Source organism: Humulus lupulus, chromosome X (assembly GCF_963169125.1).
Source record: "Humulus lupulus chromosome X, drHumLupu1.1, whole genome shotgun sequence".
Lineage (NCBI taxonomy): Eukaryota > Viridiplantae > Streptophyta > Magnoliopsida > Rosales > Cannabaceae > Humulus > Humulus lupulus.
This window is the reverse complement of record NC_084802.1, coordinates 230,669,684-230,741,772: the sequence shown is the minus strand read 5'-3', so window position 1 is coordinate 230,741,772 and position 72,089 is coordinate 230,669,684. Positions and strand designations below refer to the sequence as shown.

General features: G+C 38.0%; 1 protein-coding gene across 1 annotated transcript; it reads right to left on the bottom strand.

Annotated features, from left to right (window-relative positions):
- Positions 1-17,641: 17,641 nt before the first annotated feature.
- LOC133806841 (myosin-12-like) lies at positions 17,642-70,488 on the bottom strand. The gene is given in 13 exon segments (XM_062244928.1): positions 17,642-17,665; positions 17,807-17,956; positions 18,296-18,343; positions 18,418-18,529; positions 18,697-18,798; positions 18,883-19,022; positions 19,198-19,413; positions 19,652-19,750; positions 19,896-20,015; positions 20,187-20,392; positions 20,765-20,942; positions 21,078-21,138; positions 70,442-70,488. Coding segments are annotated over 13 exon segments (1,503 nt in total).
- Between the last annotated feature and the right edge of the window lie 1,601 nt (positions 70,489-72,089).

Sequence of the window (72,089 nt, the reverse complement as noted above, 5' to 3'; positions counted from 1 at the left end):
CGCAAGTATACGTAGTTGTGTCAAGTAATAAATTCCGTAAGAACGGATATCGTCCCACAGAGACTGTCTCCCAAGTACCACTAATTGATTTTTGAATTCTATTTGGTTAATAAAAATTTAAATGAACAATTAACTATGAACCAAAATTAAAGAATTAGAACCAAAACAATAAATTACCACTTAAAAATCAATAATAAAAACAACCTCGGAATTAATTTCATCAATTGTTCATTCTATTAATTTTAAAAATCAAATCTAAATCTCTTGTTTCTATTCTAATAGCAAGTTAATTTATTCGATTCCTATTCTTTTGCAAGACATAAGATCTCAATCTATATGCAAGTTTTCTACACTTCTGTGATAAACTTAAACATATAAAAAGCATTAAACATGAAAACCTAATTGCTACACAAGTCATAAAGGTACTTTCGTCCAATATGCACCTTATGTCTATATGATGATAGCATATTCAATTCTCATCTATCAAATATTGAATCAAAACCATTAAATCAAGCAAATAGTGATCAAGTATTTACTAGCATTAAACACACATCATATAGATTAGATAGAAAAGAAAGATCAATAGAAAATCATAATAAAATTAAATAGAAATCCCAGTGACTACATTAATTCCTAGATAAAAGAAATTAGTTCATAAATGCCATGATGAAAATAAACTACAAATAATTATTCATAAAATTAACCTAAAGAATTTAGATGAAAAAGAAAACTAATTACAACAACTTTTTTTAATCTAGGGTTTAATAAACTTCCAAATCCTCCCAAAACCGCAGAATGATGTCTCTTAAATAGCCCTCAAGTGTTCCCAAGTGAAAAGATCAAAACACCCTTCAAAAAGTCGTATAAAATCTGAAAATCGCATCATCAGCGCTATAGCGCTGTATTCTTGGCGCTGTAGCGCTAAAGTCAGAGGCAACACGTTCAGAAATCTGGGCACCAGCGCTATAGCGCTCTTATTGTAGCGCTGTCTCCAATAGGGATGTCTCCCTATAGGTTGGTATTTGAGAAGGTATGTCATCTGCCCATGGAATTAGAGCATCGGGCATACTGGCTTATGAAGAAGTAAATGTTGATTTGTTTATGGCTGAACATAATAGACTCATGGAATTAAATGAGTTAGATGAATTTCGCAATGGTGCATATGAGAATGTGAAAATATATAAGGAGAAGGCAAAGGCCTTTCATGAAAAAAAAATTCTTCGCAAGGGCTTTCAACTAGGAGACAAGGTGTTGTTATTTAATTCACGGCTGAAGTTCTTTCCGGGCAAGCTGAAGTCAAGGTGGTCGGGACCATTCACAGTGGTCACAGTGTTCCCATATGGTGTAGTACAAGTATACAGTGGAAAGACTAGAAATTTTAAGGTGAACGATTGAAGCATTTCATAGATGGTCAGATGGATAAAGTCAAGTCTGTGGTGATACTTAGCCCCCATTTAAGTGGGAAGGCAACGCCCGATTAATTATGATTACGACAGCGCTGTAGGAGGCTTCCTATAATTTATTTTTGCTTTTGTTTTAATTTTTCTGTTGAACATTTTGTTTTGGATTTGTAAAGATTCATTTTTATTAAGTTTTAGTGTAGGTTTTATTTAGGAACCGTGCAAATCGTTAAAAGATGAGAAATGGCAGAAAAAATCACTTTTGGGGCCAAATCGCGACTTTCTTAAGCTAAGTCATGACTCCTGGGAGTTACAAAAATCGAAGGAAAATTTTGGAGTTTCTTTATGAAATAGAGCCGCGACTTGCCCTTATAAGTCGTGAAAATTCAGAAAGCAAGGGAGTCTGAAGGTGTAGAGGATGGCTGCGACTTGCCCTTACAAGTTGGGGCGCTTGGAAACTAGAGAGAAATCGACTTTTGGGATGAAAGAGGTGGAACTCAACTTGCTAAAGCTGAGTTGCGGTGCTTGCACCTTGTAAAATAAAAAAATAAAGGAGGCAGGTCACGACTTGCTACAGCTAAGTCACGGCGCACCTACATCACGAAGCGAAAAATGAGTATAAACACCATTTTCCTAAAATACAACCCAAAAATTATCCCAAACTCCAAAAAATTTCTCCTTCAAAACTAATTTTTTCAAATTTTCTCCCACTCTACAATTGTCATCCAACCTAAAACAACTGTAATGTCAATCCAAACCCAACCCTTCAAAGATTCATCTTCCATTCCCTTAATTCTTCCAATTAAAACCTTAGACAACCTCATATGTGGAACTGTAGAAAAGGGGAGTATTTAAAGATTGTGGCACAATATCAACAACATCAAAGGAAAATAAGTCTCTAATTTTGTATGTTCTTCAATTTTTGGGATTGAATTCATTTTGTGATTTGTAGAATAGAGAATTCATTAGAATTTTTGAACAAATTGCTGGGATATATTGTGCTCATTAAGTTTGTATTGTGACTTGTCTATTTTTGGGGTGATTTTTATTTGGGGCAAGTAAGAAATTTAAGGGGAGGTGCAGCTATATTTTGCTTAAAAAAAAAACAAGAGTGAAAAATTAATTTTCATGGGGCCACAGATGAACCAAACTAGAGATGCCTCATCGAAAAAAGCCTCAGGACCCTCTTCATCTAGCGCCCCACCACCATAAGCACCACCACCTCTGCCACCACAGGAATATGACCTGGCCAAATTTATTAGCAAGGATGATTTTGAGCATTATAAGAGGTTGTGCATAAGGTAGGTAGTTTAAGAGAGACGAATGGAGTACCAGGATACCCATACCCTTAATATCCCTATGACCTCATTTCACTTGAAATTCAATGAAGAAATTGGAAAATTTTTGTGGATAGGAATATGACGAAGGCAAATTGCTCATTGGTATATGAATTTTATGCCAACTTCCCGAGCCAAGTGGATAGGAAACTGTTTGTTTGAGGGGTGTAGGTAGAATGCGACATTGATAACGTCGGCCGACTTTACAGGTTACCAATGTTGAAAACCGAAGATGATGAATATTATCAGTTTGCCTACTAGAGTGAGTTGGATTGGGATGATGTAGCTAAGACTTTAGGCATTCCCGGAGCACAGTTTGTTTTTAATGAGGGTGAACCAAAGCATTTAAGGCGGTATCAGATGAACCAAATGGCTAAGGCTTGGAATCTATTTGTGAGTGCTCGATTAATGCCTAATACACATCTTTTTGGGGTCAATCCCGATTGATGTCTTCTAGTTTATGCAATTATGAAAGGTCTTACAATAGATATTGGTCAGGCGATCCACACTAGTATTAAGGATTTGTGTAAACTCACCACCACTGCAGGCCTGGAGCATGGTTCGATGATCACTAATTTATGTAATGTGTGGGAAGTACTCATCTACCCTAGTGATATATATAGGAAAGTAATGAATCCATATCTAGAGCCACTTTACGTAACTTTCAGCCACCCTCATTGTTGTCCCCTGTGAGAAGACCTAGTGGGGCTCGAGACGCAGGCAAGGACGACCCAAACCATGAGCAAGCAAATGTTCCACAAGCCAAGGCTCAACTACAAGAGCCAAGGCAAGTAGAGGAGTGGAGGAGAGAAGCTTACCCCCAATTTCTAGCAATTGAGGTGCCACCAGATCCACACATGGCAAGGTTGGATTGCATTATCCGGAAAAACCAACACACCCATAACTACTTGGATGAACTTCATGATTATCATCGAACCCAAGCCGACCATCAAAATGAGTTGGTTTACCAGTGGTTTAACCAAGAAGCAGACAAGCACTATTTTTCGTACCCACCACCATGGCATCCATTCCAAGATCTGCCTCTGTTTTAACATTCATAGCAAGGTATGTTTCTCTTTTTTTCTTTCACTTTTATTGTAACATTGGGGACAATGTTTAGTTTCACTTTGGGGGAAGAGACTTAAATTTTGTACAATTTAGTCGTATTAGTTTAATTTGTTCTGTGTTATGTTTTGTGTTTGTACGTCTTGAATATAACGTGAATCTATTTTGACAATGATTGCCGACAAAGAGAAAATGAATCTTAGGTTGTATAATTCGAAGAAAATGAATTCATAAACACTTCTATGCTTGATTGGACTCATTTTTTATTTTACCTTAGTTAGTCAACATCTTTGAATACCTTTTCATGATCTTGAAATATTGCACTTGAGTTGTTTATGCATATTGAATGGGTTTGTGGACTATTTTGGTGGAAATTTATAAATTCTAGAACTTTCTTACTTGTTGTTTGAAGCGAAATAATATATTGTGCTTGCTTAGAAAAATTATTTTCGCCACCAATTGAATCACTTGAGCCTTTCTAGCCAACCTTGAATTTGTTTATCCTTTCATTACCCCTTTTGAGCCAAAAATTAAGACCTTTTTATTCTTTACTATTATCTAAGTGTAAATGAAAACCTTGTTAATATATCCATCCCTAATATATTATAAGCATATGAAAAAAAATTAGGAAATGGAGAGAGTATATATATATAAAACATATATATTTAATTCAAGAACTACCCTCCCAATTTGAATATAAAAAAGAAATGAATTTGGGGGAGTGTAGTTACTATTATTCAAAAACGAAAGATATATATATATATATATCTCTAAAATAAAGAATAAAACAAGGGATTATTGGGTTGCATATTTCAGGATTGAAGTCGAGAGTAGATTGGTCATGTGCTTATGGTATTTTTTTGGTTTAAAAATTTTCTTCTCATCAACCCTTACCTAAGCCTAATGTTACAAGCTTATAAAGTCCTATTAATTTTTAAGAATGTTTTGATATATATTAGTGGAGAATGACAAGTAAGTGAGCATATGTAATAATTGGTCAGTTTGGTTTCTTTGACGAAAATTTGGTATGCATAAATGAGTTAAGTGTTCTATTTGTTGAGCATGACTAGGTAATCTTAGATGTGATTAGTCTAAAGTGGTTTAGAGGAGCAGTTTGACTGAAATTCTGTGTTGTTCATAATGTCTAGTAATTTTTAAGAATTATGTGACCTATATTCATGATTTAGCGGCATTTTTTGTTCATTGGGAGAGACGGGAATATTTGGGATGACTCTGGTGCTAACTGAAGGTTGAAAAGGAGTGAAATCAAGAAATCTGGAACAGGAGTCGCAACTTGGACCATCAAGTTGCGGCGCGCATGAAGACAGAGGCAAATCAGCAAAGGGAATTAAAAACAGGCGGGTCGCGACTTGGTCTATCAAGTTACAGCGCCTGAACTTCCAGAGAAGTAATGAATTGGTAGAAAAAGACACAGGCTGCGATTCAAGAATGGCCAAGTCGCAACCCACCTCACCAAAAAGAGAAAAAATGTGTGTTTAAGTATGATTTTTAGGTCATTTGTGGGAGAGGTTCTTGGATGACGGGATTAGTAGCTGTTTATCTGTAATGACCCAACTACTCTAGACTTTGGACCATTAATGAAAACTACACATAGACCCTAATCCTTAACAGAGCTTACAAGTGAAAAGATCATAACTTTATTAAAAACTCGTAAAAACAAATGTTAAACTTACATAAACTCAAAGTAGGATATGGGATCCCATTGTTTTAAAAAAACATAACTTAATTGTAATAAAAAAAAATTACATAAATAGGTGCAGAAAAATACACATAAACCATAAATAAAGACTTCATCCTCGAAATCGAAACTCTCGACTCCTTGAATCCATTCCGCCTCAATACACATTCCCCAAGCATCCAAGAACCCTTCCCGCCACTATAGCTATTTTCCTGCACATATAAACATAAAAGGAATGAGCCTAATGCCCAGCAAGGAAAATCTAACATATAGCCTTATACATAAAAATTCATAATGCAACATAAAAACATACCATAACACTTATGTCACATACATACTATAATGGCCATTATTACTTGGGGTCCCATAAACTAAACAAGTCATATGCCCATTAGATTAGTGGGGTCTTACTAGCTAAGCAAGTCATATGCCCATAAACTATTTGGGGCTTGATAGTTGTATAGGTCATATGCCCAAGTCTACAAGCATACTTAACATAGCATTTTACATAACACATATTCATAAGATAACATATAAAATCATATAACACATAAGTCCTATCCTATTTTGCTTACCAAAATAACCGGGATATGAGAACTGATTTGGGACCTTGGAACACTCCCAAAAACCATTTATAATATGGTGAGTATATTGAAGAAAAGGGATGAAAGTGAAAAAGGAACTATGCTATCAAAATATACTTACCAAAAACCTTGTGCTTAAGAACTTGGATTTCCTAACCAAGAATAAGAATAAGGTTAGAATGAGTAGAAGACTATGAGAATTTTAAAGAACATAATACAGAAATGGACTAGAGTTTGGAAATACCTTGAAGACTTATATGACTAATCTAAACCTTGAACCGAAATGTGAATATCCTTACTTCCCCAAGTGTTTGTTAAGCTTATAGTGATCAAGCTTATGATCCCCAACCCAAGTGTTTACACTCTCACAATAACCTAGCAATTTGCAGCCTCTGAACTTAGAGTAATAGATGAATAAATGGCTGGGTACTAGGTCCTATTTATAGAGTTTAGGAATGAAGAGATCTTCATTTAACTTGAATAAAAATAATGGCCTTTTAAGTGAAAAACATTTGAATTATCATTCAGCAGAGGCTGAAGACTCGTTCAAAAAGATGCTGGACTTATTAAGAGGTTGAAGGTTTGAATGGAGAACATTTTTGAAAACTATCAAAATATGCTGAGAGAGGCGATATATCGCCTAGGCCAGTATGCTCGAGGCAATCATGCAACGTTTCGTGTTTTTCGTATCTTCGTGCTGCGATATATCGCCCCCTATAGCTGCGATATATCGGCATACGCTGAATATTTAAACACGAAATTACACATTTTTAGCTTAATTTAAATTGAGTAAACAACCTTGACTAAGCCTTCTAACGTTTTCAAAGCTACTGACTGACCCTAGGGTATTCAAATTTTAACCTTAATAGATTTATTCCCCAAAAATACTTAATCATTATTAAATATACACATGACATGTGCTATTATCTTATTGGGTCTTATCTAAACCTTATAATATAATAAATATTACCCTCAATATCAGTCATATTAATCAAACCTTAGGTTAAAATTAATATTCTTAAACTATAGGTTAAAATTAGAAAATCTACAAGTGTTACTATGAGTGTCCAAATAAATCCCGGTCTGAACCAAAAATCCACAGTCATAAAGATAATACTATTATTACTATAATACTACTATCTAACTTAGCTAAGTAAAGTTCTTTGGACTCTACATTATCTGTAATTATTTATTTTTCTTCAGTTTTCTCTCAGTTTTTAGTAGTTTAATTCTATGTTTCTGAACATTTATTTTATTGTTTTACTCATGCCTATTATGAATTAAACATCTATTATAGGGTTTAATGTAGTCACTTGGATATTTGTTAATTTTCTATGAATTTTATATAATTTCTTCTTCTATCCTTTCTCTATATTTTTTGTGCTCAATGCATGTGGATAATTGATCACTATTTACATGATTTATGATTTTGATTCGAGATCCGAGAAGGGAGAGTTGAATATTCCATAATCATATAGACATAAATTGCATATCGGAAGATAGTACCTATAGAGTTTATGTAGTGTTTAGGGTTTCTATGCTTCATGTCTGCTATATGTTTAGGGAAATGGTGGTGTGAAAGGCCATGCTTGGCCGAGTGGTAAGGGAGAGAGAGAGAGGGAATAAGGGGGTCAATCAATGCTAGGGATTGGGTTTCCTTTTGTGTGCCAAGACTTGATTTTGGGAGAGGGAATCAAGGGAAGGTTAATGCTCCTAATTGAGAACTTTCCCATTCTCACTAGGCTAGGGTTCTCACCTTTTATGAGGAATAAAAAGAAAAATACATGAGCATTGCGACTCATTGTGGTCAACTGCTAGAGAGATAATGAGAGTGCATGAGAGAGAGGAGAAGAGAGAGAGAGAGAGAGAGCTCAGCTAGAGAGAGAAGGAGAAGAAGAAAGGAAGACAGAAGAAGAGGAATAAGGGATTTCGAAAATCCCTAGTGGTAAGCATTCAAATCATAGTGTTATTTTCATTATTTTTCTTCTTCTTAATTATAAGAGAAAGTTGTGTTTTCTTTGATTGTTGATTTCGAAAATCCCTTGGGGTGTATCAAGAAGAGGTTTTTGTTTTTAGTTGTTAATCCCTATAATGGAGGCAATGGAACCCCTAACCATATCCTTTGTTTTATTGTTGTTCTAAGTTCTTTGAATATGACTATAACATATTGACAATATTGTTTTGATTTTTGTTTTTCTACATGTGTTGATGATTGTTCTCCATGTTTTCATCAAATCCATAGAACCATGCTAAGGATTTTTCTTATTGGTTTGGAGGGTTGGTTATTTCTTGATCCTATGAGGGTTTCGATTAGGGTCATGGTCTTTATGCTACTGTTAAATCTTAGTTTTATCTTGTTCTTAGTGTAGAATTATTAGGAGTGGTTCACTGTTTTGTGTTTTCTCTATGTCTAGATAATGCATGTGAGGTTGATTTTATTTTAATTGATTTTCTATCAACTTGTTCATGTTAATGGAAATAGGAACATGGTAGGGTTTCGTGAAAATCTTTAAGAGTTTTTATTTTTATTCTTGAAAGATTAATATGGGCATTTTGTTGTTCTTTAGAGCATGATGTTTTGTGAAGTGTTATACCATATATTTAGCCTTGGTGTGCTTAAAGATTGAGTTTGAAAATTTGTTTCTCTTTGTTATTGAATTTAGAAGCCATTTTGTATGATGTGCCTATTTGTAATATTCTTGGGGATAGTGTGATTGGAGTAACTTGATTTTGGTTATTGATTTGATTTGCATGCTAAATTGTCATATTAAAATGCATAAAGAATAAAACCATGATAAGTTAATTTGTTGAATTATTGTAAATGATTCTAAGTATTTGTTAGCAATCTAGTTTATGCTTGCTGAATTTTGTTATATATCTAAATTGGTAATTTGTGAATTAATTAGTAAGAAAGCAAGCCATGACTTAAAATTCATATTTTAAAACCAAGACAACAAAAATGGTGATTTTCATATGTTAATTAAGTAATTTCTTCAATCAAGTGCAGTCTATTTTTTTTTTATGCTGTGATGCAAACTAGATATTTCTATAGTTATTAATTTAATTATTAAGAGGAAATTAATATAATAAAATGGTTGCTGGAATTTTTTTTAGTTTCTTGAAAGAAAGTTTCTTTAGAATTAAAAATATAAGGTACGAGCTCAAATATTTTATGCCTTAGATTTTATACATGAAAAATATAAATTTTCACACATTACATATGTATTTTCCCATTTATATTTGTGCAATGTATTTAAAAAAAATTATTTAAGTAAGAATTATATTAAAATGGGACTAAGGAGTTTATTTAAGTAACTAGGAGTATAAATTGGATTTTTTTCAACTTATTTTAAAAATTTATGACTTAGATGTAAAATGTGGTGATCTCAAAGTCTTAAATTGTTAAAAGGTTAAATTATTTATTTATTCTAATTATTAAATTAGAATCATTGATAAAGAAAATGAGTATAAATATATATATATATATATTATTAACAATTAATTAATTATGTTAAATTAATTATTTTATGAGAAATAGAAAAGTTGTCGTATTTTATCTTTATTTAAAATAATAATTGAGATTTTATTATTTTAAAACAAATGTGATTTAGGTGCCAATTCAATAAATAATTTTGTGAAATAAAACCTAGAATAAAATCTTATGACTTAAAGAGGTAATATGATAATATTAACAATTGGTAAACTAATTCTTGCTAATTTTTTAAGAAAGTGGCAATAAAATGAACACGTAGAATCTATCATCTTCAATGCTAATTTTAAAAAACATCCCATGTATACATGTTACATGCAAGTTTACTTTTACGCGCAAATACATGTCATTTAATCAAATCCATGATTCCTAATTTGAAATCCTTGAGAATTACTTAGTAGAATTGACATTATTCTTTTATGATTCTATGTGATGTGGTTGTATGAATAGAGTTACGGTGCAACTTATGCCATGTGTGCATGACCCATGAACTCGTGGGGTATGTATGTTGGACATGTGTAATCTTACATGATTTTAAGACGAACGTTTGATTGTGATTTTAGGCTCGTTGTGAAGTACGCCACACTTTATTTTTGCTTAGACTCGAGGTAAGGAAGTTAGCAAGAATTTTCTATGAATTATGTTATGAATGGTATGAACTATTATATTGCAAAAGTTATAGCATTATGGAAAGTATAAGTTATGGTAAGCTAAAGTGTTATGAAAAGTATGAGTTACTGTGTTATGTTATGGATTGTTGTATGTCTGCTTGTATGTTGTATGAAAAAGCAGTAGGTTGTTAACGTGTTGAACGTGACACAACGAATGAGTTACTAAAGATATGGCGTAACTCATAGAGCGGACACGGCGAGGTTATTCGAGGACCAGAGTTCTTGTTTACCTCATAGAAGAGGTCTTACCGATTTATGCTTTTGCTAGTTACCTCACAATTTGACATGGACAATAGGGGTGCCATGTTAGCATGAAGTATGAAGTATGATCATGATTATAAATATGATACGATATGATTATGAAATGAATATGATATGGTTATCCTATGAGTTTTAGGCTATGTATGTAGTTTTCCTTGTGTTTTTTAAAACTATTGTATTTGTTTGCACTTCCTTACGCGATGTGTCCTATGAGCGATTAACAATCAAGATGGGCACCAAGAAAGATTATGAACATATATATTATGGTTTATGTTTCATCTATGTCAATGGGACTTATTATTTTTATTTATATTTTTTTAGATTGTATAAAGACACTACATTTTTATTTTAAAACCTTTAGGTTCAAATTGCATGTTTTATTAAGGCTCCACTGAACATTTTCTCTAAAATGGTTTTTTTCTAATAAATATTAATTGAGTGACATTTCTACAAAGTAAACAGATTAGGGCATTCTTACCGCTTCAATGGTTGAATCTACAATACTGGATTGTTTAATACTTCACTAGACTACAACTCCTCCACCAAGAGTGAACACTAATCCATATGTCGACTCATGAATGTTTTTGTCTGATTGGAAATCAAAATCAATGTATCAGGTAGGGCTTAACTCACCTCCTAAATATTCAAGCTTATAATCTCTCGTTCTCTGAAGATTCTTAAGAATGTACTTTGCTACAATCCAGTGTTCCAAACAAAGAATTGATTGATAATGATTTACAATCCCCACTACATAGCATATGTTGGGCCTAGTACACAACATAGCATACATAAGACTCCCAACAGCTGAAGCATATGGATACTTTCTCATGTCCTCTTCTTCCTAAGGTGCCTTTGGACATCGCTCTTTGGAAAGAGTAATTCCATTTATGGTCCGTAACTGACCTTTGTTTGAATTCTCCATAGAGAACCTTTCAAGCACATTATCTATATAATTAGCATGAGAATGCGCCAAGAGCTTGTTCTTCCTATCCCTATGAATTTGGATTCCCAGAACATAGCTCGCTTTGCCCAAATATTTCATTTGGAACTTTTCATCTAACCAATTCTTCACGTTTGACAGTGTCTCTACATCGTTGCCAATGAGGAGAATGTCATCCACATAAAGATCTAAGAAAATGACCACTTTACCATTGACATATTTATATAAACATACTTCGTCGACATTCTGTTTGAAGCCATTTGTATTAATTGTCTCATCAAATGTGATATTCCAAGATCTAGATGCTTGGTTCAATCCATAAATGGATTTTAACAATTTGCACATCCTATGATCTTTCCCTTTAGGAGTGACAAACGATAGGGTATGGGTAGGGTATGCCTATTCCACGATCCTACCCTATAAAAAAAGTTCTACCCATACCCTACACTATTACCTTATAATTTTTTGCAGGTAGGGTACGGGTATTACCCTAACAGATATAGGGTACCCATGGGTAACCCTACCCTAATAAAATTTTAAATAAAAAGAATTGAACAAAAAAATCAATATAGTATTCTTATAAAATTAAATGAAATACAACATGATTAGGTATTAAAAATAGTAAATACCAATAAGTCATTATTTATACTTATAAAATTAACAAGAATATAATATAATGTGATAGAGATTGTAAAAGTTAATATGAAATATTATCTTTATTTATACTTGTATAGTCAATAAAAATATAACATAATGTGTTAAAGATCATAAATATTAATGTGATACATTCTATTTAGAATAAGTACATAGTATATAATAATTGAGTTTCTAAATTTAAATCATTAAGTATTTATTAATTTATAGAGTATAAATTATATTTAAAAAATTTATATTAATTATTTATAATATATTATATGACATGTATTTATATTTATAAGATATACCAATGTTTCTACATATTTATATTTATATGACATGTATTTATATTTATCTTATAAAAATTTATTTTTTATATTTTTAAAATTATAATAAAATTTTAAATATATTCATATAAATTTACATACATACATGTAAATAACTATAACTAATTATTCACATATAATCAGGCAGGGTCGAGTAGGGTAGTAGGGTTGGGTACACATATACCCGTACCCTACCCTATACCTGCATTGGGTACATGTTTTATACCCTCACCCTACCGTAAGCCCTAATTTATCGGGTAATACCCTACCCATCAGTGTATGGTACCCATGAGTAAACAGTTTCCGGGTAAAATTGCCATCCCTATTCCCCTTTCTTAACAAACCCTTCTGGTTGTACCATATAGATACTTTCATTAAGATAGTCATTGAGGAAAGCTATCTTGATGTCCATCTACCATATCTCATAATCATAGGTGGCAGCTATGGATAAGATGATGCGTATGGATTTTAGCATGGCCACAAGAGGAAATGTTTCTTCATAATCAATACCCTCTCTGTGTGTGTAACCTTTGGCTACTAGGGTCGCTTTGAAAGTCTGTACTTTCACATCTACACCTCTTTTCTTCTTGAAGATCCACTTGCAACCAATGGGCCTGACATCTTCAGGTGGGTCTACAAGTTCCCAGATAGAATTGGAATACATCGATTCCATTTCTTTGTTCATGGCCACTTGCCATTTATCCTTTTCAAGATCAACCATTGCCTCTTTGAAGGTCAATGGGTCATCCTTGTCTGTGTTAGAGACAAGGACATGTACCTCATGTTCATAGTGAATAGGTTATGTAACACCCTGGTTACTCTAGGACCGTTACTGTGGACTTTTAACAGTGCTTAACTTGCTAAACGAGTCATTTGATTATAAACGTGCATCTAGATGTCATTAATAGGCCAGGGTGAAAAATCACGCACTACAAGAAAAAAAGCTTTTAATAACACCGAAAATGTGTTATCAAAACATACGATAACACTTTTTGATGTGTTAAGACCGACTATGTTATCGGAGGTCAGGGTACTTTACATAACACTTTCTCAGTGTTATACAGATGTGTTATTGTACTGTCAACGATAACACAATTTCTGTGTTATTTTAATATATAGATAAGTGTTTAATTATGTTATTTATAGTCGATTATATAACACTTTTTTTGTGTTATACTACACTTTAGTATCACACTCTTTTTGTGTTATACTACACTTTAGTATAACACATTTTTTGTGTTATACTACACTTTAGTATAACACATGTGTTATATTAGCTTAGAGAAACATAATATTTTTTTACTTACACAAAACTAGGAAAACAAATATGAAAGTTAAAGCCAAATAAGGTAACATAAATAGATTTTTATTAATTACTCAAATGTAATTACAATATTTTGTCTACTAGTCTAGGCTTAAGAAATCATATTACAACATAATTTATGCCCAATTCAGATTCCTTTATCACTAAATACAAAACAAGAAATGTATACAAAAATTAGTGAAATACATTCTTCAATTCTAAAGGCCTCAACTACATATGTTTTCAAGAATTGCTCCAAAGAAATCATCCTAATATACCCGCACATTGTAAAAAAAAAGTTTGTTTATTATTAAGAACATACCTCCATATATCCTCACCTAATGGGGAAAAAAGGTCATTAACAGTTAACAATAAAATATTAAAATTAAACAGATAAAATCTAATTGCATTCACTGTAAACAACAACTAATACAATGCAACTTACAAAATAAATTACAAACTAAGAAAACTTAACCCCACAAAACAGGCGGAAAGAAAATGGGATGTCTTAAAGGAACAATAAATAAAAATTCAAAATCTTAAACAAGTTAGAAAATACTTTAAAATCTTGAAATCATGACATACCAAGAATCTTATATCCAGTAGCAAGAGTATTCAAAGCAACTTTTCTAATTTCACCATCTCTTTCTGTTGTCAAGCTTGCAACAATTTGCAAGGATTTTAACTGCCCACTAATCTGTCAAGAGAATAGATGTTAGCGTCCTCTATTTCAATTGCAGCAAGTTGGGAGGGTGGAGACAACACAAACAAATTTTACCTCAGCTCCATGATTATCTACTATACACCCAACAAGGTCGGCACATTCTATTCGTGTACGGTTATTTTTTGAACGCAAACCCTCCAAAATATAAGGGAAGCTTTTGCAGCAGAATATGTCTGCACAATTTGTTTGGTTTGCTCTCGTATTTTTTCCCGTAATTTCTCAATGTTATGGCCCATTTGCATGAAAATACAGAGTCAGCAATTTCAGTGATGGGGATAAAACCTACTTTACTATCCAGTGTGAAAAGACACACACACACACAAAAGAAAAATACATCATAGTGCATGAAAAGTGCAGGTTTAACATCAGAAAGAAACCCTTTAATATCTACAAAAGAAAAGGGGTGGGAGGGAGTTACAAATTAATTATAAAAAAAAATCAATGTTTGGGAGCAGTTCAACTAAATATTTAAAAGGAAATTGAGGTGTGTGGACAATTCAAATAAAATGAGTATCAACCTAGGCCGACAAATTTATGCAAAACACCCAAAAGCTTGACAGAAGAATTTCTAGTAGCAGTTGCACTTGACTGCAGTCCAGTATCTTTACAAAAATCAATTAAATCCTGTAAAACAAAATATATCAATTCCTTTAATAGCTGAATATGGTAATTATTAACTAACAGTTAGACAAAGCAAAAAAAAAAAGGGCCCAAATATAACTCCAAACCTTAAGTTTCAAATGTGAGATGCCAAAATCTTCCACTACTGAAATAATCCACAGTAGCCCCTCGCTAAGAACCTTGGGATTCTTGTGCTCTTTCAGTATCTTGTAAAGCTACAATACAAAGAATTCCTTGACTTTTATTGGATTATAAAAATAAAAAAAGCAATCAAAGAAAAGATATACAAGTTCCAATCAATTTAGAACCTAATATGTTTCATCCCTGCTTCAGAAGTTCACAAGAGAAGTGCAAACAAACTTCTCTACAGAAATGATTTAAATGTAAGACTTACTCTTTCAAAAATAAATCCAGGACCTACAGCTTCACAAAAAGTAGTAAGGCACTTCATGGCATGAGCACGAGTCTTAATGTCAGCGACACACTCACTTATACCTGTCAATTCAGGAATAATGACAAGCAAAAATAAGGAACTATCAAATCAATCACAAAACAACTAAGAAGCCAAATACGCGTGCAAAAGAGATCACGCAATTTTAAGCAAACAAATCCCAGCTCCAAACTTGTGATCAACCAAAACCAAGGAACACTTACCCAGAAGGCAAAGAACTACACACTTCTTAGGAAATTTGGTTGACGAAGAGGCTATGAAAGTAACAACTTCAATAACCTGCTGCTGAACCTGCACTATTCAAACTCCATGCCTTAAATAACTATCTTCACAGCCAAAAATATCCACAAAGGTAAAAAAGACAGATATCTGCAGCAATGAAACCTTTAAACATGCAAACACCATCACAGACTAAAAGATTGATTTATCTCAATATTCACACTACCAATACATTCTAGAGGAGTCCATTAAAGTAGTTGTTGTTTTCCTTATCCAACACTACACTAGTTGGTAGTATTTAGCTATTGGAAGTTCCTTAGAACAAGTTGGACTGAAGCAGTATTTGGCATGTTCAAGGTCAGTTTTTGGCCTTTGATTGTGTTTTTTGTCTTTGAGATTTAGCTTGAAGTGAGATAAGGTAATGTAGAATATTATGTTATTCTGGCTTGTTCTATGTTTGATGGTTTGCCTTTTGTGTTTTTAGCACCTTCTAAGAAGAGCTTCGCTGACAGAATGCTTTATAAAAACTTATGAAACATTATTTATAAACTTTAAATCTGAATGCTTGTTTTCAGCAAATTAACTTGCTAATTTTATTTATGAACTCTTTCAGGAAAGCCTGAAGTAAATTTAGTGTCAGGCAAGTTTCACAGTTGTTCAAATTTAGTGTTCACTGTTGTGTAACAAGTTTTTAATCTGTTTAATATGATTTCTTTTATGATTTTACTGTTGGAAACATGATTAAATCTGGTTTCAATTACAGTTTCTCCTATGTTTTTACTGTTGGCAACATGATTTAAGGTTGTTTCAACTTTCATTTTCAATAGCAATCATTTCAGATTATCAATCATAATGGTTTATTTTTATTTAAATAAGAATTTGGCAAGAGAAATTTCTCAAGAATATGTTACTACAAGTTCAAAATCTATTCTGTCAATGTACTCATTGTTTGTTGATAAATTACTGAAGAAATCGATGCATAAAAATAAAGAGAAAGAAAATGAGTTGTTTGATAAAATGAAAAAATAAAGAGAAAAGAAAAATAAGAGAAAAAATTGAGGGATACCCGCTAAATTTTTTCTCCTCTGCTTTCACTCTTCTCATCAATAAATCTATTTAGATCCTGCACCAAGTCATTAAATACATAGTCAAATCACTGCATATTCAAACCCAGCCAACAGGTTGTGTGCAATTTCAAATGTTAAATAACAATTGTCAAATCCCTGCATATTCAAATCCCTTCATATGCTTTATAAAGACTTCAGTTCATGCTAGCAGAAAACCAACATGGAAGCAGACATTTATATTGGTTTTGGTACTAAATCTATCCCAGAACAGAGTAAAAGTTCTTGCCACAACTTTCATTTGTTATCTTGAAAGAAAAATAGTTTATAGGTTAATGAAAATATTATAATCAATGTGCCAACTCATCTACCAGAATTATTGTGGGGAATAAACTCACTTACATGCCTGCTTAAAGCATGTATGTGTGTGTATATGTGTAATTATCTGTGTACTAGTTTCTCATACCGCAGCACACAAATTACTTTTCTTCTCTTCATTGCAAAACAAGAAATATATGGGGTCCTTTTATCTACTGACCAAACAAGACATAGGGAATAGTAAACAGAGCAGTGTTGTAAATATAGTGTTGCGTTATTCGTAGACATTATACTTATGACAGAGCAGCTACTAGTTATTTTCATGGGTTTTTTTGGCTATAACAGCACTAGAAGACCCTTCATGGAAGAAAGAAGTGTCCTCAACCATGTATTTAAACATCATTTTTAACAAAAACAAGTGTCGTATATCTCACAATTCAATGCCAAATTAAGACGCATACAAAGTCAAATTAAGAAAGGATTCAAGGCCAAGAATCCCATTTACTCATTTACAAGCAATTACTCATATATCTCATTGAAGCATTTTGTCAAACACCTTTAATGCATTATTTAAAGCTTAGTAATATATACTTTAAAACAGCAAGCAAGTCCAGATACGTCCTATATTCACTCTTTCTCTCTCTTTCTCTATATATATATAAAATTAATATTGAATGTTTCTCTACATTTTACTTACATGGTTCTCAGACAAAATACCCAATGTTTGGTCTAATTCATTGACAATGCTTCGCCAGTGTACATTTGATGCTTGCTGTTTTGCTACTATGTTTGAATGGATATTTCTAGATGACCCCCTAATTGATCTTGCTCTTATAGATCTTGGTGCCTGCATAATTAGTGGTTAAAATTATACTTAAATACAGGTGCAAAATCATGAGTAAAATGAATAAAGTATTCAGATATGTACATGTTTGTGTATAGAATGCTTACTTGAATGCACAAGTTTAAGAATGAGCTAATCTTGACTTTCCTCTTTACATAATTGTTAGATTAGCTCCTATAACTGATCAGACAAGCATAAGAAAACTAACCTCTTTGAACATTATGCCTGGCATTTTAGTTTTAGTTACACACCTGTTGTCGGTTAGTGAGAGATCGTTCAGGTCACTGATATCAGATATGTATGATTTAGTAATATTTGCAAAAAAAAAAGAGTCATATAAACCTTTGGTTTTTGGAGTTCCTCCTCTATGTGATGGCCATTATCATAAACCTGCACCATCACAGAAAGTCATTGGCAATCTAAAGTTAAGTTATCTCAACACTTTCAAAATCTTGCAGCTTTACCTTGATTGGTGGTTGTGGAATTTTTGAAATAACTTTTTGTTCCAAAACGACTACAGCCTTGCTGCGAAGATTTTCATTCTCTGATTCCAAGTCTACAACCTTACTCTTAAGGCTGGAAAAAGTAGATTATTCAAAATTGTGCAATAGAGTGAATAATTTGTTGTACATTTCAGTGCAACAAGTTGCTCAAATAAATATATCAACCTTAAGACTTGATCAATATTTTTATAAGGAAATCCCCCACACAAGATAATCTGTGCTACATATGTAGATTCTTACTCTTTTAACTCTTCTGACAGGTCTTCATTGGTTGAAGCAACAAGAGCCTGTTGGCTCAGCACCTGATTTTCGGATTCAATGTTGGACAAGTTTGATTCAAGTCTGATGAGTAACAAAAGTTATTAGTTAGTCAACCATAATATCTAGTAAATCTTGTTTGCTAAATATTTTTTCTAGAGTACATACCTTTCAATAGTCTCCTGAAGCTGCCTTGCATTCAGCTGTGCTTCTTCTGCCTCTTTAAGCCTTTCTTCACTTTCTTTCTCCACTTGAGAAAACATTTCCTCGAAATCCTCAAATTTCTTCTTCACCTCACTCAGTTCACCCTGTATGTATTCAAAAATAAAATTAGTTATGTACCTCCACATCACGTACGTGCATAACAAAGTTGCTGCACAAATACGTGTATATGTGTATGTCTGTTTGTGTTCATATTTGTGAACATGTTGGTAAATAAGTAGGAATTTACAGTGTAAAATGACTTTTGTTGTTAGATACTACCTCTAGTTCTTCATTCTGTTTTCTCAGTATTTCTAGTTTAGTATCATCCACTATTGGCACCTCCTTTATGACTGGTGGAGCTTGTTCGATTGCTAACTTTGCTGCTTCTTTCTCATGAATGACTGCAGCATGGGCTTCTTCTAACTTCTCTTGCATTTCATGTAATGTGCTTTGTAACTTGGCAATTTCTTGCCCCTTAGCTTCTTTAAGATCAATCTATTAAACAAAGGTAGGTGGAACTTTATTATTGTGTCATTATAGATTTGTCATTCTCCAACCATTATTTTCATTAATTTTGAGGTAATTAAAAACTCTATGACAGAAAATGTTTAAGAAAATTCAACTTCAAGGTATGTTTTATAGGCAATCAATTAAATTAGTTTGGAATGTTTAACCTGGCTGAGCCTCAATTAAGGCTTATGTTAGTCAAACCAGTAGGAAGAGAGCATATTACCCTCAAATGCTTTTCAAATTCTACTCTCCATGAAAGCTCTTCAACACGCTTCTCCAACTTGTCCTTAGCTTCCTTGAGTGCACCTGTTTCTCTTGCAGCCTGCGGTAGAATATTTTTTCAATCTCTTTTGCAATGCATCTTTTTTTTTTCCTTCTTTAGTGAGCTATATTACATATAATATTTCAATCATAGTAATGGAATGAGTGTTACTAAATATAGTGACTCCAGAATTAGCCAATCTTACCATTTTGAGCTTTCTATGTTCCTTCCTCGCAACCTTTGATCTCCAAAGACATTGAAGTGCAAGAGTGGCCTTCTTTTGATGTTTATAAGTAGAAAGAGCATGGTGTCTTCTCCACCTTGTCTGTAAAGAAGGAGCAGTTGTAATTCAAAGGTAAAGAATGAAGACCATTATAATTCCTTATGGCATTACTTTTATTAGAAAGATCTCAAATTCTCTTTTATTTTGTAGCATTTGTTGACAAATAATATCATAATCCATAAGCCTTCAAGCTCTCAGCATGAAAATTATTACCTGAACCAAAGTTGCAGCCTTGGTTCTTCTCCTATGCTTGAAATCTTTTCTAGCTGCCATTGCTCGTAATCCAGTCTGGATAACAATTGCAGATGCCTGTAGTTTTGTGTAGAATTTTCTTGCCATATGGGTACGGTGGTGTTTCTGTATGTGAATTGAAGCAGCTTCCCTTCTCATTTGTTCATACTGCTTTCGTGCAAGTTGGGCTGTAAACAGAGGAAAATAATACATCTTAAACAGTAACTCTGAGAATTGGCAATATTTCTTGTTAATGTGGTCCTCCTGGTTATATTGGTATGAATAATTGTATTGTGTCCAAGGAAATCTTTTAGAGTACAAATAGGATAGCCTTTCAGTTAATGTGTGATCTATTCTTTACTGATTCAATTTTTCTTTGATGATATGGTTGCATAGAAGCGCTACTAAACCAGGTAACAAACTTCAAGATGTTTTTAGATTTGCTAATCGCTTGTTAACCGCTTGTTAACTTTACCTACTCTATTGATATTAAAAGATTTTCCCTATGAAAGCTGCATGGTATAGCTGAATATGAGAGAATGAAATGTAAAAATGAGTACCTCTCCAATATTTCTGCATATTTATTGTAGCTCTTTTTAGGGAAATAAATTCCTTTATGGTTAGATATGTTCGGATTTGTCTTTGTATTCGTCTTGCTGCATTAGCCAAGATTTTAGTTCTCCTTGCATCTAGTTCAGCTATCTGCCCAGCTCTTAAAAATACCTTTGTTTTCCCAATCTACCACACACAACATGAAATTGTTTACAACGCCAAACAAAAGAAAACCAATATAATAAAATGAATAAATAAAAGGAACATGAAAATTGACTACTTATTTTCATATCATGAAAATAATTCAATGCCTAAACTTACCTAATATCCCTTTTATCCCATTCTGTCGCAGATTGCTATACATGCTGACTTCTCATCTGATCTGCAGAGAATAAAGCAGTGAGTTAGCATATTTCTATATATATATATGAGTTTAACTTATATGTAAACATTTTTTCTTATCCGAAAACACACCAAAAAACGAATATATATATATATGAGTTTAGCTTATATAAATTGATTAAGAAAGAGAAAATATGATTGATGAATAATTAAATCAATGATGAGAAAACCAAAAACGAAATTACAGTAAAAACTTAGAGTGATGAACAATTAGAATCAGAGACTGTACCATAAAGCTCCTTCGTTGTTCTTCGCGGATTGAAACAAGAAATTTCAACTGTAGTAATTTCGTCTTGAATAAGAGAAACCCTTGACTCGAATGTGGTGAAGCCCTTCTCAGGATTTGTCTTTCGCGAAGGGGAGTGAGAGGCCGAGACAGCTACTAGCCTACGAGAATGACTGAGAGAGACCAGGAAGAGAAAGATTGAAGAAAGATTGAAGAAATGGGTAAGGGGAAATGGGTACACGAGAAAGGTAGAAAAAACTTAGTCATTTTGGCGGTATTTTATTTTACTTTGCCGCCTGAAATTTTTCACATATACAATAACTCTTTTTAAATACTATTATAATGTTGTGTTATGGTAATGGGTGTTTGGTGTAGTGACGGTCAAAAGGAATATATATATTTTATTTAAAACATTAATCCATACATGGGCCCATAAAAGTGTTTACAAAATTATTTACAATCCAAAATGGTCATTACAGTATAAAAAATACAACCCGCCAACCTAAGCAGCAAAAATAGGGTTAACCCCTAGTTCCCTTGAGAAACACATTGGCCGTGGTGGTCAAGCAGCCGTATATGTACACATCACCACCGAAGCTCTCCACTCAAGGCTGGGTGAGCTTTTCTTTTCCTTTACCTGAACCAAAAAGCTCCTGTGAGCCAAGGCTCAGCAAGAAAACTTATTACTGGATGTATAAAATATCAATAAATGATTCTGGTAATCATTCTGGGGCTTGCAGCCCTAATCAGATACGTGACTAATGAGTCACACCCTGGGTATGTGACTAATGTAGTGTCTCAAAATTTTACTTAGTTAGATAGTAGTAGTCGTAGTAGCAGCAGCAGTAGTAGTAGTAGTAGTAGTAGTAGTAGTAGTAGTAGTAGTAGTAGTAGTAGTAGTAGTTGTGGTAGTAGTAGTAGTAGTAGTAGTAGTAGTAGTAGTAGTAGTTGTGGTAGTAGTAGTAGTAGTAGTAGTAGTAGTAGTAGTAGTAGTAGTAGTATAGTAGTAGCTTGTAGTATGTTAGTTTTCGTGGATATTGGTTCAAGCTGGGATTTAGTTGGAAACTCATAGAAACAAGTATAGATTTTATAAGTTTAACCTGTAGTTTAGAAATATTAATTATAACATAAGGTTTGATTAGTATACCAGGTCCTAGAAAAATCATTTATTATAACCTAAGGTTCAGATAGAATTAATAAGAACGTGACACTTGTCACAAGCATCTTTATTAAGGATTTAAGCATTTTTGATAAATAATTTAATAAAGGATAAATCTAGAAGCTCTAGAACCTTCCAGCAGCTGTGAGGATCACGTTTTACTCAGTCCAAGTTGTTTAAACAAATTCAAAATATGCTGAAAGAGTGCAAAAACGTGTTTGATATATCAACGTATGTCGATATAACGCAGCTATAGGGGATGATAAATCGCCTATGGGAGATATGAAAAACACGTGAACTTCGAACGAACAGAAGCACAAAAGCTTGGGACATAGGTAGTGTAGAGTCCAAGAACTTTACTTAGCTAGTTAGATAGTAGTATAATAGTAATAGTAGTAGTATTTTTATGACTGTGGATTTTGGTGCAGACCAGGATTTAATTGGACGCTCATAGTAACACTTGTAGATTTTCTAAGTTTAATCTATAGTTTAAGAATATTAATTTTAACCTAAGGTTTAATTAATATGTCTGATATTGATGGTGATATTTATTATATTATAAGGTTTAGATAGACCCAATAAGAAAGTAACACTTGTCATGTGTATGTTTAATGATAATTAAGTATTTTTGAGGAATAAGTTTATTAAGAGTAATATTTGAATATCCTAGGGTCTGTCAGCAGCTTTGAAAACGTTTGAGGACTTAGTCAAGGCTGTTTACTCAATTCAAATTAAGCTGAAAATGTGCAATTTTGTGTTTAAATATTTAGCGTATGCCGATATATCGTAGCTACAGGGGGCGATATATCGCAGTACGGGGATACGAAAAACACGTAACTTCGCACGATCACCTCGACGAACCTCGGGCATGCTAGCCCAGGCGATATATCGGCTCCCTTAGTATATTTTTTAATGTTTTTGAAAACGTTCTCATTTTAATCTTTAACCTCTTGATAAGTCCAGCATCTTTCTGACCGAGTCTGCAGCCTCTGCTGAACGATAATTCAAATATTTTTCACTTAAAAAGCCATTATTTTATTCAAGTTAAATGAAGATCTTTTCATTCTTGAACTCTATAAATAGGACCTAGTACCCAGCCATATTTTCATTCATCAAGCTAAGTCCAGAGGCTGCAAGCTGCTAGGTTATTTTTTAGAGTGTAAACACTTGGGTTGGGGATTATAAGCTTACCAAACACTTGGGAAGTAAGGTTTATAGCACATTTCGGTTCAAGGTTTAGATCGTTCATAGAAGCATTCAAGGTATTCCAAACTTTAGTTCATTTTGGTATTGTTTTCCTTAAGTTCTTATAGTTTTCTACTCAGCACCCTAACTTTATTCTTTATTCTTGGATAGGAAATCTAAGATCTTGAACATAAGGTTTTTTGTAAGTATGTTCTTCATGCTATAATTCGTCCATTCTTTTCATTCATGCTTCAGTATACTCACCCTTTCATTTATGGTTTTTAGGAGTGTTCCAAAGTCCCAAACCTGTTCTCATATCCCGGTACTTTTGGTAAGGAAAATAGGATAGGATATTATGTGTTATGCCATATGTTATCTTATGATTTATGTGTTATGTTAACTTATGATTTATGTGTTATGTTAACTTATGATTTGTGTGTTATGTATATTTGTAGACTTGGGCATATGACATGTACAACTAACAAGCCCCAATAAATTTATGGGCATATGACTTGCTTAGCTAGCAAGCCCCACAAATCTAATGGGCATATGACTTGTTTAGTTTATAGGACCCCAAGTTATAATGGCCATTATAGTATATGTGACATATGTTATGATATGTTTTAGTATATGTTGATATGAATATTATGTACATGATTTATGTGTTAGATTTTTCTTGCTGGGCATTAGGCTCATTCCTTTATGTTTATATGTGCAGGTAAATAGCTTTGGTGGCAGGAAAGGTTCTTGGAAGCTTTGGGGATGTGTATTGAGGCGGGATGGAATCGATGGACCGAGCGTTCGATTCGAGGATGAAGTCTCTTTAAATTTTATATGTATTTTTCCGCACTTTATTATGTAATCCATTTTATTTAAAATCATGTTATGTTTTCTTTTAAAAACAATGGGATCCCATATCCTACTTTAAATTTTATGTAGTTTAACATTTTTTTTACAAGTTTTTAATGAAGATATGATTATTTCACTTGTAAGTACTTTAAAAAAATTAGTGTCTATGTATAGTAGTCAATAATGGTCCAAAGTGTAGAGTAGTTGGGTCATTACAGGTAGGGGCGATATATTAGCTCTTGGAGAAATTTTTGAATCTTTGTGGATTTAAATTAGAAACAACCCTCAACCACTTGGAGTTGCTCTTGAACATTTTTGACCGAGTTCTGGGCGTCTGTCGAAACGAAAATTCAAATCTTTTCAATTATTTTTCATTTATTTATTCATTTTAAAAGGGGTTAGTTTCACTCCTTGAACTCTATAAATATGACCTAGTACTTAGCCATTTCACTCATCATTGAAGTACTCTTCAGAGGATCCAAGCTGCTAAGATTACTCTAGAGAGAAAACACTTGGGTTTTGGGTTAAAAGCTTTTCCAATCTAAGCTTTTCTAAACACTTGGGAAGTAAGATAGACTGGCGTTTTGGTATCAAGGTGCAGATCAAAGTTCTAGATCATCCAATGTATTTGTAACGACCCAACTATTCTAAACTTTGGACCATTATATAACTACTACACACAAATACTAATCTTAAGAAAACATATATATGAAATAGTCATAACTTTATTAAAACTATAAAACAAAGGTTAACATAAAATTTAGAGTAGGGTATGGGATCCCATTGTTTTGAAAATAAAATAAAACATGACTTAGATCTTAAAATTCGTTAGAACTCAGATGCGGAAAAATACATAAAAATGTGATTGAAAGACTTAAACAACTTCATCCTCGAATCGTTTGCGCAGTACACCAATTCCATTCTCCCTCAATACACATCCCCAAGCTGCCAAGAACCTTCCCGCCGCCATAACTATTTTCTTGCACATATAAAACATAAAGGAATGAGACTAATGCCCAGCAAGGAAAACTTACTACAAGAATGAAACATATACATACACATAAACTATAAACTATAAACTGTAAACTATAATCATATGACTACATAAATACAACATCTATTACAATGGCCATCATACTTCTTGGGACATGCTAGCTAAGCAATCATATGCCCAAAAATTTACGGGACTAGTTATCTAAAGAAGTCCTATAAATTTATGGGGCCCGTTAACTAAACAATCGTATGCCCAAGGAATCTATTATTGGGACTTGTTATCTAAACAAGTTATATATTTGTTATCTAAACGAATTATTTGATTTTTTATCTAAACAATTCATATACTAAAACAAATAAAAACATATCATACTTATAACATAGACATATATCAACAACATAAAAGTATACAAATCTACCCTATTTTTCTTACCAAAAACTGGAATGTGAGAACAAGATCGGGACTTTGGAACACTCCTAAAAACCATAATTGGGAAAGGTGAGTATTGTAAAAGAAAAAGATGAAAAGAATGAGCTACACCATCGAAAAGATACTTACCAACAGAAATCTCAAGTTCGAAGAACTTAAATGCCTAACCAAGAAGAAAGAAGATGAGTTAAGAATTGAGTAGAGAAAAACTATAAGAACTTAATGAAACAGTACTCAAAGGAACTAAGAATAGGAATACCTTGAATGCTTCTGTGACTGAACTTCACCTCGAAACTGAAATATACTATAAATCTTACTTCCCAATTGTTTAGTGAGCTTATAATGATAAAGCTTATAACCCCAACCCAAGTGTTTAACACTCTAAAGTATTCTTAGTAGCTTGTAGGCTCTGAACTCAGCTTGATGAATGAAGAAATGGCTGGGTACAAGGTCCTATTTATAGAGTTCAAGAATGAAAAGATCTTCACTTAGCTTGAATAAAATAATGGCTTTTTAATTGAAAAACATTTGAATAATCATTCAGCAGAGGCTGAAGACTTGGTCAAAAAGATTCTGGGCTTATCAAGAGGTTAAGGATTAAAATGAGCTCGGTTTCAAAATCTTTCAAAAACTATGCACCACAGCCAATATATCCCCCATGCTAGGCAATATATCTCTTGGATTGATGCTCCCGAGGCTCATCAAGGTTGTCGTGCGAAGCTACGTGTTTTTTGTATCCTCGTATGGTGATATATCGCCCCTAAAGCTGCGATATATCGGTATACGTTAAAATATTATACACATAATTACACTTTTTCAGCCTAATTTGAATTGAGTAAACAGCCTTGACTAAGTCCTTTAACGGTTTCAAAGCTGCTGGCAGACCCTAGGATTTTCAAATATTTCTCTTAATAAACTTATTCCTCAAAAATACTTAATTTCTTATTAAACATACACATGACAAGTGTTAATATCTTATTGGGTCTATCTAAACCTTATAGTATAATAATTATCATCTCCATAATCAGTCATATTAATCAAACCTTAGGTTATAATTAGCATTCTTAAACTATAGGTTAAAATATAAAATCACAAGTATTGCTACGAGTGTCCAACTAAGTCCTGGCTTGAACCAAAATCCACAGTAATAATCATACTATAACTACTACTAGCTATTACTATTACTACTACTATCTAACTAGCTAAGTAAAGTTCTTGGACTCTATAATTCTCCCCTACTAAAAAGAATTTTGTCCTCAAAATTTACTTACCAAATAATTCCGGTTACCGGCCTTGCATGTCCTCCTCCAACTCCCACGTCGCCTCTCGTTCAGAACTATTACTCCATAGGACTTTGACTATCGGAATATTCTTGGACCATAACTGCTTCATCCCTCTATCTAGGATGCTAACCGGTCGTTCCTCGTAACTCAAGTCTTTCTGGAGTGCTATCATATCGTACTTGAGGATGTGAGATAGGTCTGACACATACTTGTGTAGCATTGAGATGTGGAACACGTTGTGACTATCTGCTAGGGCTGGCGGTAAGGCTAATCTATACGCAACTACTCCAACTTTGTCCAATATCTCAAAAGGACCTACAAATCGGGGACTAAGTTTTCCTTTCTTCCTAAACCGCTTTACGCATTTCATAGGAGATATCTTCAGGACGACTTGATCTCCGACTTTGAATTCCACATCGCGTCGCTTGGCATCCGCATAGCTTTTCTGACGATTTTAAGTAGCAAGCATACACTCTCTAATTAGTGCTACTGCTTCTTAAGCTTTTCAAACAGCTTTGGGACCGAGAAGTTGCCTTTCTCCTACCTCGTCCCAGTGAAGCAGTGATCGACACCTTCTTCCATAAAGCAACTCATAAGGTGCCATCCCGATCATTGACTGGTAGCTATTGTTGTAGGAGAACTCTATTAGCGACAAGCACTTATTCCATGATCCTCCAAAATCAAGTACACAAGTGCGTAGCATATCTTCTAAAATTTGTATCGTACACTCGGATTGCCCATTTGTCTGAGGATGAAAAGTTGTACTAAGACTTAACTTAGTACCCATGGCTTTCTGTAAACTTCCCCAAAATCTCGATGTAAACACTGATCCTCTATTTGACACTATTGTCTTGGGGATTCCATGCAACCGTACTATCTCTTGGACATATATGTCGGCATATTGGTCTGCTTTGTATGAAGTCTTAACAGGCAGGAAATGAGCGGACTTGGTTAGTCTATCTATCACTACCCAAGTGGAATCATGCTGCTTGTTCATTCGTTGCAACCCTGTCACAAAATCCATGGCTATATTGTCCCATTTCCATTCTGGTACGCTAAGCGGTTGTAATAAGCCTGTGGGCCGCTGATGTTCTGGTTTCACTTGCTGGCATACTAGACACTTAGACACAAATTCCGCTATGTCCTTCTTTATCCCTGGCCACCAATATATTGCCTTGATGTCAGGCGTCATCTTGGTTGACCCTGGGTGAACTAAGTATGGGGTACTGTGTGTTTCTTCTAGAATCGTCATCTTAATCCTTTGATCATTTGGCACGCATACCCGATCCTTATATCTCAATAATCCTTGACTTGATATTGAGAAATCTATGGCCTTGCCTTCTCTAACTGCATCCATATGTGTCGCTAGTGTCTCGTCATGCCCTTGCCCAATCCGTATATCTTCTAGCAGATTTGACTGGATAGACAAATTAGCCAGCTTACCGACAACTATTTCTATTCCGACACTGATCAGCTCCTACTATAGCAGCTTTTCTATACCTGCTAGCACTGCTAAACTTCCATAACCCTTCCTCGATGAACACTACGATGAATTTATCTTAGTAGCCCTTGAAGACCCTATTCATCAAGTCCATAAATGCGGTTGGTGCGTTGGTAAGACCAAAAGACACAACCAAGAACTCATAATGCCCATAACGAGTCCTAAAAGCTGCCTTAGAAATATCCTCTCCCAGCTCCTTGAGCTGATGGTACCCGGACCGTAAATTAATCTTTGAAAATACGGTCGCACCTCGGAGTTGATCAAACAAGTCATCAATTCGGGGTAGCGGGTACTTATTCTTGATTGTTACCTTATTCAGCTCGCGGTAGTCTATGAACATCCGCATACTTCCGTCCTTTTTCTTCACAAATAGAACCGATGCTCCCCATGGTGAATGGCTTGGCCTAATAAAACCCAAGTCTTGGAGTTCTTGCAGTTGCGTCTTTAACTCCTAGAGTTTTGTAGGTGCCATCTGGTATGGTGCCTTGGAGATAGGCTCGATGCCCAGTCGTAATTCAATCATGAAGTCAATTTCCCGATTTGACGGTAACCCTGGCAAGTCATTGGGAAATAATTCTGGGAATTCTCTTACAATGCGGATATCAGTGGTGTTTCCTTTACCACATCTGTGATGCTGGCTAAGAATGCTTGACACCCTTTTTCTATCATTCTTTGGGCTTTGAGAGATGATATTAGAGGTGTACGTACTCCTAAAGCTTGTCCCATGAAACATAATCTCTGGCTGTCAGAAGTCTCGAACATCACCTTCCTGCGTTTGCAGTCGATGGTCGCGCCATGTTTTGCTAGCCAGTCCATACCTAGTATCACGTCGAAGTCCTTGATCTCTAATTCTATCAGGTCTCATTCTAGTTCTACATCCTCAATCTTGATCGGTACGCCTCATACTATCCGTGATGATAGAACTACTTTTCCCGAAGGCAACTCGGTTACAAACCTAGTTCTAAATCTTTCACAAGGTTTGTCTAGTTTTTATATCATTCCTAAAGAGATATACGAATCAGTGGCTCTCGAATCAAATAATACATAACATATATTATTGAGAATAGAAACCTGACCTGTGACCACCTTATTGCTAGCATCAGCCTCTCCTTGGGTTAAGGCGAATACCCTGGCCGGAACCATCTTATCTTCCTTTTTCCCTTCTGGCTTGAGCTGGGGACACTGCCTCTTTTGGTGACCTTCCTGACCACAGTCGAAGCATCCTTTGGTGTTTGCATGACATTCACTAGGATGTTTCTTCTGACACTTAGCACATTGTGGATATTCTACATAACCCGACCAACTACATCCATTATTTGTCCGTGCCCTTTTATCGTTGTCGGACTGTTTGTTGTCAGAATGCCTTCTTTTCTGACTGTTGTTGTTGTTGTTGTTACTGGACTGATTGTGGTTGTTGTGGCTGGATTGATTATTGCTGTTATGGTTGTTATTCTGACTTGTCTGAGATTGACCCTGCTGTCTAGACTCAAGCTTACTGGCTTCTTCTTTACTAACGTTAGCCTGCAGCCTTTCCACTTCTATTGTCGTCTCTAGAACGTCGGCATAAATTGTATTTCCTGGGTTTGCTAACTTAACCCCTAGCTCGATCTTCGGTCGAAGTCCTCTAACGAACTTAGACACCCTCAGATAGTTGGTTGGAACCATTTCCGGTGCGAACTTAGTCAAACGGCCGAACTGCCATGCATACTCTGCCACTGATAAATTCCCTTGCTTCAAGCCAGCAAACTCCTCAACTCTTGAAGCAAGTATAGCCAAATTATAGTACTTTTTGTGGAACAGCTCCACAAATCGAGTCCAAGTCATGGTGGAAACATCATGCATCTACTGGACTAAATCTCATCATATCCTGGCATCTTTCTTGAGGAAGGACAAAACGCATGATATGCGGTCCGCATTGCTAAGGTTCATGTGCGTCAGGATTGGCTCCACATTTCTTAGCCACTCTTCTGCCTCGAAGGGGTCTGTCATCCCTTCATAGTTCAGAGCGTGCTGCTTACAAAACCGCTCATAAACGGGTTCCATGTGTTGTAATGGATACGGTGTAATTAGCCACTGGCCATCCCCCAAATGGACCAACTTGTTGGGGTGCTAAGGCCATTTGCTGTGGCTGTGGCTGTGGCTGCGGTGGAGGCGGAGGCTGAGTCTGGGGCTGAGCCTATTGTCGCTATTGCTGCAATAGTTCCTCGACTTGTTGTCGCAGTCTGGCGATCTCCGCAGTGTTGTTAGCTGGTGGCGGCGGCGCGTTGTGGCTGGCAGTTGCACGCACTCCCCTTCTGCAAACTGGAAGGGCTTCATTGTTTACCGGAGTAGGCGTTTCCATTGGTGCGAGCCGATCTTCGGAGTGACATCGCAGCAGAGTTCTAATAGTTGAGAGAAACATGTCTGAACTTTACCCTAATAGGCTCTAAGGCAAAACTTAATCTAAACAAACATAACTCGGACCTATTAATTATGACTTCTTATGAAAATTATATAAGTCTTCTTTATTATTAGAGTGGGTTTCTATACTTAGAAAAATAAGCCATCTTTATTATTTTTTAAGTCTGTTTCTAATCAACCTATATGACTTAATTCTCAGGCTTGAAACTCATCTTTGCTCCAAAGTTAACCATATTGAAGGAGGGCTGGGATCAGTAAAATTGTTCCCACTACTATGGTCCCCTAACTCTCAATATAGAAACTTGGTTCATTGATTTTTATTCACCCTCACCGAACTTAGTCATTATTTATTTTATTTATTATTTATTATGATTGCGAAAGAAAATCAAACTCATACATGTTAACAAAATAACATTGATATTAATTTGGAAAATAAAGTTTTCACTATTTACAACCATTAAATAAAACAAATAATAAATTAAAACAAACAATGAAACTAATCTTATTCTAAAAATCGGGATCTTCTATATCCGATCCTTCATCTAGCATACCATCATTTAATTCCTCATAGTCTTCATTATCATGTGCCTCAAAATGCCCTCGAGGAAGGTTCTTAAAAATCCTATGCTTTTCCTCATTTGTAAACTGAAATTCCATTTTTGAAGTGAACCTAATTAAGAGAAAATAATATCTCATCGCTATCGGCAATTCATCTTCATTATCCATTGTTTCCCATATCTCCTCTAAGGCTGCAATTACGGTACGATAATCTCTAAATAGTCTTATTACTAAAATGTATTGCTCCGTTGCTCTCATCATGATCTGCTTAGATTCTTAGAGATGACCCATTTCTCGGTGGAACAAAACCAGCCTCCGAGTGATTATTTCTAGCACTCCTACGGTGTTTTTCGGTTCTCTAATTCTCTATAAAGCCTTAATGGCTCGGATATCCTCATAGTTTAATGCTCCGTTCATTCTTAACTGAAAACATAAAGACTAAAATCGTTAGCTATACTTATAGACATAATAACTATAACTTAAACACTTACTTGGCGGTCAGATTCGGATGAACTTCAACCGGATGAACCGTTGCTTTGATACCAACTGTAACAACCCAACTATTCTAGACTTTGGACCATTATATAACTACTACACATAAATACTAATCTTAAGAAAACATACATATGAAATAGTCATAACTTTATTAAAACTGTAAAACAATGGTTAACATAAAATTTAGAGTAGGGTATAGGATCCCATTCTTTTGAAAATAAAATAAAACATGACTTAGATCTTAAAATTCATTACAACTCAGATGCGGAAAAATACATAAAAATGTGATTCAAAGACTTAAACAACTCCATCCTCGAATCATTTGCGCAGTCCACTAATTCCATTCTCCCTCAATAGACATCCCCAAGCTGCCAAGAACCTTCCTGCCGCCATAACTATTTTCCTGCACATATAAAACATAAATGAATGAGCCTAATGCCCAGCAAGGAAAATCTACTACAAGCATGAAACATATACATACACATAAACTATAAACTATAAACTATAATCATATGACTATATAATACAACATCTATTACAATGGCCATCATACTTCTTGGGACTTGCTAGCTAAGCAATCATATGCCCAAAAATTTACAGGACTAGTTATCTAAACAAGTCATATAAATTTATGGGGCTCGTTAGCTAAACAATCACATGCCCAAGGAATCTACAATTGGGACATGCTATCTAAACAAGTTATATATTTGTTATCTAAACAAATTATGTGATTTGTTATCTAAACAATTCATATACTAAAACAAATAAAAACATATCATACGTATAACATAGACATATATCAACAACTAGAACGTGAGAACAAGATCAGGACTTTGGAGCACTCCTAAAAACCATAATTGAGAAAGGTGAGCATTCTAAACGAAAAGGATGAAAAGAATGAGCTACACCATCGAAAAGATACTTACCAACAAGAAATCTCAAGTTCGAAGAACTTAGATGCCTAACCAAGAATAGAGAAGATGAGTTAGGAATTGAGTAGAGAAAAACTATAAGAACTTAATGACACAGTACGGAAAGGAACTAAGAATAGGAATACCTTGAATGCTTCTATGACTGAACAACACCTCGAAACTGAAATATACTATAAACCTTACTTCCCAAGTGTTTAGTGAGATTATAATGATAAAGCTTATAACCCCAACCCAAGTGTTTAACACTCTAAATTATTCCTAGTATCTTGTAGGCTCTGAACTCAGCTTAATGAATGAAGAAATGGCTGGGTACAAGGTCCTATTTATAGAGTTCAAGAATGAAAAGATCTTCCCTTAGCTTGAATAAAATAATGGCTTTTTAATTGAAAAACATTTGAATAATCATTCAGCAGAGGCTGAAGACTTGGTCAAAAAGATTCTGGGCTTATCAAGAGGTTAAGGATTAAAATGAGCTCGGTTTCCAAATCTTTCAAAAACTATGCACCACAGCCAATATATCGCCCATGCTAGGCGATATATCGCCTGGACTGATGCTCCTGAGGCTTGTCGAGGTTGTCGTGCGAAGCTACGTGTTTTTTGTATCCCCGTATGGTGATATATCGCCCCCTAGAGCTGCGATATATCGGCATAGGCTGAAATATTATACACATAATTACACTTTTTCAGCCTAATTTGAATTGATTAAATAGCCTTGACTAAGTCCTTTAATGATTTCAAAGCTGCTCGCAGACCCTAGGATTTTCAAATATTACTCTTAATAAACTTATTCCTCAAAAATACTTAATTTCTTATTAAACATACACATGACAAGTGTTAATATCTTATTGGGTCTATCTAAACCTTATAGTATAATAATTATCATCTCCATAATCAGTCATATTAATCAAACCTTAGGTTATAATTAGTATTCTTAAACTATAGGTTAAAATTATAAAACTACAAGTAATTCTATGAGTGTCCAACTACGTCCCGGCTTGAACCAAAATCCATAGTAATAATCATACTATAACTACTACTAGCTATTACTATTACTATTACTACTACTATCTAACTAGCTAAGTAAAGTTCTGGGACTCTACACTATTCTTATCCTCATGTTTAATTTATCATAGTTCTTTTATTTTCTTCCATTTTTCTTTCAGATCCTAACTCATTGTTATGGCTTTTTGGTTAGGTGTTTAAGTTTCTTGAAACTTTAGGTTTTTGGTAAGTTTCTACTTTGATGGTTTAGTTCTCTTTTTCATCTCCTTTTCTTTAGAAACTCATGGTTTTTACTATTGGTTTTAGGAGTGTTCCAATCTCGCTCATGTCTCTAATATCCCGGTTTTCGGTAAGGAGAATAGGTTAGATTATATGTGTTTATATGATGTGTTTATATGCTATGATATGTGCTATGTACATATGCATAAATATGTTTTGTAGTCACTTGAGGCTTATAGTTGCTTAGATAGCAAACCCCAAGAATTTTATCATTATCGTGGTTTAGAGTTATGATTTACCCTACCTCGATTAGTAGACTGAGGACCTAGATGGTTTTATCACATGCTACGGTAATGAATTAATGGCCAATATACGTGTTTATGTCATATGTTTTATAGTATATGTTTTATGATATAGTCTTATGATTTACGATATATGCATTTAGTAGATTTTCCTTGCTGGGCATTAGGCTCATTCCTTTTATTTTAGATGGTGCAGGAAAATGAACTTGGAAGGCGGGACGAATTCGTGGCAGCTTGGCATGTGTATTAGGGATGAAATTATTCAATGGACTATTGGAAGATCGATGATGACGTTGTTTTCAAGTCTTTTAATTTATGTTTTACGTATTTCTGCACTTAGTATTTAAACGATTGATTAAAGTGTATGTTTTTATGTTTTATGTACTAAACAATGGGTACCCATACCTTATTTTATATTTCATACCATATTTTGGATTTTAATAAAGTATTAATATTTTATGTATGTATGCATTCCAAAATAGTAGTTATGTTTAGTAGTTTTTAATGGTCAGAGGTCTAGAATTAGTCGGGGCATTACAGTTGGTATCAGAGCCACAGTTCATATGCATGAAGTTGTCCTTGATACACACGCACAAGCTCGAATCTAACCACCAATGTAAGTGTTTATGTTATGAATAGTGTGTTTATGTTTATAGCTAACGTTTTAGTCCTTATGTTTTCTGTTAAGAATGAATGGAGCTTTGACATATCAAGATATCCGAGCCATTAAGGCATTGAAAAGGATTATAAAGCCAAGGAGTACAATAGGAGTGTTAGAAAGAATCACTCAAAGATTGATCTTATTTCACAAGGGGATAGTTCACCTTCAAACTACTAAGCAAATTATGATGAGAGCTATGGAACAATATGTCTTAGTAATTAAGCTTTTTAAAGATTTTCCTTCTATAATTTCAACATTAGAAGAATTATGGGAGACTATAGATGATGAAGATGATATAACGGTAGCCATGAGATATTATTTTCTTACACTTAGGTTCACCTCTAAGTTTGAATTTCAATTCACTAATATCTTGATGAATATTCCCCGAGGTAGTTTTGAGGCTCAAGATAACGATGATTATGAAGAAATAGATGATGATATGCTAGATGAAGGGTCAGATGTAGAAGATCATGATTTTTTAGATTTACCTTAGTTCTTTTTTTTAGTTTAGTTTACTTATTTCTTTATTTATTTTTGCATTTATGACTGTACTTAATGAAAACTTTTTTTCCAAATGAATAAATTGTTATTTTTGAATGGCATGTATGAGTTTGATTTTTTATTTTTTAACAATTAGAATAAATAATAAATTCAATAAATAATGACTAAGTTCAGTGAGGGTGGATTCAAATCAATGGACTGGGTTCTATTTTGAGAGTTTAGGGGGCCATAGTAGTGGGAACGATTTTACTGATCCCAACCCTCTCTCAATATGGTTAACTTTGGAACAGCGATGAGTTTCAAGCCTGAGAATTAAGTCATATAGGATGGTTAGACACAGACTTAGAAAATAATAAAGATGGCTTATTTTTCTAAGTATAGAAACACACCTTAATTATAAAGAAAGACTTACATAATTTTTCATAAGAAATCATAACTGATAGGTCTGAGTTATGTTTGCTTAGACTAAGTTTTGCCTTAGAACCTATTAGGGTAAGTTCTAACAAGTTTGTCTCAACTATTAGAATTTTGTTGAAGATGTCGCTTAGAAGGTCTACACGCATAGCCAGCAATGCCTCCAGCGCTGCCAATGAGACTAACGAAGCCCCTCTAGCTCGAAGAAGGGGAATGCGTGCTACCAATGTTGCTGCCAATAGAAATGCACTGCCTGCGGTTGACAACACCGCTGAGATTGTTAGGCTACATCAACAAGTGGAAGAACTACTACATCAACAACGACAACAGACTCAGCCCCAGCCTCAGACTCAGCCCCAGCCTCAACCGCAACCGCAGTTGCAACCTCAGCCAGCGGCTCAAGCGCCCCAGGAAGTAGGTCCATATGGGGGATGGCCAATGGTGAACTATGCGCCTTATCAAGCTTAGTACATAGAGCCAGTCTATGAGTGTTTCCATAAGCAGCATGCTCCAAACTTTGAAGGGACAACCAACCCCTTCCAGGCAGAAGAATGGCTTAGGAATGTAGAGCCGATACTTGCACACATGAACCTTGGTACCACGAATCACATATCTTGCGTTTCGTCTCTTCTGAAGAAGGATGCAATAATTTGGTAGGATTTAGTACATCAAACTCACGACATCGCCACCATGTCATGGACTAGATTGGTGGAGCTCTTTCACAAGAAGTATTGTAATGCCCTACTTCCTTAGAGTCGTTACTAAGTGAGTTTAAAATGTGCATTCAACTCGCTAATCAAGATTTTAGGTCAAAAAGTGTAATTAAGCCATAAACAGAGTTATAAACCTTGAAAATAATTCCATTTACTGAAAATCATAAATTGTTTGACACTTGGGATCCCAAAATACTGTTTAGAAACATTTACAACATATAAGTACAAACCAAGTCGACTAGACGACAAAATCTAGGTTTTAATACAATCATCTCTCAAAACCACTGGCTGTGGCAGCCAGGCAGGCCAAACATGTATGCGTCGCTTCACGCTCTCCGTACTCATGGTTGGTCGACCCTTCCCTTGCCCTTACCTGCACCACAGAGCACCCGTGAGCCGAAGCCCAGCAAGAAAACCCTCACAAGTAGAAAACATATGCATAACAAACACATAGCATATAAACAGGCCATCAATAGGCTAAACACATATGGCCAAGACATCCCAGGCGCTTTACCAGGCCCTGGGTTTGCGGTCCACACCGTGAGGATATCCTAGGTATCCTTTAGGGTCTCTCCCTGGCAACTCGCGCTCCACATGCTCAACACTGCTCCTGGCCCCTTGCCGCACTCGGCCTTGCACTCAACGTGCTTAACATCGTTCCCGGCCCCTGCCGACCTCAGTCTACACCGTTCCCAGCTCTTCCTGAACATTTACACAATTGCATTCATAGCATAATAAAACATATACTGAACATTAACAATCTCAATTCAAAGGGATACGCCCTGCAGTTCAAACATATTGGGCTCAGCCCTGCTTACAAGCTCTATGGGAACAGGGGTTTTCTTACCTGCGTCCCAAGCTCTCCGACCACCGATATCCCGAGCACAGTCCTCTAACTTGAGCCTCGCCGAAACCCTAGTCACAACACATTAACAATATTCACCCATCAAGTTCTAATCCATTAAATAACTTTGAGCCATATCTCTAATCTCCGGGACCTTGAATTCCATCAATCCGGGTGATAAAATCCATCCCGAGCCTTAACCTTTGAGTTCCCAAGCCTAAACACACTTAAAAACACAAAATGACACTAAGAGCCGCGGCCTGCCCCCAAATTATTAAGAATAAAAGTGTTTGGATATAACCAAATATGCGAGCTAAGATAGTTTGGACATAACCAAATTATTAAAAATAAAAGTGTTTGGATATATCAAAATATGCGAGCTAAAATAATTTGGGCGTTAAAAATAAAGTGTTTGGATATAACCAAATGCACTAGCCAAGATAATTTGGATATAACCAAATACGTGATCTAGATATAACTAGATCAAGAATATAAGTGTATGGATTACAAACAAAACATGACTTGAATAGGTTTGGAACAAACTAGCTAAAACTAATCGACAGTAAGTTGGAACATAACCTTCTTCAAGCTAAGTTGAGATCGAGGCTGGAATATCTTCCAAAAAGATAGTTTTGACCTCATAACCTTGGGGAGCTACCCAAGGACGAGGAAAAGTGACTAAAAAGGGAAGATATAACTAAACCACCTACGTTACACGCCATATAAGTTCTTCGGGTGCATGGTAAAAGTAACTTTCGACCTTGACAAATAACGAGATCGGACACCGATACGTCGAGTAAACTATGCATGAATGCATCAAAGCTTGAGCTTAAAACCACTACATGTTTGTATGAATAAACAGACATAAGGACACTTAATATGAATTTCTTGAAATATTTCGACTTAAGAAATAAAAAGAAAAAATATAAAAATAAAGTCAAACGTAAATATCATAAATAAAAGAAAAAATAGCTCTTCAGCGAGCTATAAATTGTCTTGGCCCCAGGGGCATAAAAAATGGAGGATAAAAGTTATTACAAAAGATTCGAAGGGGCGCAGCCCCGGGTCAAGATTTAGGAGGGAGGAGCATCCTCCTTACCCTTCTCAGCATCCTCCTTGGCTTTCTCTGCCTCTTCCCAAGTAGAGTCCTCTGCATCAAGCCGAGCCTACCACTTGGCCATGAGTTCTACCTCGAAGGAGCTTAGGAAGCTGGTATCGATATCAGCATTACTGGCCCAGATTCTATACATGGCCATGTCGACTGCCCGATCCTTCTTCTCCTTCAACTCTGCAAGGAGACGAGCCTTTTCGCCCTCCATTATCTCAAAAGTGGCCGCTTTCTCCTCCTCAAGCTTGGCATTGATCCTCTCAAGCTCTGCGAGCCGGGCATTCACCTTCTCGAGCTCAGCTATCTTGGCCTTTCTTTGTTCAGCTTCAGCCTCCATTGTTGCCTTTGCGGCCTTGAGCTCGTCAGTAAGCTTGAGTCTGAGATCCTTCAACTCCTGGCCATAGGACATGCTCGAATGGACCTCATTGTTCAACTTATAATTAAGCTAAGCAGAGACAGCAAGAGCCTGACACATAAAGAAATCAAATTAAAGCATACACTAAGTACAAGTACAACTAATAATAAGATGAGGGAAGTTACCGCAATAGTGAGCTCGATACTCTTGTCATAAAGTGTATTGCAGTCCCGAGCATTGTTCAAAAACTACCACTGAGGGGCGTCAAAGCCACCAAAGCTCTGGCCCACTCAGGACAGAATGTCCGAGCCAAGTGTAGCCCCATGGTGCCCGACAGCATTTTCGATTACATACTCATCGACGTGAGTAGAAATTGACAACAGGCGTGTTGTTAAGGCTGAGGGCTTTTTCGGGGGTAGGCCAAGTGTTGAGTGAACCATGATCTGAGGAGGATGGAGCTCGACCGTAGTGGACGCTTCGACCTGAGGAGTCGGATCCACAGCTGGGCTCATAACAGTTGGAGCTGGTGGAGGAAGAGTCTTCTCAGTCCTCTTAATGACCTTGGTAGGTCGGTCTGACTTTCGCGAGCCTCTCGGGCGCTTACTCCTTTGGGCCCCCTCGCCACTGGCGAGCATGGTGTCAAGGTCGGAGTCCATAGCACCTGCACAATTACACCACATTATAAGATATTCCAAGATAAAAACATTAGCACAATGCAGTCGGCGAAAATAGAGAGACTGATGACCGAACAAGCGGTTGCAAAAATGATCTCACAGAGTCGAAGAGGCCAACGTTGCTGTGTCTTCTTGGCTTGGAGAACATGCAAGGCCTGGGCAAAGAAGTTTCTAGTTTCTTCTTCTTTTTTCTCTCTGAAAGCTTGAACGTTAAAGTAAAGTGGAGAAAATGAATGGGGATATATTTATAGACCCCTGGGAATGTAAAAAGCTAAATTAATCTGGGCCATTGGCCAGATTCCATATCAGATCCGACGGCCAAGGAGAAATGAGAGGATGGTACCATATAGTTGGCAGGCGAACAAACATGGGCAGGTTTCCAAGGCACTAAAGTGCTTTGATTGGTCAATGCCAGACTGACGCGTGTCTACACTCGAGTGTTTTTTATGGTACAGTTTCCAAGAGGAGCAGTTCAAAATTTTCCTTCTCATAGGATTCGAACTGATACTTTTGAGGGGGAAAAATGTTACACCTAGATTTCGAGACAAGAGGTTATGGCCCCGAAAACTAGGCTTGTCAAGTGTGATCTCGAAACGTATGAAAACATCTTTTGGTCCAGTTGTAAAATCTCTGAAGTAAAACTACGACCTTGAAGAGGTGTAACCTCGGGATATTTTTTGAGTTCGAATGGCACGACACTGGGATACATCTGTTACCATTTGTCTTTAGATAAAACAGTCCGAGCTTGGGAAGTGCAAGCTCGAGTGTGATAGCTTTGATAGTATCTATCTACTCCGAGCATGTTCTGAAGTTGGGTGGCAAGTTCGTAACAGTTTCATAAGTCTTGATAGTCACAATGCCGATTGCTGATCTCGAAGACCTGATGAGTCACCTGGGATAACCCATTACGTGTGAACATCTTTATTGTTGTGTAATCCCAATATTTAAGGGATACCATATAATCTGATATTCATTCCTGATCCTTAGGGGACGTTTCCATGTATATAGGAGATATTGCATTTAATGTCATTATTTGAATTGATGTACAGAATATCTTCCCAAAATATGTGGGAATGAACTCTGTAACCTTCCCTATAAATAGAGGAGGAATGACCACTTGTAAGGGATTGATTTCTGATTGCGTGAGAGAAAGCTCTGGGTAATTCATCTCTGAAGAATTTCCAGAAAACTCTAAGTCTTAATAATATAGACTTGTGGACTAGGCATAATTAACTGCTGAACCACGTAAAAACCTTCTTGTTTTTCTTCATTATTCATTCGCTTCATAGTTTACATTGTTTAATTGCTCTACGATTTAAGTTGACAAAAAATGGCATCAACAATGGTCTAAGTTTATTCCAATAGTCAAGGTCCTATGGAGTAATAGTTCAGAATGGGAGGCAACGTGGGAGTTGGAGGAAGACATCTTACCATGGTATACGGAATAGTTTGGTAAGTAAATTTCGAGGATGAAATTCTTTTAAGTAGGGGAGAATTGTAGTATCTCAGAATTTTACTTAGCTAGATAGTAGTAGTAGTATAGTAGTAGCTTGTAGAATGTTAGTTTTCGTGGATATTGGTTCAAGTCGAGATTTAGTTGGAAACTCATAGAAACAGTTATAGATTTTATAAGTTTAACCTATAGTTTAGAAATATTAATTATAATATAAGGTTTGATTAATATAGTTGGTCCTAGAAAAATTATTTATTATAACCTAAGGTTTAGATAGAATTAATAAGAATGTGACACTTGTCATAAGCATCTTTATTAAGGATTTAAGCATTTTGGATGAATAATTTAATAGAGGATAAATCTCGAAGCTCTAGAACCTTCCAGCAATTGTTTGGATCACGTTTAACACAGTCAAAGTTGTTTAAATAAATTCCAAATATGCTGAAAGAGTGCAAAAACGTGTTTGATATATCAACGTATGCCAATATATCGCAGCTATAGGGGCCGGTATATTGCCTACGGGAGATACGGAAAACACGTCGACTTCGCACGAACAAAAACGCGAAATCCTGGGACATAGGTAAGGGCGATATATTGCCCAGGGTAGGTGATATATCAGCTCCTGGAGCCATTTTTGAATCTTTGTGTATTTAAATTAGAAACAACCCTCAACCACTTGGATTTGCTCTTGAATGTTTTTTACTGAGTTCTGGGCGTCTGTTGAAACAAAAATTCAAATCTTTTCAATTATTTTTCATTTATTTATTCATTTTAAAAAGGGGTTAGTTTCACTCCTTGAACTCTATAAATAAGACCTAGTACTCAACCATTTCACTCATCATTCAAGCATTCTTCAGAGCCTCCAAGCTGCAAAGATTACTCAAGAGAGATAACACTTGGGTCTTGGGTTAAAAGCTTTTCCAATCTAAGCTTTTCTAAACAATTGGGAAGTAAGATAGAGTGACTTTTCGGTATTGAGGTGTAGATCAAAGTTCTAGATCATCCAAGGTATTCTTATCCTCAGGTTTAATTCTCACACCCCAACTTGCTAATAAGGTTTAGGACCTCGATTAGCGTGCCTGGAGGGCAATAAGTGAATTAACATGTTAATATATGAATTTAAATGAATATGTGATTAGAATGCATGTTTAGGTGGTATAAACATGCATGTGGGCCCCGTTTGTCTGTTAGGGGTACAATGGTAATTTTACCCCGCTGAGGGCATAAATGTGATAATTGTATTGTATGATTTGTACCACGAGTGAGTGGTGATATTATTGTGATGCATGTGCCTAGACGGTCCTAGGGAGCAAATTAGTTTAAAAGTCACAACGAGATTAAATACCCTGCTCGGGAGGAGCCTAGGGGTATTATTGGGAATTTTATACTTTGAGTTTGTGAGCTAATGGTTAGTGGTGATTGAGTAACTTGAGTGACCATTAGTAACCATTAAGAGCAATAGATTTTAGATGAGAAAGGTGGTAGATTTGTAGGAAAGGTGAAATGGAAAAAGTTCCCTTGAGGTTTAGTTAGGAAGAAATTACTTGGATGGGTAAAATAGTCTTTTGGCAGGGGTTTAGATACCTTCAGCTGAGGGAAAAGGTGATTCACGTTTTATACTTAGCCATATTTTGATCTTGCTGAAATTGGAAGAAAACCTAGAGGAGAAAAGGAAAAAAACTAAGGGCAAGAAGGAAGGGAAGAAGGGCAAATCTCTTGGGATCAACAAGGGGATTAAAGCTAGGAAACTTAGAGGAGTATTCAGCATATTGAGGTAAGGAAATTATGTGCATATGTTGTAAAATTCAGTTAAGAATATCATGGAATTGAGAATTGAGTTGTGTGTTTTGCTTGGTGAATTCTTGGGATGAATTGGGGATAGGTTCAGCTTGAGTTTGTGATTGAGCTTGGAATTTGATTGGGAAAGCAGCTCAAGGTTGAATTCTTGATTGGTTAGTATTAAAGGGTGTTTTATATGTGTTGTGACTAGGTTTTCGGAGAGGCTTGGGATAGAGGACCGTGCTCGTGAATTTGGTGCATTGTAAAGCTCGGGATACAGGTAAGAAAACTGTAGTACCCGTAGAGCAGGGCATGGGCCCATAGTGTTGTTGCAGGGCAGGGCCCCAGATTGTACTTTGTGCTAGGACATAGCCTTGATTGAACTGTAATATGCTTGAATGTTGTTTAAGTTAAGCTATATGTGGTTATAGCTGAATGAATGGCAAAGGAGCCGAGAACGGCAAGGAGTCGGAAACGGCAAAAGGGCCGAGAACGGCGAAGGCCAAGAACTGCAGTGGGGCCGAGAGTAAGATTTGGCACGTGGAGTGCATACCACCAGGGTAAGACCCCAATGGATACATGGGATATCCTTAAGGTGAGGACCGAGATTTCAGGCTTTGGTAATGCTTCTAGGACGGCATGGTCGTATATGTTTATTCTGATGGACTATCTGTTTATCTGTTGATTATCTAATATAAATGGTTATATAATATGCATATCTTTTATGCTGTGTGAGTTTTCTTGCTGGGCTTCGGCTCACGGATGCTCTGTGTTGCAGGTAAGGGCAAGGAAAAAGTCAACCAGCCATGAGTATGGAGAGCGTGGGGCGACGCGTACATGTTTATCCTGCCCGACTGCTTTGGTTGGGGCATTTTGAGAAATGGCTGTATTAAACTGTGATTTTGATAGTTAGTTATCTGTAAACCTATTTTGTGTTTTAAATATCTTATAAACCTTACTTTGGGACCCCAAACGTTAGACACTTGGAATTTTCAATGAAATAGGGTACTCTCAAAGATTACAGCCTTAACTTTTTGATTAATCACACTTTTTTTTTAAAACCTCGTTTAGCGAGATAATTGCACATTTTAAACTCACTTTGTAATGACTCTAAGGTATTAGGGCATTACAACTTGGTATCAGAGCGAGCCAAGGTTTACTTGTTTTGGAGATTGACCGAACATGTACGCTTGCTGCCATTGAAAAGCTTGACTCATGGTTGATTGGTATGGTTGATTATTATGATTTAATATGTGCTTGAATGCCCTGTTTTCCTGTATGTTTAAAAGAGCATGATGAGTGAAATAACATATGCATGATGTCAGGGCATGGCCCGTTGTGTGTTATATGCTATCTGTATGTTATCTAGATTGTTGATCTTGGTTGGTTGTTGAGAATGGGAGGTGGAATTGGCTTTTGTTATCATGCCTGATGAGCGATGTCACTGATTGCAGGCATATAGTTGTAATGCCTCGGCAATAATCTAGACTCCGCGGCAGCAGAGCCGAGGATGACAATCAGGGTCAAGACCCTCCACCTGCCCCACAGAACTGGCAATAGATATTAACCGAGATGGAGGCTAGATTCCAGAGAACAGAGGAGGAACTTCGTCAGATGAGGCAGCACGCCCCTTCACAGGTCACAGGGTTACCAATTCAACAGAATGTAGCGCCAGTGCCGGTTCAACCTGTGGTTGAGAACAGGTGGGAACCTTTGTACAAAAGATTCAGAAAGCAACAACCTCCTACCTTTGAGGATGGATCAGATCCACTGCGGGCCGAGCAGTGGATGAATATGATTTCTTTGATCTTAGATTTCATGAAGGTTGAAGGAAATGAAAGGGTAGCTTGTGCTAGCTACATGCTTAGGGAGGATGCCCCCATCTGGTGGGATGTAGTGAGTCAGCGGAGGAATATTACAAAAATGACTTGGGAAGAATTTAAGAGTATCTTTATTGAGAAATACTATAGTGTAGCAGTTCGAGCTGTGAAGGTTGATGAGTTTATCAACCTGACTCATAACAGGTTATCAGCTACTGAGTATGCCCTGAGATTTGACAGACTGGCAAAGTTTGTGCCAGACTTAGTGCCGAAAAATGCGGCCAGGAGAGATAGATTCATACGGCGGTTGAACGTGATGATCGCCCGTGATGTAAATATTACTTTAAATCCAGAGACTACTACTTATGCTCAAGTAGTGGATAAGGCCCTTACTGCAGAGAGGGCTGAGGATCAGATATGGAAAGACAACATCGTTAGGCGCGATGCCAGGAGGATGGTGCCTCCTTTTACTGGGTCTAGTCGGGGCAGTGGCCCCAGTGAGCAGAAAAGAAGAGTTCCAGATTCATTTGTTCCTCCTAGTTCTGATAGGAGGGTACGAGGTTCTATTGGTGGTCGTCAGGGCGGAGGTGACAACTGGAGGAGTTTTCCAGTGTGTCCTCGATGCAGGCGATGACATCAGGGTGAGTGCCAGATTAGGGCATGTTTTATTTGTGGGAGTGCCAACCATCTGAAGAAAGACTGCCCACAAGCTAAGAAAGAGGAGCCAAAGAAGGGAGACAATCTCACTCCTGCCAGGGTATTTGCTTTGACTCAGACTGAGGCGGAGGCTAGTCCCTCAGTTGTGACAGGTCAGATCTCGAGCGCTGGTTCTTTGTATACTGCATTGATTGATTCAGGGTCAACCCACTCATTTGTATCTGTTAGGGTGATAGACCAGCTTTGTAGACCTAGTGTTGTGTATGCTAGGGGTTTCCAGACTTTGTTATCAACAGGAGAACTGGTAGTCTCTAGGAGATGGATTAGAGCGTTACCAGTAGTGATGGATGGTAGGGAATTGTTTGTTGATCTGGTTAAATTAGACATGGATGATTTTGATATGATATTGGGGATGGATTGGTTAACGAGGAATGGAACAACGATTGATTGCAAGCGGCGAATGGTGACTTTTGAACCAGAAGGCGAGGTACCTTTTGTGTTTGTGGGGACAGTGAATGGACCGCGAGTACCTATGATCTCATCACTGAAGGCTAGAGACCTGATGCAGGAAGGTTGCATAGGATTCCTAGCAAGTGTTGTAGATACCACTAGAGTGGTAGCAGTGGGACCGAATGAAACCAGACTGGTATGTGAGTTTTCAGACTTATTTCCAGCAGATTTGCCGGGATTGCCGCCACAGTGGGAGAACGAGTTCATCATAGAATTTGCACTAGGAGCGGAGCTAGTATCCAGGGCACCCTATAGAATGGCTCTGGCAGAGTTAAAGGAGTTGAAGATTCAGTTACAGGAGTTACTAGATTTGGGATTCATCAGACCGAGTTTCTCGCCATGGGGTGCTCCAGTGTTATTTGTTAAGAAGAAAGATGGATCGCTTAGGATGTGCATTGACTACAGGGAGTTGAACAAGTTGACTATTAAGAATAAGTATCCACTGCCTAGGAACGATGATTTATTTGATCAGTTACATGGGAGTACGGTGTTTTCAAAGATTGATCTCCGGTCAGGCTATCATCAGTTGAGGATTAAAGAGGAGGACATACCGAAGACTGCTTTTCGAATAAGGTACAGGCATTATGAATTTCTGGTTATGTCCTTTGGATTAACCAATGCCCCAGCAGCTTTTATGGATATGATGAATAGGATCTTTAAATATTTTCTGGATAAGTATGTGATTCTATTTATCGATGATATACTGGTGTACTCCCAGTCAGAGACAGAACATGAGCGTCATCTGCGCCTGGTATTGCAGTGATTGACAGAGCATAAGTTATATGTGAAGTTCAGTAAGTGCGAGTTCTGGTTACCACAGGTTACATTTCAAGGCCATATTTTCAGTAAGGAGGGGATACTGGTTGACCCAGGTAAGATAGAGGCAGTGAGAGATTGGCCTAGACCGAGCAGTGTTCCTGAGGTTAGAAGTTTTCTTGGGTTGGCAGGATACTACCGGCGATTTGTAGAGGGATTCTCCAGAATTTCTACTCCATTGACAGAGTTGACAAGAAAGAAGACCAAGTATGTGGACAGATCGGTGTGAGAACAGCTTCAAGGAATTGAAGAGGTGATAAATTACTGCACCAGTGTTAAGCCTGCTGACAGACAATGAGAAGTTCGTGGTTTACTGTGACGCTTCCAGACAGGGTTTGGGATGTGTGTTGATGCAAGCTGGGAAAGTAATAGCTTATGCATCAAGGCAATTAAAAGAGAATGAGCAGAGATATCCCACACATGATCTGGAGTTGGCTGTAGTGGTATTCGCACTTAAGATTTGGAGAAATTACCTATATGGTGAAAGGTGCGAGATATACACGGATCACAATAGTTTAAAGTATTTCTTTACTCAAAAAGATTTGAACATGTGCCAAAGACGATGGTTGGAATTGATAAAGGATTACGATTGTGACATCTTATATCATCCTGGGAAGGCTAATGTAGTGGCTGATGCATTGAGCCAGAAGGGCCCAGGATAGTTATATAGTTCGAGACAGATATCTGACAGATTAGCTGAAGAGATGACCAGAGCAAGTATAGAGTTAGTGGTTGGTAGGTTAGCCAGCATTACTCTTCAGTCAACGCTCCTTGAGAGGATTAAGGAAGCACAGGGAAGGGATCCCCAGGTAGTTGAACGTAGAGAGAATGTCCTAACTGGAACGACTATGGACTTCTCTATCTCAGAGATGGGCTTGTTGAAGTACAAGGGAAAGATTTGTGTTCTGATTGATCCAGATATTCGGCGAAAGATTCTGGATGAGTCTCATACCACCCCCTACTCTTTGCACCCGGGTACTATGAAGATGTACTAAGATTTGAGAGTTCTGTGTTGGCGGATAGGCATGAAGAGGGATGTAGTGGACTACGTGGCTAGGTGCTTAACTTGTCAATAGATTAAAGCTGAACATCAGAGGCCAACAGGGTTATTGCAGCCTCTAGGGATTCCCCAGTGGAAATGGGAGGATATTACCATGGACTTTGTGGTTGGATTGCCGAAGACCGTGGGTCAGCATGACTCAGTGTGGGTGATTGTGGACAGGTATACTAAGTTCGCCCACTTCCTACCTGTGAGGACAAGTTATACTATGGAGCAGTATGCTGAGCTATATGTGAAGGAAATTGTTCGACTTCATGGGGCTCCAAGGTCGATAGTATCCGACAGGGACCCCACCTTCACCTCCAAGTTCTGGGAGAGCCTGCAGAAGGCAATGGGCACACAGTTACAGTTTAGTACCGCTTATCATCCTCAGACAAATGGGCAATCTGAGAGGATGATTCAGATACTGGAGGATATGTTACGGGCCTGTGTGTTTGATTTTGGGGGATCTTGGAGTAAGTATCTCCCTTTGATTGAGTTCTCGTACAACAATAGTTATCAAGCGACTATCGGAGTGGCTCCGTATGAGATGCTGTATGGGAGAAAGTGCAGATCACCAATACACTGGGATGAGACTGGTGAGAAAAGATAACTAGGTCCAGAGATGGTTTAGAGGACCAATGAGGCAATTGAAAAGAGTAGAGCTCGTATGCTCGCCTCCCAAAGTCGCCAGAAGAGTTATTCAGATCTGAGACGTAGGAGCATAGAGTTTCAGGTCGGTGACCATGTGTTCCTTAAGGTTTCGCCCCTGAGAGGAGTGAAACGATTCGGTGCTCGGGGCAAGTTGAGCCCCAAGTTTGTTGGCCCCTTCGAGGTTCTAGAACAAGTTGGAGAGGTGGCTTACAAATTAACGATGCCTCCAGCTCTATCAGGGATTCAAGACGTGTTTCATTCATCCATGCTCCAGAAATATGTATCAGATACTACTCATGTGTTGAGCTATGAGAATCTGGAGCTGGATCAGGATTTATCATACGAGGAGAAGCCTGTTCAGATCCTTGATAGAAAGGACAAAGTCTTGCGGAGCAAGACCATCGCCTTGGTTAAGGTGCTGTGGAGGAACATCATGATTGAAGAGGCAATGTGGGAACTTGAGTCTGATATGCGGGAGCGGCATCCCGAGTTATTCAGGTAATTTCGAGGATAAAATTTCTGTAAGGAGGGGATAATTTTAACACCCCAACTTGCTAATAAGGTTTAGGACCTCGATTAGCGTGCCTGGAGGGCAATAAGTGAATTAACATGTTAATATATGAATTTAAATGAATATGTGATTAGAATGCATGTTTAGGTGGTATAAACATGCATGTGGGCCCCGTTTGTCTGTTAGGGGTACAATGGTAATTTTACCCCGCTGAGGGCATAAATGTGATAATTGTATTGTATGATTTGTACCACGAGTGAGTGGTGATATTATTGTGATGCATGTGCCTAGACGGTCCTAGGGAGCAAATTAGTTTAAAAGTCACAACGAGATTAAATACCCTGCTCGGGAGGAGCCTAGGGGTATTATTGGGAATTTTATACTTTGAGTTTGTGAGCTAATGGTTAGTGGTGATTGAGTAACTTGAGTGACCATTAGTAACCATTAAGAGCAATAGATTTTAGATGAGAAAGGTGGTAGATTTGTAGGAAAGGTGAAATGGAAAAAGTTCCCTTGAGGTTTAGTTAGGAAGAAATTACTTGGATGGGTAAAATAGTCTTTTGGCAGGGGTTTAGATACCTTCTGCTGAGGGAAAAGGTGATTCACGTTTTATACTTAGCCATATTTTGATCTTGCTGAAATTGGAAGAAAACCTAGAGGAGAAAAGGAAAAAAACTAAGGGCAAGAAGGAAGGGAAGAAGGGCAAATCTCTTGGGATCAACAAGGGGATTAAAGCTAGGAAACTTAGAGGAGTATTCAGCATATTGAGGTAAGGAAATTATGTGCATATGTTGTAAAATTCAGTTAAGAATATCATGGAATTGAGAATTGAGTTGTGTGTTTTGCTTGGTGAATTCTTGGGATGAATTGGGGATAGGTTCAGCTTGAGTTTGTGATTGAGTTTGGAATTTGATTGGGAAAGCAGCTCAAGGTTGAATTCTTGATTGAGGTAAGAGTTTTAAATATCTTTGAATTTTCGTATCTGATGTGGTTTAAGAATTTTGAAGCATGGTTTAAGTTTTTCAAGCTTTGGTTTAAGTTTTTCGCCTACTGGTTTAAGTTTCTGAAGTTTGAAACCAAAGTGTGGATTTTGGGTGTGATTGTGTGTTTGACCTTGTTGATGATGTTTATAGGTTGTTAAATGGTTTATTTGAGGTTTCAAAGTGGTTTTGGGGTTTAGGTATGTGTTTGGGTTGGATTGGAGGTGTTTTGGCTCGGGGAAAATCCAGAAATCTAGGTTCGTGAAGGGGCACCGCGGTCCTGTTCCTTGGTGTCGTGGCACAAGGCTGCATCAGGCAGCAGAGAAGTTACTGGACGTCGCGGCCCTTGAAGGGTAGTGCCGCGGCGCTAGGCTATTTTCTGGGTAGGGAATTTTTGCATTTTAGGGATTTTTCCCCGGGGGCTTGGGGGATGTTTCCGTTGTATTGTTTTGGGAAATTGGAGGTCCCGAGAGTACGGGATAGGTTCCGGGAAGTGGTTTTGGATTGGTTAGTATTAAAGGGTGTTTTATATGTGTTATGACTAGGTTTTCGGAGAGGCTCGGGATAGAGGACCATGCTCATGACTTTGGTGCATTGTAAAGCTCGGGATACAGGTAAGAAAACTATAGTACCCGTAGAGCAGGGCATGGGCCCATAGTGTTGTTGCAGGGCACTGCCCTAGATTGTACTATATGCTAGGACATAGCCTTGATTGAACTGTTATATGCTTGAATGTTGTTTAAGTTAAGCTATATGTGGTTATAGCTGAATGAACGGCAAAGGAGCCGAGAATGGCAAGGAGCCGGGAACGGCAAAAGGGTCGAGAATGGCGAAGGCCGAGAACGGCAGTGGGGCCGAGAGTAACATTTGGCACGCGGAGTGCATACCACCATGGTGAGATCCCAATGGATACATGGGATATCCTTACGGTGAGGACCGAGATCCCAGGCTTCGGTAATGCTTATGGGACGGCATGGTTGTAAATGTTTAGTCTGATGGACTATCTGTTTATCTGTGGATTATCTTATATAAATGGTTATATAATATGCATATGTTATGTGTTGTGTGAGTTTTCTTGCTGGGCTTCGGCTCACGGGTGCTCTGTGTTGTAGGTAAGGGCATGGAAAAATTCAACCAGCCATGAGTATGGAGAGCGTGGGGCGACGCGTACATGTTTATCCTGCCCGACTGCTTTGGTTGGGGCATTTTGAGAAATGGCTGTATTAAACTGTGATTTTGATAGTTAGTTATCTGTAAGCCTATTTTGAGTTGTAAATATCTTATAAACCTTACTTTGGGATCCCAAACGTTAGACACTTGGAATTTTCAATGAAGTAGGGTACTCTCAATGATTACAGCCTTAACTTTTTGTTTAATCACACTTTTGTTCTTAAAACCTCATTTAGCGAGATAATTGCACATTTTAAACTCACTAAGTAACGACTCTATGGTAGTAGGGCGTTACATTAATCCATCATATTTCTTTTATTTTCTTCAATTTTTTTCAGATCCTAACTCATTGTTATGGCTTTTTTTATTAGTTGTTTAAGTTTCTTAAAACTTAAGGTTTTGGGTAAGTTTATACTTTGATGGTTTAGTTCTCTTTTTCATCTCCTATTCTTTAGATACTCATGGTATTTACAATTGGTTTTAGGAGTGTTCCAATCCCATTCTTGTCTCCAATATCCTGGTGTTCGATAAGGAAAATAGGTTAGATTATATGTGTTTATATGCTATGATATGTGCTATGTACATATGCATAAATATGTTTTGTAGTCACTTGGGGCTTATAGTTTCTTAGACCGCAAACCCCAAGAATTTTATCATTATCGTGGTCTAGAGTTATGATTTACCCTACCTCGATTAGTATATTGAGGACCTAGATGGGTTATCATATACTATTTTTGTGATCTAACCTACATCTATTAGTAGACTGAGGACCTAGATGGTTTTATCACATGCTATGGTAATGAATTAATGGTCATTAATATTGCAGTCCTATATGATATACGTGTTTATGTCATATGTTTTATAGTATATTTTTTTATGATATAGTCTTATGATTTACGATATATGTTTTTAGTAGATTTTCCTTGCTGGGCATTAGGCTCATTCCGTTTATTTTAGATGGTGCATGAAAATGAACTTGGAAGGTGGGACAAATTTGTGGCAGCTTGGCATGTGTATTAGGGATGGAATTATTGAATGTACTGCTGGAAGATCGAGGATGACATTGTTTTCAAGTCTTTTAATTTAAGTTTTATGTATTTCTGCACTTAGTATTTAAATGATTGATTAAATTTTATGTTTTTATGTTTTATGTACTAAACATGGGTACCCATACCTTATTTTGTATTTCGTACTGTATTTTGGATTTTAATAAAGTTCTAATGCTTTATGTATGTATGCATTCCAAAATAGTAGTTATGTTTAGTAGTTTTTAATGGTCCAAGGTGTAGAATTAGTGGGGCATTACAACTAATGAGTCCCTCTCTGAATAGGTGACTAATGAATCACTCTCTGAATAGATGACTAATAAGTCTATCTCTGGATAGATGACTAATAATTCACTCTCTAAATAGATGACTAATAAGTCACTCTCTGAATAGATGACTTATAAGTCACTGTCTGAATACCACTATCTTTGGGGATCCGCTCCCTAAGCCACGTGACGTATTCAGTCACCTTAGCCTTTTGGCCCTGGCTCTGTGTAACTAGCCTTTAAACTAGACATGCGCTTTAGTTTTCTTCGACATCGAGGTCGGTCAAACATTTAATGCTCATGTTGATTAGATCTAATCATTTTTGTCTGTGTTAAACACATCAATCTCATTCTTGACTCTTAAGACAATACCATACGACCAGTGCTCAGTACCACCGCTGATCTTGACTGATAAGTCAAAGCTTCACGATCTATACTAAACACCCATGTCGTTCCCTGACTAATAAGCCAGTGCCATTCACAAGTAACCAAAGCTGCTATGCATTTACAATGCAATCAATGTCCATGTATAGAGCACTCAACATGCTTCATCAATAACCATGCATGTAACATATTGGGTGCAATTTTCTTACCTTTGGTTCGAGTGTGAAATAATAAAAGAACGACCCTTGAGAACGATCGGTCCTTAAGTCCCTTAGCGGTCACCTAGTCATAACCAAATATGAAATCCCATCAATAAAATAAATAATAAAAGGTTCATTGTCTAAAAACCCGCTTCCAGAACCTCGTATCGTACTAAAATGGTTAGTAGATTCGATCCTAAGCCTTAGGAAATGAAAACCCGCGCTTAAAACCCTTGAAAACCCATCCTGGCACAAAAGGGAGGGGTGGGTCATGACTTGTCCCCTAGGCTGTGTTGCGTCCCCAAGACAAAAACCCCTTTGTCTGGGATGCCAGGGGCGTGCCGCGACTTGAACCAATGGGTCATGACGCGCCTGCTAGACACAGGGGAGGCTCTAGAATGGGTTCAAGTCGCAACTTGACCCTGCAAACCCAACTCCCCTGCCTTTCTCTCAATTCAAATCCAGACAAAACCTCAACAAATCAATCTCACAATTAAAACCAAGCATCAACAGAACATATCCACCAGTTAAACAACAAAACCTAAGCCTTAAACCTCTCAAAAAATCAATATTTACCCAATTCCATGATCAAAACCTCAACCTTTAAACTAATCTTAAAAACAAAGTAAAAACTTGAAACTTGAACTGAAAACCTTACCTGAAACACAGAATTGAACCCTTTCCAATGGCTGAACACAACCCTATGCTCACAAGACTTAATCCTCAAGCGTGAATCATTAAGTTTGCTCCAAAATCTCAACCCGAGAGAGAGAGAGAGAGAGAGAGAGAGAGAGAAATGATCGTGAGTGAGAAAGAGAACCTCTGTTTTGCTGCCAAAAAATCTACAACCTTCTCACCTTAAAACATATCCCGTGGTCAAAAGACCAAATTGACCCTAGGGTCAATTAATTCCTTAATTGCCACCCAACAGTAAAACAATCATTTCCCATCTATCCTATTAATTATAATTAACGTCTTCCAATTCTTGCTATTCCCAATATTCTCAAATAATATTTCAATCATATCCCATTACCCATTCATTCCCGGTAATGTATTAAGCATCAAATTACCCGTAGACTAACCCCAAATATGGAAATTAATCTCGTTATGACCAAACCGCTAAGCTTGCAACCTAAGATTGTCTCATGCCGAATAGCTCAAAGATATCCACATTATGATGTGGTCTCACCCATAAATCACCAACATGCACATAAATATACAATTATGCTCTTAATAGATCAAAATTATGAAAATGCCCTTCTAATAAGAAGTGGGAAGTGGGCCCACATGCATGCAATTATCATCATATAATCCACATAATCATGCATTTAATCACATAATTAGTGTAACGACCCGAAATTACTATTAAGGCTTAAGGGCCTTGATTAGTGTGTGGGGAGGGCATAATTGGTTTATGTATGATTTAAATAATTAAATGCATGATTATGTGATAAGCATGCTTATATGATTATTTGGATATATGAGATGCAAGAATATGAGTATTAGTATACATGTAGGCCCTGCTTAGATTATAGGGGCATATTAGTAATTTTGGCCTGTTGAGGGCATAAATGTAATTATCTGTGATAAATTGTTGAGACCACATTATTATGTGGATATATTTGCAGCTGGTGACTCGAGACGATCCTAGTGAGCGATTTAGCGAAATAGTCACAGCGGGGACTTATACCCGGCTCGGGGGAGCCTGGGGGTATTTCTAGGAACTTGGGAAATATATTGGACACTATTTGACATTGAGGAAAAAAATTGGTGATTAATTAAGTGATGGGGTTTAGGCCGTAATTATTAGGGACACTCGAGGAATTCGTTGGAATTGAGAACAAATGACCAAAATGCCCTTAAAATGTTAAAGGGTTAGGTTATAATGGGAGGGAAAAAGGTCATTTGATGGCTAAAAAGAGGATAAAGGTCTTTCTGCCTTTTTAGACTTAGTGGGATTTGAAGAATATAGTAGAAATTGAAGGAAAAAGAAAGAAAGAAGAAAAACAGAACACATAGTTACCCCCTTTCTCTCCCACTTTGTTTGCCTTGTTCCTCACCATTTCTTGAGGATTTCTGAAGCTGTAACTCAAAGGAAGCTTAGGCTAGAGCTGGGACCTTGGTTCTTGGTGGAGCTAGGAGGTTCAGCTGGAGTTAGTGTTCAATTAAGGTAAGGTTTCTAGTTTTTTTCTGGGATTGCTGAATTCTGTTGTGTTGATCTTTGAATATGAACTTTGGATGGGGATTCGAGGAATTGAGCTTTGGGAACTGAGGAGCTAAAGGCTGGAAGGGCTTAGAGGGCAACCTAGGGTCGAATTCCCCATTAAAGGTAACAATTCTGGACTAGGTCATTTGAGTTTCTGGGTGGTTTCTGGTTTTTCTGATGAGTTCTTGAGTTTCAAACTCAATCCTTGTTGTTCTGTGTTTGATGGTGCATGTGGCCAAGTTTGATGTTTTTGGGCCATGTGGGATGAGATGTAGTGGATGGTAGGCTTGATTTGAAGTGTGGTTGAGGTTTGGAAGGGTTTTAGGGAGTTTTGGCTCGGGGAAATTTGAAGGAAGAACTAAGAGTGGTGTTGGTGCTGTCTGTAGCGCTAGCATTAGAGCACTACAACGTTATGGTTGGTTCAGGGTGGCATTTTTGTGTCTATCTGTAGCGCTGTAGTGCCCACTTTGTGGCGTTGTAGCGCTACCCTGCCTCCAGAAGTGGATTTTGGTTATTCTCTTAGGGTTTTTGACTTGGAGGCTTGGGGGTCGATTCCACCACCCCCTTTGGTGGAATTGGGGCTTCCTAATGGCTTGGGATTGGTCCCAAGGTTAGGTTATAGAATTGAATGTTAATGAGGGTTCTATGTTACGTTTGTGACTAGGTGTACGCTAGGGCTTGGACGGGATCATGCTCGAGGATCATTTCAATTAACCAAAACGCTCGAAATCAAAGGTAAGAAACTGCACCAGGTGATGTGATTATGTTGGGACTAAGAGTTCCCTATATTTGTATGTGATGTCATGAGATGGTATTATGCCATTGGGGACATGTGAAAAACGGCCTAAGAGTTCCGGAATCAAGATTTGCGCACAGGGCGCGGCTCAGCCACTGTTAGCTGAGGTTAAGTACATAATCATTATGCTCGGCCTAAGCGAGCCGGAGTCAGTGGGATAATCAAAGGGTGCGTCCTAAGGGTGTCGACCCTGGATTTTGATGTGATATGTTTATTGTTGTTTAAAATGATGATTGTGACGAGTTTTTTATCTAAATAACCGATTATTGGCTTGTAGGTTGGTATCATTGTTTATGTGAGTAATATGACCTATTATATATCTGATTGATGATTTGTGAATTATCTATCTGTTGGTTGTCGCTTATGTTATGCATTATAGTTTTCTTGCTGGGCCTTGGCTCACGGGTGTTGCGTGGTGTAGGTAAAGGCAAGGACAAGGTGGACCAGTCCTAAGTTGGAGAGCTCTGGGGCTAAATGTACATAGTCAGCTGATCAATCGCCACGACCGAGGATTGGTGCAGGGACATGAGAACCTAAAATGTCTATTTTGCTCTTAGAGTGGCCAGTAGTTGTATATTTCCTTTAATTTTGTAAACTTTCCTTAAACACTATTTCTTTTAGGATCCTATATATGAAATGTTTATTTGAATGAAATGTATCTTTTATGACCAAAACCTTTTAACCCTAGTTCATTTATGATTTCAGTAACACGTTTTTAACTAAATAACTTGATTAGCAAGTCTTGCACCTTTATAAACACACATTGTAACAGTCTTGGCTACCCAAGGCATTACAACTTGGTACCAGAGCATCCTAGGTTTAAGGGTTCCTGAAGACTGGCTGGACATGTACATTCGTCGCTAAAGAAAAGCTCGACTCAAGGTTTGGTAATTGTGTATGCATGTGTTATATGCTTAAATGAATGGAAAGAAATAAGAATGCTGATACCTGATTGATTAATAGGGAGCATGAGATACTGATAGGGCCTAGCCCTTGACTGTTGTGTGATGATATCGAGGCATGCTTATTAGCATTGTTGTGTATGTGAATAAATATTTGAATAAACTGTTATATCTTGATTGCTTGTGAATGATTGAATTCCAATGGTGGATTATTACCCTGCCATCATAGGCTGACTGCTGAGTCGTTGATTGCAGATTAACTTGGAAAACTATGCCTCCAAGACAATCTGTACGAGTTACCGATAGTAGGTCTGAGGCAAGGAATGATGACCAGGGCCAGACCCCTCTGCCAGTCCCTGAGAACTGGCAGTAGATTATGGCAGACTTGCAAGCTCGGCTTTTGAGCTAGGAAGAGCAAATCTGACTTTTGAGATAGCAGGCTCCGTCAGGGAGTGTTGCCCCTATTATGCCACCTGCAGTGGTACCAGTAGTACAACCAGCAAAGGTTGGGAACAGATGGGAGCCGTTGTATGAGCGATTCAGGAGACAGCATCCTCCAACTTTTAAAGGGGGGCCATATCCACTGAAAGATGAATAGTGGATAAGTATGATCACCGCTATCTTGGACTTTATGAAGGTAGAGGGTCATGATAGAGTGGCCTGTGCTGCATATATGTTGAGAGAGGATGCCCGCATCTGGTGGGAAGTGGCATCATGGACCAGAGATGTTACTACTTTTAGTTGGGAAGGATTTAAGGATTTTTTCAGCTAGAAATATTACAATGTTGCCATTAGGGCAATATGACAATTACAGAATATGCCCTAAAGTTCGACAGACTTGCGAAGTTCGCACCAGATCATGTGCCTACTGATGTAGCTAGGCAGGACAGATTTATTAGGGGGCTTGATGCTATGATAGCCCAAGATGTGAGGATTACAACAATTCCTGGGAGAACAACTTATGCCCAGGTTGTTGAGAAGGCTCTTATCGCTGAGGAAGCGGAGAACAAGATCTGGAGGGAGAGTGCGGCAAGGCGGGAGGACCGCAGGGCAATGCCTCCATACTCTGGATCTAGTAAGGATGGAGGCCCTAGTGATCTGAAGAGAAAGACCCCTGATGCTTTGACCGCTCCTGATCCTGATAGGAGAGGTTGAGGTACTCAGAGTGGTTGTCAGGGAGGCAGTGATTCATGGAGGAGCTATCCCGAGTGCAAGATTTGCAAAAGACGCCATCCCAGCGAATGTCGGGCTAAGGCCTGTTATGTGTGTAGGGTAGTGGGACACCTCAAGAAGGATTGCCCAACAATGAAGAAAGGGGAAATAGGGAAAGTGGACAGCTTGACTCCAGCTTGAGTGTTCACTCTAACGCAGGCCGAGGTCGAGGCTAGTCCCTCGGTGGTAACAGGTTAGCTTTCTAGTGTTGGCTCTCCTTTTACTACATTGTATGACCCTGCTGCTACACATTCATTTGTTTCTAGTAAGGTGATTGATAGACTGTGTAGAGACCTAGTGAGTATTATACTGTGGGGTTTGGGACTATATTGCCTACAGGAGAACTGGTAGTTTCTAGGAGGTGGATTAGAGCACTGCCAGTGATGGTTGATGGTAGGGAATTGTCAGTAGACTTGATTGAGTTGAGTATGGAGGACTTTGACATGATTTTGGGGATGGATTGGCTGGTTAGATAAGGAGCTACTATTGACTGTAGGAAGAAGATGGTGACCTTGGAGCCGGAGGGCGAGGATCACTATGTTTTTTTGGGAATAGTGTGTGGACCCTGCATACCATTGATATCAGAGCTGAGAGCCAAAGACTTATTACAGGGAGGATGTATAGGCTTTCTAGCTAGTGTTTTGGATACTACTTGGATGTTTGCCAGTAGGGCCAGAGGAGACCAGATTAGTTTGTGAGTTCTAGGACGTATTCCTTGAGGACTTACCAGGGTTGCCACCGCATAGGGAGATTCAGTTTGTTTTCAAGTTAACGCCAGGGACAGAGCCAGTGTCAAGGGCACCATATAGAATGGCACTGGCAGAACTAAAGGAATTAAAGATACAGTTACAAGAACTTTTGGATTTAGGGTTTATCAGGCCTAGCTACTCGCCATAGGGCGCTCAAGTTTGTTTGTGAAGAAGAAAGACGGGACTCTGAGGATGTGTATAGAATATAGATAGTTGAACAAGTTGACTATCAAGAATAAGTATCCTCTACCAAGGATTGGCGAGTTATTCGATCGGCTGCAAGGGAAGATGGTATTCTTGAAGATTGATCTTCGATCTAGTTATCACCAGCTGAGAATCAAGGACGAGGATATACCAAAGATGGCCTTCCGAATGAGGTATGGGCACTATGAGTTTGTGGTAATGTCGTTTGGTTTGACCAATGCTCCAGCAGCCTTCATGGACTTAATGAATAGGGTGTTCAAGGACTTCTTGGATCAGTTTGTCATTGTTTTCATCAACGACATTTTAGTGTACTCCAGTTCAGAGGCAGAGCACGAGTTTCATCTTCGACAGGTTCTGCAGAGGTTGAGAGAGCATCAGTTGTATGCCAATTTTAAGAAGTGTGAGTTTTGGTTACCAGAAGTTACATTCCCTGGACATATTTTTGGTGAAGATGGGATTAAGGTGGAGGCAGTTAGAGCTTGGCCGAGGCTAAGGAAGGCCTCGGAGGTTCGGAGTTTTCTCGGTTTAGCGGGTTACTACAAGTGGTTTGTGGAAGGCTTCTCGAAGATTGCGGCATTAATGACAGAATTGACACGGAATAATTTGAAGTTCGTCTGGTTAAATAAGTGTGAGAATAGTTTTTAAGAATTGAAGCGGCGACTTATTACTACACCTGTGCTGAGTCTTCCTTCGGAGGAAGGAAAGTTTGTAGTCTATTGCGATGCGTCGAGGTTGGGTTTGGGTTGTGCATTGATGCAGAACGAGAAGGTTATAACTTATGCATCATGACAACTGAAGGAGTATAAGTAGTTGTACCCTACCCAAGATTTGGAGTTAGCAGCGGTGGTATTCGCACTGAAGGTTTGGCAGCATTATCTATACAGGGAGAAGTGCGAGATATACACCGATCATAAGAGTTTGAAGTACTTCTTCACGTAGAAGAACCTGAACATGAGACAAAGGCGTTGGCTAGAGTTGGTAAAAGACTATAACTATGATGGCAGATGCATTGAGCCAAAGGGGCTCGGGACAGTTATTTAGTTCCATTCAAATATCGAGGGAGTTGGCTGATGAGAAGTCTAGAGCGAGGATAGAGTTGGTGGTGGGTCCTTTGGCCAACATTACTCTGCTGTCGACCCTGCTAGAGTGGATTAAGGAAGTTTAGTTGGTAGACGCTCAGTTATAGGAGGTTAGAGAGAATGTCTTAGCAGGGGTAGCTAAAGACTATTCTATTTTTGAGGTTGGTTTGCTATGGTATCAGGGGCGGATTTGTGTCCCAGCTGATGTGGGGATCAGATGATAGATATTTGATGAGTCGCATACTACGCCATACTCACTTCATCAAGGTACCACAAAGATTTATCAAGACCTACAGACGTTATCTTGGCGGCCCGAGATGAAGAAGGATGTGGTGGAATATGTGGCCAGATGTTTAACCTGTCAGTAGGTGAACGCTGAACATCAGTGACGAGCAAGGTTGCTTCAGCCTTTGGGTATTCCCGAGTGGAAATGGGAGGACATTACAATGGACTTTGCGGGAGGTTTACCCAAGACTGTAGGACTTCGTGGCTCGGTGTGGGTGATAGTGCACAAATACACCAAGTCAGCTCATTTTCTTCCAGTGAAGATTACTTATACAGTGGATCGGTATGCAGAGTTATATGTGAGGGAGATCGTACATCTCCATGGGTTCCTAAGTCCATAGTGTCGGACCAGGATCCTATCTTTACCTCCATGTTTTAGGGTATTTTGTAGAAGGCTATGGGGACACAGTTGAAGTTCAGCACGGCCTTTCATCCTCAGACTAATGGACAGTCTAAGAGGACAATTCAGGTATTGGAGGATATTCTTAGAGCGTGTGTGATCGATTTTGAGGGATCGTGGAGTAAGTATCTCTCATTGATTGAGTTTTCATACAACAATAGTTACCAATCAATGATTGGAGTGGCTCCCTATGAGATGTTATATGGGAGAAGATGTAGATCACCCATTCATTCGGATGAGATGGGTGAGAGGAAGTATTTGGGGTCGGACATGGTTCAGAAGACAAATGAAGCTATTGAGAAGATCCGATCTTGAATGCTCGCCTCACAGAGCAGACAGAAAAGCTACGCTGATCCTAAGCGTAGAGACGTGGAGTTCCAAGTTGGGATCATGTGTTTCTGCGAGTTTCACCACTGCGAGGGGTCAGGAGGTTTGGGAAGAAGGGCAAGCTGAGCCCTAGATTCATCGAACCTTTTGAGATCCTGAAAAGGATCAGACATGTGGCTTATAGGTTAGCTTTGCCACAGTCATTGTAGGGAGTTCATGACGTATTTCATGTTTTTATTCTCCGGAAGTACGTCTTAGATACGACACTTATGTTAAAATATGAAGACTTGGAATTGCAGACTGATTTATCTTATGAGGAACAACCGGTTCAGATCTTAGAGAGGAAGGAGAAGGTCCTACGAAACAAAACGATTCCTATAGTTAAGGTATTATGGAGTAATAGTAGGGTCGAGGAGGCGACCTAGGAGCTTGAGACCCTAATTATTCAGGTAAATTTCGAGGACGAAATTCTCAGGAGGGGATAGTAGAAATGACCCAAAATTATTATTAAGGCTTAAAGGCCTTGATTAGTGTGCCGGGAGGGCATAATGGGTTTATGTTTGATTTAAATGATTAAATGCATGATTATGTGATAAGCATGCTTATATGATTATTTGGATATATGGGATGCAAGAATACAAGTATTAGTATGTATGTAGGCCCTACTTAGATTATAGGGGCATATTAGTAATTTTGGCACGTTGAGGGCATAAATGTAATTATCTGTGATAAATTGTTGAGACCACATCATTATGTGGATATATTTGCAGCTGGTGACTCGAGGCGATCCTAGTGAGCGGTTTAGCGAAATAGTCACAGCGGGGACTTATACCCAGCTCAGGGGAGCCTGGGGGTATTTCTTGGAACTTGGGAAATATATTGGAGATTATTTGACATTGAGGAAAATAATTGGTGATTAATTAAGTGATGGGGTTTAAGCCGTAATTATTAGGGACACTTGAAGAATTAGCGGGAATTGAGAACAAATGATCAAAATGCCCTTAAAATGTTTAAAGGCTTAGGTTTTAATGAGAGGGAAAAATAGTCATTTGATGGTTAAAAAGAGGATAAGGGTCTTTCTGCCTTTTTAGACTTAGTGGGATTTGTAGAATATAGTAAAAACTGAAGGAAAAAGAAAGAAAGAAGAAAAAACAGAACACATAGTTAACCCCTTTCTCTCCCACTCTGTTTGCCTTGTTCCTCACCATTTCTTGAGGATTTCTGAAGCGTTAACTGAGAGGAATCTTAGGCTAGAGCTGGGACCTTGGTTCTTGGTGGAGCTAGGAGGTTCAGCTGGAGTTAGTGTTCAATTAAGGTAAGGTTTCTAGTTTTTTTCTAGGATTGCTGAATTCTATTATGATGATCTTTGAATTTGAACTTTGGATGGGAATTCAAGTAATTGAGCTTTGGGAACTGAGGAGCTAAAGGTTAGAAGGGCTTAGAGGGCAACCTAGGGTCGAATTCCTCATTAAAGGTAGGAATTCTGGACTTGGTCATTTGATTTTCTGGGTGGTTTCTGGTTTTTCTGATGAGTTCTTGAGTTTCAAACTCAATCCTTGTTGTTCTGTGTTTATGGTGCATGTGGCCAAGTTTGATGTTTTTGGGCCATGTATGTAACGCCCCACATCACTATGGTTGCTTCTTGGAATGACGACTGGCCCTACAAACCAACACGAGTCTTTCCAGCATGCTTTGTCCTCACTCGCACGCTTCCTGAGAAAACTTCCCAGGAGGTCACCCATCTTGAGATTACTCCAGGTCAAGCATGCTTAACTTTGGAGTTCTTAAGTGATGGACTACCGAAATGAAGAATCTTGTTGACAAAGCATGCTGTGTAGTCCATTTAAGCCCTCTTCAACTGTGTAGTCCCATACCTACACAGTCTTAGAATCATCACACTTGACCTTCCCAGGCAGTGTGGGATTGCACAGCTTTATCCGGTCTTTCCCTCTACGGATCACGGGATACTGACTGTCGCAATGTGGGATAAGATGTAGTGGATGGTAGGCTTGATTTGAAGTGTGGTTGAGGTTTGGAGGGGTTTCAGGGAGTCTTGGCTTAGGGAAATTTGAAGGAAGAACTCAGAGTGGTGTTGGTGTTGTTGTAGCGCTAGCATTAGAGTGCTACAGTGCTATGCTTGGTTCAGGGGGGTGTTTTTGTCTCTGTCCTTAGCGCTGTAGCGCCACCCTACCTCCAAAAGTGGATTTTGGGTATTTTCTTAGGGTTTTTGTCTTGGAGGCTCAGGGGTCGACTACACCACCCCGTTTAGTGGAATTGGGGCTTCCCGAGGGCTCGGGATTGGTCCTGAGGTTAGGTTATAGAATTGAATTTTAATGAGGGTTCTATGTTATGTTTGTGACTAGGTGTACACTAGGGCTTGGACAGATCGTGCTCGAGGATCATTTCAATTAACCAAAGTGCTCGGAATCAAAGGTAAGAAAATGCACCCGGTTATGTGATTATGTTGGGACTAAGAGTTCCCTATATTTGTATGTGATGTCATGAGATGGTATTATACCATGGGGACATGTGATAAACGACCTAAGAGTGATGGAATTAATATTTGCGCACAGGGCGCGGCTCGGCCACTAGTAGTTGAGGTTAAGTACATAATCATTATGCTCGGCCTAAGCGAGTCGGAGTCAGTGGGATAATCAGAAGGTATGGCCTAATGGCGTCGACCCTGGATTTTGATGTGACATGTTTATTGTTGTTTAAACTGATGATTGTGTGGATTATTGGCTTGTAGGTTGCTATCATTGTTTATGTGAGCAATATGACCTGTTGTATATCTAATTGATGATTTATGAATTATCTATCTGTTGGTTGTCACTTATGCTATGCATTATAGTTTTTTTATGGGCCTTGGCTCATGGGTGCTATGTGGTCCATGTAAAGGCAAGGGAAAAGTGGACCAGTCCTGAGTTGGAGAGCTCTGGGGCTGAATGTACATAGTCAGCTGATCAGTCGCCACGGCCGAGGATTGGTGCAGGGGTAGGAGAACCTAAAATGTCTATTTTACCCTGAGAGTGGCCAGTAACATGTTTCTAACTAAATTACTTGATTAGCAAGTCTTGCACCTTTATAAACACAGTGTAACGGTCTTGGCTACCCAGGGCATTACAATTATGGCCCTCCTGGCCCCCTCATCCAGGCATTAAGACACATTATGGAATTTTGGACATTACAAGTTGTCTCACAATCCTCCAACTATGATGTTGCACTGGGTTTCCTTTTTAGGAATAGTTGTTCCTCAGTTTGTTGTTGGTAATTTAATTATGATGATGAAGGTGATGGAATTTTATCAACTGTGAGTATCCTTCAAAACTTCCTTGCTCTGACATTTATAGTTAGTCATATAGTAATTTTCAGGTAAGGTTGCATTTGTGGAAACAAATACATTTTGGTCCTTGGGACTTTAGAAATAACCACCTCGTGTCTCTGGAGCATAGCCCACAAAAATGCACACTTCAAACCATGAATCAAGTTTCCCTGATTTAGGTCTAAGAACATGAGCAAGACTACCCCAAATGCGAAAATGTTGCAAACTAGGTTTGTTATCATTCCATAGTTCCCGTGGCGTCTTGCGTATGGTCTTAGATGGGACTACCTTCAAAATGTAAGACATCATTTAAAGTGTATATCCCAAGAATGAGAGACGAATTGAATAGTAACTTAACATAGACCTGACCATGTCCAAAAAGGCCATGTTTCTTCTTTCTGAAACACCATTTTGTTGTGGTGTTCCAAGTTCTGTGAGTTGGGATAGAATACTATGCTCCAACATGAAATCTTTGAATTCTAATGCAAAATATTCATCACCTCGATCTAATTAAAGTGTTTTACGAGTCCTACCTAACTTCTTCTCAGCCTCAGCTTTGACTTCTTGATACTTGCCAATGGTTTTTAACTTCCTAAGCATTAGGTAAGTATGACCATATATTGAGTAGTCATCAATAAAAGTGACAAAGTACTCATAACCCCCTCTAGCTTGTACGTATATTGGACCACAGACATCGTTGTGTACAAGCTCTAATGGTTCATTAGCTCTATTTCCTTTTACTGAGAAAGGATGTTTGGTAATTTTTCCTTCTAGACAAGACTCACAAATTGGAAGAGTTCGAACAGTTAGTTCTCTCAATGGTCCATCTTTTGTTAGCCAGTTTATTATGTCTAAACCAATATGACCTAGTCTAAAATGCCAAATATATATGTCATCCTCATTTGAAACCTTTTGTCTATTTTTACCTTTCGGTTTAGCAACTTTAAATAATTCAGAATTATTTAGAGAATGTTAATTTGGCTTGAGCATATACAGTCCGTTTGTATGTTCCGCTTCACAAATCTTGAAACCATTCTTCGAAATAACATTCACATGATTATCAAAATAAATATCAAAGGATTTTTCAAGCAACATAGATAAGGAAACTAAGTTTCTCGAAAATCTAGGAATAAAATAAACAATATTCAAAATAAGAAAATAGTTCCCAAAATATAAATAGACTATTCCCATTTCTCGTGCTGAAACAAGCACTCCACTTCCCACTCACATAGTCACCTCGCCATCAGCAAGTTCCCTTGATGACTCAAGTATCTGCATAGAAGAACAAACATGGTTAGTGGCTCCTGAATCTAAGACATAGGATGACATATCGTCTTCCACTATACAAGCTTCAAGTATAAGAAAATCAGATTTACAATTCTTTTTAAGCTTAACGAGATACTTTTTATAGTTTCTCTTCTAGTGACCTTCAACTCCATAGTGGAAATACTTTCCCTTTGGTTCCTTCTTTTTGGAGTTATTTTCATTCTTGTTATCCTTGTATTTTGGTGCCTTCTTGCCTTTCTTGGACTTCTTGCCCTCACTCTTGTCCTTGTCATTGTTCTTCTTCCTCTTCTTGGTTTTATCCTTAGAGGTTGAAGGTTTCTCCTCTGTCACATTTTCTTCTGCCTATTTGGTTATGGCTTTGTTAAGAGAGTCAAATGTTTGCAGTTCATTCAACAGTTGGGTTATGTTGAACTCCAACTTATTCATAATATAGTTGGTTGTGAACGTAGAGAAAGTGGGAGTGAACAATTCAAGTATGATACTTACTTGGGTACACTCATCAATGACAACCCCGTGTATTTTTGCTTCATGCATCACGTTAATCATGCTCATGACATGTTCCCAAACGAAACACCTTTTTTCATCTTACTGATCATGTACATTCTATAACCTCATGTCTTCTTTGATCAGATTCATGCCCAAACATGGCTTGTAGAGATTTCATTATCTCAAAAGCAGTTTCCATGGGTCCGTGCTTTGTTCTTAGAGCATCATTCATGCTCACAACCATGTAACACTTTGCCTTATTATTGGATTGAATCCAGGCATCATATTTGTCCCGAATATTTTTTGGGGCATTGGCAGTGGGCTCTTTAGGGCATTCCTCAGTTAGGACAAATTTATTGTTCTCACAAATCAACATCAAATTTAAATTCAATTTCCATCTTATACAATAGTTTTTCAAGTGATAGTAAAGAAGTTATAGGATTGTCACCGTTCGACAATAATGAAAGAAATAAAATACAAGAATATTATCATTTGAAAATAAATATCAATAATTTGGAAAGGAAATATGATGCATGAATCCAAGAATTAAAACACGTAAACTTAACATTTATTATTCCACGTTAAAACTACCGAACAAATAAAGTGCCGCCTTAGGTTCGGTCATGTTAATTTCAGATAGCTCATAAGACAATCTAATCTTTATTATTTAAAAATTAAAATAACTAATATTTTCACTTCTAGAAATAATGTACCATTGGTTTGTTCAAGAAACAATTACCCACTACAAAAGCTTTGTTGTATCTTTGTAAGTGTAACCCTTTATTTCAAAATTTATGACTTAACTTAGAGAGTGTCTCCTTAGGGTCGGTCAATCCTAAAATACATCACTCTTTCCTTTCTTCGTAAGAAGCCAACCTTGGTCTTAATATGACCAGAAGCCTTCCTTAGGGGGATAGAAACAAAGTCGCTTCGGCCCTAATCATATTTCATGGTGTTGTACTAATAATGGAGACCATAGGTCAAATTGAGATGTTGACCTTTTCCCACCTACTATTTTAGAATATATATGTTTATTTAATTATACAATTAATTATAAATTAATTACTAGTTTATTAATAACCCGATGAATGTACTCAATTACAAAATACATATAATTATAAAATATTTTCTTTCTACAATTAATGTGATCTAAATAATTACCCATTACATTCATTCCATTGTACTAAAACACCTTTTAAATGAAGTTGGTTTTCCTACAAGGCCTATATAAAAAAAATACTATTGCCTTTATTATTGTGTGATTTATCAATTTTTAATTAATTTAACACTTAAAAATTTACATGCAATTGATTTAACCAAAACAATTCATATAAACACTTAGGACAATCATATATAATCATGTTTCTAAAAGATGCATGACTAATCAAAACTGCGTGGGGTTTCATGAATGACATATTGTTGACGCAGTTTTTCGCCAACAATGTATTACGTAATTAGCTGGAATAAACTAGTGCTTAAGGGTAAACCGTAATAAGAATAATAACTCTTAAGGATGCTTAGAATGATATAGTAAGAACACTCGTTCCTTTTTTACGTTGTTCGGAGGCTAAAATCCCCGTAGTCCACGAGTCGATATTATTATTGTATATCTCTCTATATTTTGATAGAGTATTTGCATTCCACAAAAAAAAAACCCCCTTCTCTATCCAATGTCTTGGTATTTATAGGAGAACCATCCGAGGATAGGTGCAGGGGTCATCACGTGGATACCCATCCTATATGTGACCTGTCTTGCACAAATGATGAATATTACAATATATATTAAGGTATGGTCTAATCATTAGGTGAAATTGATCATGGGTCGCCTGGCATAATCGAACATGTGATGTTTGATCATGTACGTTTATGTTACGTGTACGAGAATTCAGGGATAACAGACATGTAATGTCTGACCACGCATGTTTATAAATAACATATCCAGGTTTATAAAGACTCCTGGACATGGTAGGTTGTCAGAGTACTACGACCTGAACATAACGCCAACTCGTGCCCAGGAGGCTGTATTTTATATCCATCTCCAGTTCGTGCCTTAATGCTTCGTATTCCTCAGATCGTGTTATTACCTGGGGAGTCGCACTGCCTTCGCAGAGGAAATATCAACTTGTGGGTCCCTTAGTACTGTTCTTAGCTAGCTAGTTGTACTCGAGCTACATAAAAGACCCGGGCTGAATATCAAGGCATACATTTGCCCCCTAAGTCCCTGCTCGTGTCTTATGACATCATTCTCTGACTGACACGGTGGGGACTATTAAACTTCTGTTGTGATTACCCATGTGGGCTCATTACTTGAGTACTGGACACATGGAACGTCATGATTGGCGTCTATTCGGGTTTCGAGGATTGCATTAAATGGCCTGGCCACCTTTTTTGCCGCCGTTTAATCTTTCGGAACATGACCCTCGCATCTCCCATTAGCTTGATCGGACGGTCCACGTTTCTTTAGGCCTATCACGTATAAATAGGGTTGGCGATTTTCAGCATTCATCACCTCTCATTTGAAACTTTTCCTAATTTTTTATCTTCTGGACTTCAAAAACCCTTCTTCCTTTTTTCATAAAATCCCTGAAATCTACCATCGAAACCTTCGGAAACCCAGTCACCAAGGACATCTTCAAGAACTCTCCTTCTACGTTGCTCATTCCTTTCGTCGAAGAACACACTGTAAGTTTTCTATTTTACTGGAAGTTTTCTTTTACTGGTTTTTGTGTGTTTCTCTTCTTTCTCTATCATGCTAATATGCACTTCACCATCACTAGCATTAGGCTATTCCCACACATTTTTGGTACATAGTTTTCGATTTAGATTTATTGAGTAGGTCCTAAAATATATCTAGGATTGTGATGTTCATAAAATGGGTAATTTTTAGAAAATACCCATTCGGCATGTAGAAGATGAAAGGTTTTTAGGGTTCGACACTAGGTTGCTTAGGGACTACGCTTCTTGGGCGGTTTTTCTCTAAACAGCTTCCCAAGGAGGGTAGTGGCCTAATTTTCTAACACACGAATCCCTAAATACCAGGGGTCTACTGGGAAACCTAGGCGCGTAGCATAGGTAGCGCGTGGAACCATATCGCGGGTTGAGGTTGAATCAGCTCGTGTGTTAGAATCCTTAGTCTTTGTTTGTGTATTTCTTGCCTGTAGAAAAATTCTACGTCACCCACTAAGAGTTCCATCGTTCTTGTTCGATAGGCGAGCTAATGGCACCCCAGAAAAGCACGCTAAAAAAGAACGTCGTTGGCTCGTCGTCCCAGCAAATCCACAAGGGAAAGGAGGTCATCCCTGATTCCCCCATTCCTCAATTCGGCCCTGTGGTGGAGAAGGAGGTCGCAGTCGAACCTGACGCATTTTTCATGGCCGAGAGGATAGTCTCCAAAATAACGACCCAAGGAAGGGTCAACAAGATCATGTTGTCCCATAATATCAAGGTTGGGAAGGGCGTTCTCATCGCCCGACCTCCCTTCGAGGGGGAGAGGGGTTGTGCACCACTCCAAGACGATTTCGCTGCCTGGAGTGATGAGCACCTAAAGGCCGGGGCCTTCCTCCCCCTTGATCAGTACTTCGCTAACTTCCTCAAATACATGAAGTTGGCGCCATTCCAGCTCCCCCCAAACTCAAACCGACTGCTGGTGGGGCTGAAGTACCTCTTCCTAAAGTAGATGTGGGATGTCCCCACCCCTGCGGATATCTTGTATTTCTTCTACCTCAAGGCTAGCCAGGATCAACGGGGATGAGGCAATGGGTTCTACTATCTGACCCGCTTCCCGAACTCACCCACAGTCAACGACTGCCTTGCCACCCCAACGACTCTTAAGATCTGTTCTTTATGTCGAATGGGTTTTGCAACTGCGAGCTCTGGTATTTCAATCATCCTTGTAAGTCTTCTTTCCTGTCTTAGCTCAAAGAATTATTCTTTTCATACTTGATTTTCTCACGTGTACGCTGACTGGAGTATCTTCGTGCAGCCATTTTTGCGAGGACTACCAAATCAGTGACCCTTGGGGGTTAATAGGATACCGTGGCAGGGCTTCCGCCCAGCGAGAAGGATTACTGCTAGCTCATGTCTGATGACACGATGCTGGCATGTAAATTAATTTCTGAAGGCCAGACTTTGACCTTGAGGAGGACGTGAGCTAATTTCTCCATAGCCCGTGAGCCAGTGCCCATTCCAGAGGGAGATGCTGTTGCCGATGACAACGAAGAGCAAGAAGAGTCCAAGTTGCTGCTCGTGCGAAAAAGGCGAGCTCCTGAGGCCGCTTGGAACCTTGACGTAGACTGAGCTTTATCGGGGGCAGCGACCAGTCCCTCCAGTCAAGGTAACCCATACCCTTTTAGGGATCTAGACAGGGCTGCCACCGACCTTAGGCTAGTTAGGTTTAACCCCAACCAGTTCATACATCGCCACCCTAGAGACCCTACCTATAACACACCCTTGCTTCAGTGTGTGGATCAATTAGTGCTACGATATGACATGGCCGTCCTAGAGGAACCGTAGTCGTAGACAACACTCTATCTTTTAGGTCAACCTTTTTCGAAGAGTATGGGACCAACTTTAGGTCGTGGGACTCCTTGCGCCAGGGGATTCTCACCCATGGACTTAGGCAATATGTAGAGGAGTCCAGCCCAGAGTTAGAACATGAGCCTAAACCTCCCCTAATCCAAGAAATTGTAAATCTAGGCTCTCCCTCTCCTGTAATGGTTCCGAGGCCGGAGGTCGTGGCAATAGACTCCTCCTCTAGCTCGGAGGGTAGGACTCTAATATCTTACACATGCATACATAATGTAGACTAATGAGTTTGTACACATACTGACGTACTTCTCATTCTTTTTCAGGTGAGGAGATAGCACATCAAGGGGAACCTGATATCTACGCGATGTTTCAGGAAAGGAGATCCAACTCGGGTCCCATTGTGAAGAAACTCCGGCCCATATCTAAGAAGACGCCTCCCCTGAGTGCAACTGTTTCCAAATCCCTGGCCAAGGGGAAAGGCCCGGGCTCGGGAGCTCCATCCACTGCAGCCCAGGAGAAGAGGGATCCAGCTGTACCTCCTCCTCGATTTCCCTCAGTCCCTGCTCGGGATCAAGGATCACCAACTGGTCCCCTAGCTCCGATAGTCCCTGCTGCCACCGTGCGCATCATGGTCAACACCTAGGATCTGGAGCAAATTCCAAACACTTTTCTGAGGACTGTCTACGAGACGACGAACCATGCAGTGGAGCATTTTTATAAGGCCAAGACATCGGAACTGAGGGCGATCGAGGAGAGGAGCCTAGAGAATGTTATCGAATCCGCTCTGAGGATGAACCTCACAGTAAGACAACTTTCCTTGACCTAACATATTATTTTTTATCTTTATCCTGGTATGTGCCTAACTATTTTCTTGCTTTTTGCAGGCAGTCTGGGCTCAACATCGCAGCATAACTCGGGCCAGGGCCAGGAATGACAAGCTTAAGGCCGAGCTCCAGACCACTCAGGCTGCCCTGACTGTGACCCAAGCTGCCCTCGCCGCCGCTCAACAGGGCGAACAAAGCGCCAAGGCTGCCCTGATGGTGGCTCAAGCAAGCGAGCA